Source organism: Dendropsophus ebraccatus, chromosome 2 (assembly GCF_027789765.1).
Source record: "Dendropsophus ebraccatus isolate aDenEbr1 chromosome 2, aDenEbr1.pat, whole genome shotgun sequence".
Classification (NCBI taxonomy): domain Eukaryota; kingdom Metazoa; phylum Chordata; class Amphibia; order Anura; family Hylidae; genus Dendropsophus; species Dendropsophus ebraccatus.
Window position 1 is genome coordinate 185,394,186 of NC_091455.1, and position 72,089 is coordinate 185,466,274.

At 43.9% G+C, this 72,089-nt stretch overlaps 1 protein-coding gene across 1 annotated transcript; it reads right to left on the reverse strand.

The window, feature by feature from the left end:
- Positions 1-4,787: 4,787 nt before the first annotated feature.
- On the reverse strand, positions 4,788-33,240 carry PAXIP1 (PAX interacting protein 1). Its single transcript, XM_069958879.1, has 21 exons — positions 32,893-33,240; positions 26,560-26,694; positions 23,699-23,742; positions 22,375-22,438; positions 21,756-21,869; positions 21,031-21,675; positions 17,114-18,644; positions 15,697-15,791; positions 14,370-14,465; positions 12,215-12,352; positions 11,995-12,116; positions 11,645-11,829; positions 11,081-11,124; positions 10,883-10,944; positions 10,616-10,718; positions 9,972-10,140; positions 9,422-9,522; positions 8,340-8,474; positions 7,143-7,218; positions 7,000-7,064; positions 4,788-5,178 (listed from the first exon to the last, which is right to left on the reverse strand). Exons 1-21 carry the CDS (start codon positions 32,971-32,973, stop codon positions 5,167-5,169), a joined length of 4,017 nt encoding a protein of 1,338 aa, XP_069814980.1. The 5' UTR covers positions 32,974-33,240; the 3' UTR covers positions 4,788-5,166.
- Between the last annotated feature and the right edge of the window lie 38,849 nt (positions 33,241-72,089).

Below are 72,089 nucleotides of genomic sequence, written 5' to 3' on the forward strand. Positions count from 1 at the left end.
TCGATCATATAAAACACTCCGCTCCAAGGAAGCCTAGAGGTACTCTAGAGCATGAAGTCAAAGAAGAAAACCGTTGAGGGAGGTCGAGGTAAGGCTGATGGGCACGGGAGTTGTCACAGGACAATGGGAACAACAGTTAATACATAGACTAGAGTCCATATGTAGACTAGATCTAGAAACCAACGCCTCAAAGGGTGAGCAGAGACATTGCTTGAGAAAGGAACCTTATGCGGGATCCAATGGCCACATTGAAGAGATTAGCCGATCAACCAGCTCAACCGGATCCCTAGGCAATTGGAAAGGCGAGAGCCAGATGCATTCTGGTGGACAGAGCAACAGGAAAACAAGGGGACTTTAATGGTGAATGAGAAAAGATGATCGAGAATTGGCAACTTGCCGAACAAATGAAGCCTGGCCAGAATGCAATAGGTTCGGAGACGATAGAGCCTTAGGTAGGGCCAGACATGGGCCAGTGAACAACCCTGTTTGCAAGTAGAGGAAATCTTTAAGGGAGAAGTTCTCGAGGACTCCACATGGGAGACAAGATTAGGGAGGGGGACCGGGAGTCCCATCTGGAGAGCATGGCAGGTCAACAAGAAGACCAAGGACAAGCAAGTCAAGCAGGAGTGCTCATAGAGGCCAATGAGGGCCGAAAACCCACACCTGCCTGTCGGAAGAAGCAATCTCGGAATAACAGTCCTCTGGAGGACTGTAGGATACCTATTATACTAAATATTCCATCCTCACGGAGGAGAGAAGGACTGCTTGAAGATTTCCTGACTGAGTAGTAAAAAACCAAACCTAGGATAGGGGGGTCATGCACAACAGTGTGCTACTCCAGAGCGTAGGAAAAACTGTGTATGCGGGAGCACTGCAAAACCCTGAACTGAGAACAACAATGCTTCATAGTCCATATGGCCAAAAAAGGACACTTGGAGAAGCTAGACCACAAAGGGACCATACACCTAGGCTTAGGACGGTAGAGAAACAGTACAGGCAGTAAACAGGAATCCTTACCCTGTGAGACTGCAGCTGCCTAAGAGAGAGAAGACTAAATACTAGCCATGTTGGCCATAGGCAGATGCAGAAGGAGAAGTCCTAAAGCAGCACTGTGAGTCATGTAGGCAGTCGATGTCCTACATACACCAGGGGTAGAAGAAACCATTACCGTTTTACCTGAGGAACCGAGAGGCCTCACTTCACCCAGATCAAAGAGAAGAGGCAATGTGGCTGGTGCTGACCAAGGACAGCTTCCTGAAGTAGAGCACCATGAGACAATAAGAACAAACCTCGCTGAGGGCCATCCGCAAGAGGGGACGGTCTAAGCAATACAATACTACTACTGTTACTAAGCCATACTACTGGGTAACAGCCAGTGAAACAAATGCCAAAACATGGTAGTTATGCCCAGATGAAGGACAGAAGAACCACCCTGACAGTACCAGGATGAAATAGTGACTGTACCTATATGCTGCCGGCCACTCAGAGGACCAGAGTATGACAGTACAACAGGCCGGGGGCAGGTAAAGCAGGGGGTTCTGTACCTTGTGTAGTGGGACACGTAGCAGGATGCTCGGGCTTTAGAAAGGATACGGCCCGAGAGGAATAAACCAAGGTTACACTGCCTGAGAGCAGGTAATGAGACTTGTTAGTGGAAACATATAGAAGACGAAATGGTGTGGTAACAAGTTACCCTATGATGATCCCCTGAAGTGACAGGCACCGATCATGGGAGTCCTACGAGGATGAAAGGTAATATACAGGGTAACACGAGCAGAGTAGCTACAAGCAGTAAGTAACCAAGGACCAGCATTCAAGAGATAGAAATCCCTGGACTGGAAGCAGGTAATGTGCCTGGTCAGACCTGTAAACTAGACAAGCAAACAGAAGCCTACAGGGTGTGCTCTGGGAGCAGGGAAGAGAAGAGGACTGAGTCCCAATGTAAACGAGAACTGGACACGAGAAATGCCAAGCATCACCACTATAATGTACTATAATGAGTGGACCTGAAGAAGGTGTATTACATCGTGTAACAGAATACCACAATCTGTGCACACCAAACTACAGGTAATGTAGTTGGAGCCATATCATGCAGCAGAGGGCAGAGCTCTGAATAACCTTGTACCACCACCTGGGAGGGGATAACGTGTCCAGTTCTATGTCTCTGACATCATGTAGTAAAGGAATCTATGTCATGAAGATGAGAGGCAGGTTTGAAGCACCGCCCGCTAAGGGGTGATGTGAATGACAGGACATGTGTTGTGCTTGTGACATCCTGTAGCAGAGGGGGTAGCTCTGAGTAACACAGGAACAATGATTGGCAATGGGTGATGTGTCTGGTCCCATAACCTGTATGACCAACCATGTAGCAGACGGTTCTCCTGGTTGGGAAACCATGTAGCAGAGGGTTCTGCTCAGAGCACAGATACACCGCCTGGAAACAGGTAACGTGTCTGGTTCCGTGTACTTACCGTGACACCGTGTAGCAGAGGGTTCTGCTCAGAGCCCAGATACACTGCCTGGAAACAGATAACGTGTCTGGATCAGTGTCCTGCTCGTGACACCATGTAGCAGAGGGTTCTGCTCAGAGCACACATACACCGCCTGGATAGCGGGTAACGTGTCTGGTTCCATGAACTTCTTGTGACACCATGTAGCAGAGGGTTCTGCTCAGAGCACAGATACACCACCTGGATAGCGGGTAACATGTCTGGTTCCATGTACTTCTCGTGACACCATGTAGCAGAGGGTTCTGCTCAGAGCACACATACACCGCCTGGATAGCGGGTAACGTGTCTGGTTCCATGAACTTCTTGTGACACCATGTAGCAGAGGGTTCTGCTCAGAGCACAGATACACCACCTGGATAGTGGGTAACGTGTCTGGTTCCATGTACTTCTCGTGACACCATGTAGCAGAGGGTTCTGCTCAGAGCACACATACACCACCTGGATAGCGGGTAACGTGTCTGGTTCCATGTACTTCTCGTGACACCATGTAGCAGAGGGTTCTGCTCAGAGCACAGTAAACTCAGTCTAGTAGCGAGTAACGTGTCTGGTGCAGTGTCCTACTTGTGACACCATGTAGAAGAAGGATCTCACTGAGGGCACAGAAACACTGTATGGTGATGGGGAATGTGTCTGTGCGTATGTGGTTGGAGGGGAACCAGAATGTGTATATAAGTATTAATGTAATCTTAAATATATAAAATCTGACACAGAGGGGTCAACCAGCACCAAAAATGCTTGATCTGCAGACCAAGGGTTGCTGGAACATTATATGGAACATTGGCCATAAGAAAACTTGATGCAAGCCATTGTTATATATGTAATGGTGTAATAACCACTTCCACCAGTAGGTGGCAGGAGAAGCTGCTGGGAATAGAACAGTGTGTGTGGTAGCTCTCCCGGGAGACCACACACACGTGGCAGGGGGGAGCGACATCCCTCAGTGTAGGCTCAGTGTAGCCACAATCCTAATAAAAAGGCAGGATGCTGCAGTCCGCAGCACCCGAAAAGGGGCGGGGCAACCCGGGAGGGGGCGGGGCATCACAGTGAAGGCTCCACAGAGTTAAAAAGATAACAAAAATGGTGATGCTGCGGCCCTTACGGCATCCGAAAGGGGCGGGGCCTAACGGGAGGGGGCGGAGCATCCCACGGTGCAGAATCAGCCACATAAGATACAGGGCTGGATGCTGTGGCCCACGCGGCACCCGAAAGGGGGCGGAGCCTAACGGGAGGGGCGGGGCATCCACAGTGCAGTAGTGCAGGCTCAGCAACCTAAGAAAAATGGCGGGATGCTGCGGCCGACAGGGGGCGGGGCCTAACGGAGGAGGCGGAGCATCCTCCAGAGCAGGTACTCCAGACATAGCCACAATAGGGAAAAAAGGCGGGAAACTGCAGCCTGCACAGCACTGACAGGAGTGGGAGACCCCTCACTCTACACCCCATGGCACCCAGAGAGGCACCAGTACAAAATAAAATGGAGGGGGCTGGCCTGTTACTGACTGAGGGGAGAGCCACAGAGGTACAGTGACCCTGAGGGAGTGGAGCATGGGGAGATGGAGAAATCCCTGTGTGAGGAAAGCATGGCCCGGGGTTGTCTATAAGAATACAATGGTGGCCTGGGAGGGAGGGCAGGGGGAATATACTCACCAGGTAGGAGCACATACTCACCCAGTCGTCTTCAGCCGGTGGGTGCCTCACCTTACGCGCCAAGCTCTGGGGGGCGAGGCGGGAAGGGGCTGTGCGGATACAGAGTCCGCAGAAAAGGCGACCAGACAGTCAGACTGATCTGGGGCCCTGGTGTCACGTTGCCGGCCGGTGGCAACCGAGGGTAGACAGTCCATCTATATTTATGGTCTGTTCCCTGGTCGCATTGTGAGGGGATCAGGGTGGGTCTAGATTACCCACCGTGCCCAAGAATCCATAGAACCTAGAAGGAAAAAGAAAATCTAACTAACTGAACATAAAGGAAGAAACTGGTCTGGAGAACCCAGACCTGTGTCTGCCTCCTACTGACACTAAGCTAAACTGGTTTACCTCAGTGCCTGTGGGCGGGTATATCCTGCTCAGGAGGAGTCACTTCCTTTGTTTCTTTCTTAGTGTCAGCGCCTCCTAGTGGCAGCAGCCTATACCCATGGTATCTGTGTCCCCCAATAAGACGCACGAGAAACACAATTTGGCAGTAAAACAGACCACGGAAAACATACAACCAAAGTAAATTTATTTTCAACTTTGGAAAATAGCAATATAAAATGGACTCTGGATTTAGAAATATAAAATAATACAAAATGTTTATTTTCTTCCATCCTAATATTTAACAAACATTAAGCCCTTTTTTCCACAAAAAATACTTAAAGTACCGTCAATATTTTACATTTACATAAAAAAAAAAAAAAAAACACACACACACACAAAAAAAGTATTAAACATCTGGAGGGCTGGTAAAAGCACACTATGATACAGACATAATTATTTATGTGAACAAAATACACATCCCAAGAAAAGATGCACGTCATTCTACTTCCCTGCTCACGGCTGAATATTCACAGAGGAAACCTGCGCAAGAAATATCGTATCGCCAAAAAAATGCACATATACTTTATAATGGCTGATAACACCATGCTCTCCGACGTGTCGGGCGCCCGATGGACTTCAGGAGCTTTCATGTGAATTTATATGTGGGCTAGTTAAGGAAACATCAACGGAAACTTTGTCAGCCTTACAAGGTACACACAATGAGGCGCCTACCAAACTAGTACAGGAAGCTACAATTACTAAAGTTATGAGCTACATGGATCACCATCGGCAAGAAGGTGATAAATTAAAGGGGTTATGCAGGATTTGAAAAACATGGCCGCTTTCTTCTAGAAACAGCACCACTCTTGTCCTCAGTGTGGGTTTTGCAGCTTGGTTCCACTGAAATGAATGGAGCTGAATTGTAATATCACACACAATCTGAGGACAGGGGTGGTGCTGTTTTTGCAAGTAAGTGTTATTTTTGCAATCTTGGATAACTCAACATGCATCTTTCTGCCAACTTTCCACCGTTGTAGATTATTCTGCACCAATGTGTACAATATGTGACAATAGCCTTTTTAGAGGAAAAATTAGCTTTTGTCAGAGCTTCTAATAGATAGGAGTTGTAGGCCTTGTTTTATAAATAGCCATGACAAAGTAACCCAACCCTGTATCCGAGAATACGCGGGGGCACTTGGGTATAATATATATGTAAGGAGAAAGCAGCAGTCACCAACCTTACTTATTTATTAGCTAATATTAACAGCCATATTAGAGTGCTATTGGTGTTGTCAATATCCACACTTACCATAGGTTTTAATACTCTCCAATAAATAGGTGATGGACTCACTGCCTGTGAATCAGGTCCTCAGCAGTCAGACCCTATCCCCTGACCTTTAGAGGTTTGCCAGGACTCCCTAGGGCAGCATCCAATTTTTCCAGCCACCAGGGGTCAAATGCTGAGCGTTTGGGTTCGGATAACACTGCTGAACCCAAACAGCTCAGCAAGTCCGCTCAACACTACACTGTACCTTATTCATACTAAATACTGGCAATGATGCAGGTATATAGTTTTCAGGTTGTGTATACAATTTGCAATATACAGCCCAATCTAACTAGGCCGCACTGTAACAACATAAAAGCATAACAGCTGTGGAGATATACATATATATACACACACACATACACATACACATAAACCTATTAACGGTCTGCTCTTTACTGTATACTTCACAGGTGACGTGACTTCAATTCTAAATTCTCACAATGGTTATAGTGGTTGTAGGAAGTCTCATCTCTCAGTTAGTGACATGTGTAAACCGATGCTAAATCCAACGTATGAGTGCATTTCAGCTGTAGGATCACTTGACCTGTCTGTATAAGTAAATGCTTATATATTTCTCATGAAATTAAAAAAAAAAAAAAAAAAATAAATTGCATTGTGTGAGGATGCAAGAGCTTAGAACAGTTATCCAGGATTAGGAAAAACACAGCTACTTTCTTCTAGAAACAGCACCACCCCTGTCCTCAGGTTGTGTGTGGTATTGCAATTAGGCTTCATTCACTTAAGTGGAACTAAACTGCAAAACCCACAACCAAACTGAAGACAGGGATGGTGCAATTTCTGTAGGAAATGGTGCATGTTTCTCTAATCCTAATCTTAAATGTCACATAACAAAAAAAATCCTGACATTGAAAAGAAACTTTCCAGCAAAGTGCAATCCTTCCCTTCCGAAAAGCCTGGGTGATCATAGTGCATATAAATCTGCGCAGTAAGAGGGGAGGTCATGTGATCACTGGGCCATCGCTGATAGAGTACAGTACAGTAAAGCACAATTGCAGCAAAAGCTAATATAATAACGTCTACAAAGCGTGAAATAGTTTATACTTAGATCTAAGATTGGATGCACCATATATACCAGCAAGTGTTAAGAATCCCCACCATGTGTACATGGCCAAGCATTCAGCCCTGTAAAGGATATGACTCATAATCCAGTGTCTGTGTGAGCACTCCAGTGAGGACGAATTCTGCGTTATGGACATCTATAAAGACAAGGAAAATGTATTACACAAACAAGAAGCGGGAGAACAGCAGACATACGCTCCAGACATCCCACTTACCTATACTGCCAGCAAAATACTCTCTACAGAGGTGAAGGTCATTCTCACAGGATATTAACACAATCTCCGCCAAACTCTATAAAAAAAAAAAATAGTAAAAAATTAATACTAAACACAGGGAAGGCATCATGTATTTTTCATAGTTCTAATTTCACCAAATTCGGTGTATAATCAAGTGTAAACCCTTTTTAAACAGAACATGTTAAGGCTCAGTGCTTATAATAGGGTCCATCTATTTGACTGAGCTGGATGGAGCATGGATATGGGAAGTGAAGTGCATAACCACGCACTTCTCCCAGCAAGATCAAAGGACCTCCCTGACCCATCTAAACTGTTCTCTGGGTAGTCTGTCAAAAGTTTATTTCAAAGACTATAATGCTTTATCCCCTAGGAGATACGATTTGTTTTTGGTTTGTTAAAGTGTCACTGTTGTTATAACTTTCAAAATCTAAATCCACGGTAGATGTGGTATAGAGCAAGTTTGCAATTTACATTCATAATTTTTTTTGGCTATCATGGAAAACACGGCAATTCCTGTTTTATGACTTTTTTCCCCCCCAAAAAACAGAAAACAGTCAGAAAACAGGAAGTCCTGTGTATCCCAGGCCATCTGAGCGCTCACAGAGAGAAGGCAGTCATGTGACTGATGGACACATTGAGCAGACTCTCTCTGGACTGGCTGGAATTCCTGTGTTTAGTCTGTTTTTTTTCAACCAGCACAAGTCAGGAAATCTGCCCTAAGGAGACTGGACCTGGATTTCTGGTAAGTACAGCTTTATATTACAGCATAACAAAAATAATGGATGTATATTGAAAACTTGCTTTATACCACATCTACTGTGCATTTCGATTTTAAAAGTTATAACAGTGACACTTTAAAATTGCCACATGAGTTTTTTGGTACACTTGTACACTGCAGACCCAGCTGTCATGGCAATTCCTCCACACCCTTTGACTGCATTTTAGGGGTAACATAGGGGTAAAATAACCCCTGTAAACCTCTACAACACTGCTTAGAATGTCTGTTACATTCTACACAAGGAGCCAACTGTTCTACTGCAAGAAAAGGGGTTTAGAATTCATTGCCCCAAGATACAAAAAACATGACATGTAATGCTCCAACCTGTCCTGTACGGGTTAACTCTATATCCTTCTACTTAGTTTAATTAATAAAACCGAAATATGACATCACGTTACCTTATTTTGTTTATGTTCCATGATTTTTCGGAAAGATGGCGGCTTTGTTAATATTTTACCGCCCGCACACTCCACGATGGATTTCATAGTGGACAGACTGGGGCAAATTCCAGGAGTTATATAAAAATACTTTCCCTAAAAGAAAATCCAGACATTCACATTTATTTAAATTACAAACATTATTATATATATATATATATATATATATACACACACACAATGATATAATATACACATTTATTTAAATGACAAAACTATATGTATAGTTTTGTCATTTAAATAAATGTCTATATTATATCATTATGTATGCGTGTGTGTGTGTGTGTGTGTGTATATATATATATTATATATATATATATATATATATATATATATATATATATATATATATATATATATATATATATATATATATATATATATATATACACACACATGCATGCATATAAGAGCACTTTTTAACCCAGGACAATCTTCTCAGAAGTCATGGGATCGTCTTATATGCCGGGTGTCGTCTTATAGGGCGGTTGCTGAAAAACTTCAGAACCGGACTGGTGAATCTGCAGTCGCCACGTACGCGGGAAGAACTTGAAAAAGGCCACATCCCCGCCATATGCTGCAACTGTATGAAAGGCAGAGCAAGCTGCAGGCGCTCAGGTATGGAAAAAAGAGATACGATAGGGTAGTACTGTGCCCAGAAAAACACACCTCTTTCACCCATCTGGCTGTCCTTGTATCCTACCGGTATTACTGTACCTCCCTCTCTGCCTCTCAGATCTCACTGCGTTGCCTCCTCCCGCAGGTGTAGATTAAGTACGCCGGGTGGATTCACTAAAAGGTGTGCGCCTCTTAGTGAATCCTGCCGGGAAAAAAGGGGGCGGGGCCTAATATAAGACCGGCGTACTTGTACGCTGGTCTTCATAAATCCCCCTCATCTTAACGCTTTTCAGAAGTTGTCAATAGCCTTTAACAACTAGACTGTTACATTACATCCCAGCTATTCAGTCCTCAAATGGCACAAGCAGGCAAATTAAAAATGTGCCCTGTAGCAGCATAGAGAAATAAAACTGCTGATCAGTTACCTTGAAGAGAGGAGCCACCCGTGCCCTCTTTAAAGATTCTTCTAAACTAAAGCAGAAGAGCACCTCTGCTTCAGCGTCTCGCAGTATGTAGCTCTGTTCATCTGCAAAGATAAAAAAAAAAATAGAATGCTTAAAAACATATAATAGGAATTCACAAATTATATATAAATATATAGATATTCTCTCCACACACACACACACACACACCTACCTAGCTGTATGGAATATAGGTAGTCAAACACTTTTTTAAGTCAGTCTGGATTACAGAATCTAATAAGTCTGAAATACCGGATTGTATTCCCATAGTGTGTCCCTAACATGGATATTAATCATCTTATGTGTATAAGAACTTTTAATGTTCGTTAGTCCCAATGGATAGGGGATAACAAGCAGTTAGTGCTTCAGCAAGAGACCAAGGAAGAGTGGAGGTAAAAGTGTGCATGTATAAATGACTAGTTCTGACTTACTTGCTTCCAATGCCACTTTTTAACTACTTTCCCTTCTCACCTAATACCACCGGCTAAATCCCACTCTGGTCCTTTAAACTTACCAACAAATTTTTGGCATTTGAAGCTTTCATCGAGCCACTCTGGGGTCACAATATGTTTTGCCACAGAGATTGCAGTCAGAAATTTGACGGTTCTTGTGACTTTACTGGCGATTAGGTGTGTGCACTTCTGTGCAGAGTCCACCACTTCTCCTCCAAGAATATATAGTTTCTGAAAAAAAGGTAAAAGTCAGCACATTCTGAATTAGAACTAGAAGAATATATCCTATAAACTTAGCCTTTGTAGTGCTCGCCCTATCATTCAAGGTACATAGACAGGAATCCTTATGTTCCAAAAGAAAGTGGGGCAGCTTTCAGACTGCAGCTTTCTGCTGCCACCTCTGTCAGTGACAGGAACTGTACAGAGCAGGAGAGGCTTTCTATGGGGATTTGCTCCTGCTCTGGACAGTTCCTGACATGGACAAAGGTGGCAGCAGAGAGCGCTGTGTCAGACTAGAAGGAATACACCACTTCCTGCAGGACATACAGCTGATGATTAGTACTGGATGACTTGAGTTGTTTTAAATAGAAGTAAATTACAAATCTCTATAACTTTCTGCCACCGGTTGATCTGAAAACATTTTTATTTGCTGCTTAAAGTCAATGAATCCCTTGTTACCATCAGATCTGTGTTACTATAATCCTACCTTTACATACTGCTGTAGTTGACTTGGATCAAACCCAGTGAACATTACATGAGGTGTCTGTTCAGGAGACAGTTTTTTAGTTGGAGGCGGAAGGTCTTCAATTCTGGGAGGAGTGGAAAATTATTAGAAAACACATGAAACACGCGCAATGACTATAAAACCTGAACAGTGAGCAAGGAGCCAAAGGTATAAAAATGTGCAACAATTCCCTAGATCTTCGTATTCACAAGTAAAAGAAGAAAAAACATTCTTCGGCCAATTCTGTACCTGGGTCGTTTCGGCTGAACTGCAGGTTCATTCTGTTTAGGCTTTAGAGGAATTCTTATACTCTGCAAAAATACAAAATAATAAATAATAATAATAATAATAATAATAATAATAATAATAATAATAATAATAAATATAGAATTTATAAAACGACTCATTGACAAAATCAGCAGGGAAATAAAATGAAATAAAACCTACCATTAACACTTCTGAGGAAACTTTCAAAGGGACTCTCCATGCATCTACAAACAAAGTAGTGTAAAATCAGATCGGAAGCAACAAGAGGCAGAAAGATGCAATAAATAAGATATTTTTTTCTCTTCTATAGAATGCGCCTTTATTTAGCAGTACGAAAACATTTGTAGACACTACTGTTAGTCTTCATATACAGAAGTTGTTAAGGAATGGAAACTTCTGTCATCACATTGGGAGACCCATAACTTTTTGTTGTTATCTCTCAATGTTTCTGTATGTGGGCTTGTTTTTTGCGGGACAAGTATTTTTATTAATTTATTTTCTTTTAGCCTAGCTACCACCACGCATTGAAAAGAAATACGGTGGGAGAGGGTGATCCCCTGAACTGCTGTCCCTGGACGAATGAGTATACACCAATTCATGTCATAATGAATGTCTGAATAGACAGTGCTGATACAGGACGCAGCTAACAATTGGATAGTATGTAACCATTGTATAACTGTGTATTCAGTTTCATTCCCGACTAAACTAGTTACTGAACAGATTAAATAAATGCAGCTTTCTTACCAAGCAGATTTGACACAAGATGCGATGAAGGAGCCAGCGGATCCTGTAGGTTAAACACTGTGTATCGGCTGTTCTGAATTTGTCGTAACGCCTCAAAGTTTCCAAGAAGAATGTCACAAAGCCATAATGCATTGACGCAGGGTATCCTCCATTCTTTGGCTTTCTCATACTTCATACCAGAGGGTCTAATTCACATGAGAAGAACAAGTCAACTATTTAAAACCCTCTTAAAACTACAACACAAGGGACAATATTAAGAAGGTAGGCATAATAGAATGTATTTGTTAGGAAAGAAAGTTAATAAGTTGGAATACAGCAGAACCCAGACAGGGATGGATCATCCTACTTACTCTTTACAGATGAGAACCGTGTTGCTGCGACATAGATATCCGGTGTACTTGGCACCTGCCAAATAGGCCATTAGCTTGAGGTCATCTCTATCGCTATCAACAAATCCAGTTACAGAAATGATCTGGAAACAAATATTAAATATTTTAAAACCATATATCATACACAAGGCAAAAGCTGAAGTGGACATTACACATCGTATAAACTAGATGGTTGCCTTACATGCTGAGAACATGGCTTCCCTCCTGGTGGAAACGCCACTGGAAAATGTAAGGTTCGATGAGGAGGCACCATTTTTTTCTTCTTTAAGACGGTGTTTAGCCAGTGAGCTGTGATGCATCGCCTTCTTTCCTTCATTGCCTACAAGTTACAGAATCTTTTAACTTTTAGAGAACGGTGAGGAGCAGAGAAAAAACACCGGTGCACAAACAAATAATGAATAGGCATTAACTTTTACATTTGCCTTAGGGTATGTTCACACTGAGCTAATATGGCGGAATCCCGCCGTGCTCAGTGTGCCCCTCCGCTCTCTGCTTAACCTCTTAAGGACGCATGATGTACCGGTACGTTATGCGTCCGCAAGAGGTGTTCAGAGCGGGGCCGTGCGGCGACCCCGCTCTAAACCGCCGTGGTCCCGGTTGCCGCGTGTAGCCCGGGGTCGCAGCTATTAGCGGGCACGGTCCGATCGCCGTGCCCGCTAATACAGTAATCAGATGCAGCTGTCAAAGATGATGCAGTACCAGATGCAGTACTTCCCTGGTGTCTAGAGGGGTGGATCGCTCCTCCACACGTCTTTACCGGCTGGGTGTCAGCTCCAAAATGGCGCTGATCCCGACTCGGCACTCGGATGCTTTCGGCTGCAGCAGCCGAAAGGATCCAAGTGCCGATCTCATTGATCTTTGCTACATAAGTATACAGCAAAGATCTCAATGAGAGATCAGTGCACTTATACTAGGAGTCCCCCAGGGGGAACAACCCTAACCCCAGGGGGGCTTCTAGTAAAAGTGTAAAAAAAAAAAAAAAAAAAGTATTGTTATTAGTAAAAAGCCCCCTCCCCTAATAAAAGTGTGAATCACCCCCCTTTTCCCATGTTTTAAATAAAAGTAAATAAATAAACATGTTTGCTATCGCCGCGTGCGTAATTGCGCATTTTTGGTCGCATCAAATCCAGAAAAAATGTAATAAAAAGTGATCAAAAAGTCTTATATGTGCAATCAAGGTACCGATAGAAAGTAAACATCATGGCGCAGAAAATGACACCTCACACAGCCCCATAGACCAAAGCATAAAAGCGCTGTAAGCATGGGAATAGAGCGATTTTAAGGAACATATATTTGTTGACAATGGTTTGAATTTTTTACAGGCCATCAGATACAATATAAGTTATACATGTTATATATCGTTGTAATCGTAATGACTTGAGGAACATGCATAACAAGTCAGTTTACCCCAGGGCGAATGGCGTAAAAACAAAAAAAAACCTAAATAAAAAAAAAAAATGCTTTTTTTGTTCAATTTCACCACACATTGAATTTTTTTCTGGTTTCGCAGTGTACTTTATGCAAAAATTCAGCCTTTCATTGCAAAGTACAATTAGTGGCGCAAAAAATAAGGGCTCATGTGGGTCTCTAGGTGGAAAAATGCAAGTGCTATGGCCTTTTAAACACAAGAAGAAAACAACGAAAACGCAAAAGAAGAAGGGGCATGTCCGCCACAGAATTCAGCTTTTTTACTCAGTGTGAACATACCCCAGTGCCACTGTCACTTTGCAGAAATCAATAGTACAGGCGATTTTAAAAAATTGGGTTTATTAGCTAAAAATTTAATTTTTATCATGAAAAAAAAAAAACAGTTTGAAGCTCTCCCCCCGCTTTCATGATTGTCTATGGAGAGGGGAGGGGTGGAGGGAGATGAGGCACCAAAACAGGACAACAAGGAGTTAATTTACAGCTAAATCACCGGCGATCTCCTCTGAAGTCAGCACTGACCTCTATACCAGCTTTCACTCAGGTCCCACTGTGTAATCCTTTGTTCTCTGATGGCGACTAATCTCCCTCCTTCCCTCTCCATAGGTTACACAGGGAACGACTGATGTAAAAGAGTCAAGATTTCCTGATAATGAGCAGTGGATGAGAGAGAGGAGGGGGGAACTAGGGGAAAGTCTTTTTGAATGCAGATAATGGCATATTTGCCTAATAAACCCAATTACAAAGTTTCTTAACATTGCCCGGACTATTAATTCCTGGGGGGGAAGAAACGACAGTGACACTTTACAGTGCAACAGAACAATCTAATATAGAGGTGATGTTCAAATATGTAACGTCAAGGGTTTCCTAATACAGCTATAGATATGGCAGTATTCTGCTTGGAAGCCTACCTGGGCATACATGCTACTGACTTGGCTCTCACACAGAAGATGTGTACAGCGGCTTGTGAGTGTAGGATCCACAGTACCACCATGTGTCTGTATTATCTTTAGGAAAGGTACAAAATAAAGGTTAGCAATCATAAAAAAAAAAAAAAATCTGTTTTCCATTAATATAGTATCATAGATAACATTTACATTGCAGGTTAGTAATAATCACGTATAAGATGACTGCGAAAGGACCTGGCAACAGTATCTAAGTTTAATCCCTAGCTGACTGCTCTGAAGCTAAACAGAAATCGGGGAGTTGTACTTAATTTTTGCTATTCTCTCTGAGCCGGCGACTGCAAGGTCTCTCCAGAGCACGCGACAGTAGCAATAGACATACACTTAGATAAAGGTCCTATGGGAACACTAAAGATTTTCTAAAAATGTAAGGATTTGCATTAAGGAATAAATGGCTTATTCATGTTCACTTAGCGGCTGCGCAAAGCACTTTTCTTTTTTCTTTTCTTTGCGTAAGTCAATGGATTTGGCTGTGTGCATTCATCTCACCATAGCAGACTTGCAGTTTTCTACATAGAATATGATTAGGAGTTGGGTGGTGCAGAACAAATACTGTTCTAGGGATCGGCAAATAACATATTGCATATATTAGCGTGAAACTTCAATCGTTTGTAGTAGAAATTTTACTGGTGAGTGCAGCTTCGCTTCCTTCTCTACTTACAATATACGCTTGCAGTACTTTATTAATGGCCTTTTCTCAGGCTATCAATATGTGATTAGTGCGGGTCTGACACCCTGCAGGCCAGATGTTTTCCAGAGCAGCAGTAACAATATATACAGTAAAGGATGAAATGGTACATGGTGGTCATGCTGAAGTATTGAAATATTGATGTAAATGGGAGCAAAGCTGCAGTACCCAGCATTGCCACTACAAAATGTATGGAGCTGTCTGCTTTTGTCTTATTTTTACTGGATGTTGGGCTCCACTGCACTGGCAAACAGCTGATCGCCAGTGGTGCCAATCTAATTACGATATGCTAAGGCTAAGCCATCAATTAAAAAAAAAGATCAAAGACAATTAGACTATAGATATCCAAAATGTTTAGAGGGCAAGAGTAAAGGTTCATTTACACAGAAAAATTATCTGACAGATTATCTGCCAAAGATGTGAAGCCAAAGCCAGAAACAGACTATAAACAGGGATCAGGTCAGATAATCTTTCTGTGTAAATGGACCCTTACAGAGGAGGTCAAAATTAAATAATAAAATGGTGAAACTATATAACTATAAACTATGCAGGTAGGAGAAGGGCCACAGATCGCACTAAACCTACCCGTTTCCACGTTGCCAAAAGTTGTTTATCGGACATCTGTTCTGGATAATCAGCGATTGCAAACACACAGCCCATCAGAAAGTAGTCTTCGGGAACTGAAAGGGAACAGATCACCAGAAAACGTCAGGGTTTTATTATACAGGTTCAGAGCAGCACTCATTGTGAAGTCTGGTGGTGCACGTGGAAAGGAATAGAATCCCAGTAAACAGGTTTTAAATAAATAAACATGTTTGCTATCGCCGCGTGCGTAATCGCCTGAACTATTAATTCCTGATCTCGCACGGTAAACGGCGTCAGCGCAAAAAAATCCCAAAAGTGCAAAATTGCGCATTTTTGGTTGCATCAAATCCAGAAAAAATGTAATAAAAGTTATACAATAAAAGTAAGTTATACATGTTATATATCGTTGTAATCGTAACAACTTGAGGAACATGCATAACAAGTCAGTTTTACCCCAGGGCAAACGGCGTAAAAACACATTTCCCCCAAATAAAAGAAATGCGTTTTTTTTTTTTAATTTTACCACACTTTGAATTTTTTTCTGGTTTCGCAGTGTGCTTTATGCAAAAATTCAGCCTGTCATTGCAAAGTACAATTAGTGACGCAAAAAATAAGGGCTCAAGTGGGTTTCTAGGTGGAAAAATGCAACTGCTATGGGCTTTTAAACACAAGGAGGAAAAAACGAAAAACGCAAAAAACAAAAATTGGCCCCGTCCTTAAAGGGTTAAACTGAGTCTTAAAAGTGTAACTTTCATTTTGTTTTTTGCAGAAATCCGTAGTATAAATGATTTTAAGAAACTCTATAATAGGTTTAATTAGGCAAAAAAGCCTCTTTCTGTACTTAAAAAGCAGTTTCCCAGCCTCCCCCCCTCACTTCTTATCTGTGCATTATCAGGCAAATCAGTCTTCATTACAGAAAAGCAAGTGAAGACAGGTTCTGCTGTGTCCATTTTATTCTATTGAGGGCGGGAGGGGCTGAGGGGGATGAGTGAGCAGGAAGAGGAGACATGAAGGTCAGCTGTAGGCTGTCTGGGCACCTAAAATGCTGGATTCAGGGATCAGAAAAGTCAGAGCGTATCTAAGAACTTGCTGAGAGAAGATTGCAGGATGTTGTGCTGTGCAGGACTGCTATTTCTCTCCTCCGTGCTCACTCACTGCTCTCATCTAGAGAAACAGCTTTTTCAGTCCAGAAGGAAACTCTTTTGGTAAATAAAACCTATTACAGATTTTCTTAAAATCGCCTGTACTATAGATATTTATTGACCCTGAAATGACAGTTACGCTTTAAGTTTTAACTCAACATTTTACACCATAAGGAATCAGTAATGACTATGTATACGTAGTGAACACTCTGCAGGACAACCTAAATTATGGCCAACTTTATTAGCTATAAACAAAGAATAATGAATAATCTTACTCTCCAGTGATGGGTCATGGCCATGAAGCTGCTGGGACTGGGGAGGCTGCTGATTTGGTGTTTGAGGTGCTATCTGCTGTATCTGCCCCAGTTGCTGTTGTGTCTGATTTTGCATTTGCCGCTGCTGTAACCGCTGAAGGTGCTGCTGTTGGATTTGTTGCTGTAACTGTTGAAGGTTGTGTTTTTGCTGCTGCACCTGTTGGGCTTGGAGCGGGGGCTGCGGAAGGGCCGTCTGCTGAACCTGGGACTGCTGCATCGTCACCTGTGATTGCTGAAGCGCCGGCTGTTGAATCTGAGCCGACTGGGTTTGCGGCATTTGCTGCTGCTGAAGCCCGGCTTGTTGAAGCTGCTGCTGTTGCTGGATCTGTTGTTGCTGCAGCAGAGTCTGCTGTTGGATTTGCTGCTGTTTCATCTGCTGCTGCTGTAGCTGGAGAGCCTGTTGCTGTTGCAGCTGCTGCTGAGTAAGCGTTTGCTGCTGCAACATTTGTGATGGGATCTGATGCGCTTGGTGAGTCTGATTCTGAATCTGATGCTGAATCTGAATATTATGCGTTTGCATTTGGTGCTGCTGAAGTGTCTGCGGCTGTACCTGATGTTGCTGCTGAAGGGCCTGTGGTTGTACATGATGTTGCTGCGTCTGTATCTGCTGCTGCTGTAGGGACTGTGCTTGGATTTGTTGCTGCTGTAGAGACTGCGCCTGCATTTGATGTTGCTGCTGAATAGATGAAGGTTGAATCTGCTGCTGAAGAGTCTGTGACTGAATTTGCTGCTGCAGGGCTTGAGTCTGGATTTGCTGCTGCTGCAGGGTATGCAACTGAGGGTGAGACTGATTCTGCTGCTGCTGAAGGGCATGCTGCTGTAACTGCTGCTTTTGCTGCAGTGTTAAGTGTTGTATCTGCTGTTGCTGAAGCTGCTGAATGCTTTGTTGAAGGTTCTGCTGCTGTATACCAGGCTGAAGGGTCTGCTGCTGCTGAATGTTTTGCTGCTGCTGCTGCTGTATAGAAGTCTGAATCGTCTGCTGCTGCTGTAGTGTCTGCTGCTGTGCCGGCGTCTGCTGCCGCTGAAGGATCTGCTGTATATTTTGCTGCTGAAGTGTCTGTTGTTGCTGCTGAAGATGCTGCTGCTGCAATTGTTGCAGCTGCTGCTGAAGTGCATGCTGCTGTTGGAAGTGCTGCATGGTTTGCTGCTGTGGACGAAGTATCTGCTGCTGCTGCGAGAACTGCAGTTGGGTGAAGTGGTGCTGTTGGTTCACCTGGGAAAACTGATGCTGCGGAAACACTTGCTGGGTGATTTGTTGCTGCTGTTGTTGCTGCTGCAGTTGCATAAGTTGTTGAGGCTGAAGCTGTACAAGCGGATGGTGCTGCTGCTGCTGTGGCGGCTGCTGGGACTGATGGGATGGCTGCTGTAATAGCTGCTGAGCTTCAGGTGTTAAGGTTTTCATCTGACTGAACAGCACTGAGTTTGGATGTCCTTGCTGGGGATGACTGCCTTGTTCTAGATTTTTGGTGGAAGCAGAGAGTGTTTGCAGAAGCTAAAAAAGAATAAAGAATAGAAAAAAAAAAAAAAAAAAAGTTAAGGGAGAAATACATACATATAAACCCATACAAGTATATACACCATGTGTACTTTACGGGTAAAATGGATACCATTCTAAATTTGTCTTGTGTCTTAAAGGGGTGCTCCGAGCAAAAACAAAAAATAAAGTGCATGCAATGGGTGAGAAGAACATAAACAAGAATGTATACTTACCAGTCCCTGTGCCCCTGCAGCGCAGAGTCAACAGCCTCCCAACCCCCAGCTACATACCATTTTCTCCTGGATTTGTGCTACATCACAGCCTGGGAGAAGGTACCCGCTCAGCCAACCTGTGATGTTGCAGGAGGAAGAGCAGGAGGATGCCGGTGGGGACAAGGAGCGGGGATGCAGCATGGAGACTGGTAAGGATACCTTGTTTATTAAGGATACCTTGTTTATTATGGCCCCAGTACCCAGTACATTTTATTTTGGCCGGAGCACCACTTTAAAGGTGAACTAAAATGGCGAGGAAATGGGTGAAAACAACATCGACTGACCTTTCCGGCTCCCACACTGCTGCCCGCTAACTGCAGCTCTAACCCCTCCCTGGGCATTTTGAAAAAAAATGTAGTCCCGGAGGAAGTTCTCCTTTAAAAGGGTAATCTCATATCAACTAATATAGTTAAACCTATAGGACTCGTCAAGTCGATTTTCACAAATACATTTATTTCAGCAAACTTGTCTCCTTACCCTAGGCTGCTCCTAGGCTCCCATTGTACCCACAATCTGACCCCCATACCACTTGTACCTTCGGATAGCTGGTTTTAATCAAAGATCTGTCCTGGGGTCCGTTCGGCAGATGATGCAGTTATGGTCCTAAAAAACAACTTTTAAACTTGCAGCCCTGTGTCAAACGGCCATGGCCTAGAGTGTCTGTGCATTAGGCTGGCACAACCTCTCTGTCCCTCCTCCCCGCCGCTTCATTAGGAATGCTCCAGGCAGGTATTCTCCTATTCAACAGCTGTGTGAACACGGCACATGGGCTGGATCGTTAAGGCACCTGTGCAGTTTTCACAGCAGAGGAATAGGAAAAATCCTGCCAGGGCCATTTCTAATGATGAAGAGGGTGGGGAGAAGGGAGGTGCAAGGTTAGGGCACAGATACTCTAGGCCATGGCAGTTTGACACAGGGCTGCAAGTTTAAAAGTTGTTTTTTAGGACAATAACTGCATCACCTGCCGAACGGACCCCAGGACAGATCTTGGATTAAAAGCAGCTATCTGAAGGAACAAATGGTTTGGGGTGGACAGTTTGTGGGTACAGAGTCACCTTAATCTGACGTCAACAATGAGAAGAAAAGAGCAGCATATCAGGAGAAGTTTGCTGAATTACTGTATCTGTAAAAATACTCAACTAGACGAACCCTGAAAGTATAACTTATGTTAGTTGAGATAGGAATACCCCTTTAACTGGAAGTCACTAAAAAAGAGAGGAAGCAATAAAAAGATGCCTGAACTAGGAAAGAGGAGAGAAAGGAAAGAAGAGAAAAAGAGGAGAAGAAAAGCAGGGAGAGGCGATTGAGAAAGAAGAGACACAAGATGAGAGAAAGAGAGTAGAGGTGAGGCCAGGGGACCAAGAAAAAAAAAATGGATGCAAAAAAGAAGGGAGAGGATAAGCATTTCATTGTGTCTTTTTTCCCTAATAGATTAAAAGGAGAAGTCCGGCAAATTTTTTTATCTAAGTATTGTATTGCCCCCCAAAAGTTATACAAATCACCAATATACACTTATTACAGGAAATGCACATAAAGTGTTTTTTTTCTGCACTTACTTCTGCATCAAGGCTTCACCTACTGTATAAAATGGTGATGTCACTTCCTGGATAACATGGTGATGTCACTTCCTGGATAACATGGTGATGTCACGACCCGACTCCCAGAGCTGTGCGGGCTGTGGCTGCTGGAGAGGATGATGGCAGGGGGATGCTCAGTGTCCCTCTAGTGCCCTGTGTCCCTCAGTGTCCCCCTGCCATCATCCTCTCCAGCAGCCACAGCCCGCACAGCTCTGGGAGCGGGTCGTGAATTCACCATGTTATCCAGGAAGTGAAGCCTTGATGCAGTAGTGTAGTAGTAGGGAAAAAAGCACTTTATAAGCATTTCCCGTAATAAGTGTACATTGGTGATTGGTATAGCTTTTGGGGGGCAATACAATACTTTAATAAAAATTTTTGCTGGGCTTCTCCTTTAAAAGGGGTTCCCAGGCTTTGAAAAACATGTCCGCTTTCTACCAGAAGCAGTCCCAGAAGCAGAACGCCACAGATATTCATATATAGCCCCTCTAAATGTAAAAACCAATATTACAGGCACAATACACATGCATCCATACAACTACTGACAATACTTACATGTGCTACATTGGATGGTCTATTAATCTGCTGTATATCAGCACTATTTGTAATGTTTCGAAGCGTCCTTGCCGCCGGACTACGGAAAGCCATTATATCTGGCCTTTCTGAACTTGTTGATCCGGGGACCGATGACAGTAAGCCACTTCGGGCTTCAGGTGGTAAAATACTCCCTGGCACTGGAGGAACATTCGCACATAAGTTAATCAGGCCTGAATCTTTGCCCTGGGGCAGTCTCCTCTTTGCCGTGCTCATCTGCGGGATCTCTGCAGGGGTCCAGTTTAGATTCCGCTCTTGCTTTTCCGGGGAGGAGTCATCAGAGTCGTCAAACATGAGTTCCTCTTTAACTTTCTGAGCGGCGCTCCGTTTAGGTGAAGAATCCTGATTAGGTAAAGGAGATCCTTCCCGAGACGTAACTGGACTAGATTTGGAGGAGTACCTATCCTCATCGGCACTTGCATTTTGGGAGTCCCTTTCATTTTCTTCATCTTCCTCCTCTTCTTCTTCCTCCTCCTCCTCATAGATTATGAGACGTGGGTGATAAGGTGCTTCATCTTTCCTAGTCTTCTCAGTTATGGAGTCTAACACCCAGTCTGGTGCCACGATTTTTATGTTCTCTCTTTGATAAGCGTATTCATACTTGGTCTGAGGATAAAAAATCACTTTAATGTATGAAAGTACATTCTATGCATAATAGGATGATAAACCTTTTAACTGTTTTTTACCCCTTTTGGCTCCTGAACAATTAGATGGGTGCACTTCTTATTGAGACTCAGCTGACAGTCCCCACCATAAAACGTGATCAGGGCCCAGAGAGCATTTCTATCATCAGGAGAAACCTAACAAGAAGAATAAACATTCATTTATTTAATCTAAAAACTCATTTAGGTAACCACAATCCTTTTATACTTCCAGTCTACCAGAGGATCCCACACCCCTATCAGAGTATGATGCCGCCCACCCCTGCTCGGTCCCAGTCTCTAAATGTAGCCAGGCGGCTTCTCCATCCATACATGGCTGCCTGTAGTCACTGTGATATGTATGGTCCCTTGCTCCTATACAGGCAGCCACGTAATGCCCGGCTGAATTCAGTCTACATTATTACTGCTGGAAAATCATACATAAAATTATATATAAATATACAGTAATGAACACAAACTGATAAATTAATTTAAAATAATTTTACTCAAATATGAGTGACATTATAAGTGCAATATGCTGTAGGATATCTAATACATGGAAATAAGTTACAGAAGTTAAATAATATAATATATAGCAGAGTCTCAAAAAATATATAAACCTACTTCTGACCATTCATTGATAAGTCACCGTAAATGTACATACCTGTGATAGACACGCAGTAACACCGAAAAATATCTGACCGGATTCTGGAGAAAACCCATTTTCACTGCATATTTTCATTAAGGAATACACTTCAAATAAGGGAAAGATCCTATGATAACTATTTCAGGAATCCCATTTGTCTCTGTAATGTTTGCAGATTGCAATGAAAAATCTGATGATACCCATGATACCAAGGGGTTATCTGCTTAAAGCGACTCTGTACCCACAATCTGCCCCCCCCCCCAAACCGCTTAGGAATGTGTCAAGTTAATATTTTGGGCGATTACGCACGGTGCGATACCAAACATGTTTATTTATTTATTTTTATTTATAAAATGGGAAAAGGGGGCGATTCTGACTTTTATTAGGGGAGGGGGCTTTTTATTAATAACACTTTTTTTTTTTTTTTTTTACACACATACTAGAAGCCCCCCTGGGGGACTTCTAGTATATGGACACTGATCTCTCATAGAGATCTATGCTGTACAGTTATACAGCATAGATCAGTGTTCTATTGCTTTTGGCTGCAGCAGCCAAAAGCAATAGAGTGCCGAGCCGGGATCAGCACCATTACGGCGCAGACCCCGGCCAGCACCACACGCGGAGATCGCTCCTCCGTGACAATGTCACAGGGGGGCGATCTCTCCACTAGACCACCAGGGAACAGCTGCAGTAAGTCTTCAGATGCAGCTGTCAACTTTGACAGCTGCATCTGAAGACTTAATTAGCGGGTACGGCAATTGGACCGTGCCCGCTAATAGCCGCAGTCCCGGGCTACATGCGGCACCTGGGACCGCAGCGTTTCAGAGCGGGGTCGCCGCGCGGCCCTGCTCTGAACCCCCCCCCACCCTGAACTCCCCCACCCGAGCGAGGACGTACAGTAACGTCCTCGTGAGGGAGGGGGTTAAGGCACCTGTGCAATGTTCACTGTAAAGGAATAGGTAAAATCCTGCCAGTGGCATTTCTAATGATGAAGAGGGTGGGGAGGAGGGACGGTGCTAGTCTAATCCTCAGATACCCTAGGCCTCAGATACCCTAGGCCTTTGAAGGGAAACATCTGATGTGTCCCTTCCTCCGCAATTGGCCTGTAACAATAGACCCCACCGGATGTCTCCAAAACACTGACAGTGGAGGGGAACAGAGGTCTTGAGATCTGGCAGAGGAGCAGGACAGGTAAGTATACATTACACAGCCCCGGCAGGAGGGCCAATTATCGATTTCTCCCAAACAATCCCCTTCAACTGTGAATGCAAGAAACAGCAAAAGAAAGTAAAACAAGTAAAATGGGAAAACTTTAAGCTTAAACTGGTAATTGAAAGGATACGGCAGTCGAGCTCCACAGCGAACAGATAATATGACCCAGGAGGGCTGTAAGATGGAGGGGGGAAAAAAAAAAGGTTAATTAGATTTTCTGCAAGACAAATAGTGGATCACACAAGTGATAAAGCAATCACAGCTACAAGAGGGGTATAACATGGAAGGCTTAAAGGGATACTCCAGCGGAAAAAAAAAGGTTTTCTTTCAAATTAAACTGGTTTCAGAAAGTAAAATTTGTAAATTACTTCTATTTAAAAATCTCCAGTCTTCCAGTAGTTATTAGCTTCTGTATGTCCTGCAGGAAGTGATGTATTCTTTTCAGTCTGACACAGAGCTCTCTGCTGCCACCTCTGTCCATGTCAGGAATTGTCCAAGGAAGGAGAGGTTTTCTATGGGGATTTGCTACTGCTCTGGAACATCCTTCCCTACGTCTACATAGTGCTGTTCCTACAGGAATTTTTTTTTTTCTTTTTAAATTAATTGTCAACAGAGTGTACCCATGGGGGGGGGGGGGTATGCAATCAGTGAGGACAGTATTAGTATGTGTAGAGACACACACCTTTGACAAGGCAAGGGTAATGTCAAGTTGGTTGTATTGTATTGTTTAAGACCAGCAATTCAGTCCAGATTTGGCCCGGGCAACCCTTTTCAAGGCAATGGACACAATAGCTGCATAGGTGTGTATGAAAAGTTCCCTACACCTGCACACATCCCATGTGATTCACCCCTTCCCTGGTATCTGCTCTCCTTTCACCAGTCTATATGAGCTTTCCTCAAAGGTTTCTCCCCCTCCTGTCGACTGTCTAAGGGTATGTTCACATCCAGTTTTTAGCCGTACGTCGGGCTACACGGCAGAAATCAGAGAAAAAAGGATGCTGCTGTGCCAGACATGCGGCCGACGGCTACATTGACTTTAATGAGCAGGACGGAGTCATTATGTGACTGTGCTCTGCTCATTTGCGGGACGTACACGGCTTTTGTGCAGGACTCAAAAGCGTGGTTGACTACGCTTTTGAGTCCTGCACAAAAGCAGTGTACGTCCCGCAAATGAGCAGAACACAGTCACATAATGACTCCGTCCTGCTCATTAAAGTCATTGTGGCCATCGGCCGCGAGTCAGCATCCTTTTTTCACTGATTTCTGCCGTGTAGCCCGACGTGCGGCTAAAAACGAGATGTGAACATACCCTAAGCTGGTGTATAAGCCCCTCTCTTTTACTTATAATCTTGCACGGTTATATTTTGAAGAAAAAAAAAAAAAAGGGCAGAGGTGTCTATAGCCTTAAATTTTTAGAAATATAAACACCAATCTGTAAAGGTGGTCATGGACATGAAAACGTCACGATGTGGAGTTAGCGTAGGGACCCGTGTGAACCAGGAGACCTGCACGTTGGTACACGGGGAGATGTGGCTTGATCACTTCATATTCCAACATCCTGAGGTTGTTTTTTTAAAATAGGCTTAGCAGCATTGGTATCAGCCATAGGTGTGATGTGCAGCCGCTCCTCTCTCTCAATGTCGGATTTTATATATATATATATATTGTTTTTCAGAACTGTTTGCATGTGTCACTGCCATACGCATTTGACTTGATTTTATGGCCTTTGTAAGGAAACTGCCATTTGTCCCTATGACTGCCTCTGTGGCAGCTTTCTATTATTGTGCAGGTCCCATTGAAATAAAATGTTGTACAATGCTGTCAAGTAATTTCATGATCCTGGCTACTGCAAATACTGCAAGAACACATTCCCCCCAGATAGCGCACAATGGGATAGATATAACAGAGCTTTGATATATTGTCTGGGAAATTAAACTGTCTGGAACTTGTTGTTACAGTAAAAGAGAACATAACATCAGAGTAAGCCAGAGGCAAGGTTCGCTGTGTGACGGCAACACAGGCGCAAGTCTGAACCCTAGGCGAGGGCATTTAGTTCTGTTCACATAATCCAAAAAGTTTCGTTGAGAAATATAATCACGTCGTACAAAAGTAACCGTACAGCGAATCCGCACATCACACAGTCAGAGGACATGTTACCCCAACCAGCACTGACTATACACAGCGGTGGCAGCATAAGCCATCGGGAGAAAGTGTCAGTGGTAACACACAGCCAGCCAACACCCTGCTGCAATAGTCTACATCACCTAAAGCGTTATTAAAAGCATTATCTAGGATTAGAAAAATCACAGCTACTTTCTTGCAAAAACAGTAATATACAATCCTAACTCACTGTAGCAAACCTTCAGAAGTTCCCAGACCAACACTGAACAGTCTAACCAGTGATTTCAGCCATTTTTCTGGCCAGAACCTTTAATCAGCCGTCAGCCACGCATCTAATATTACATGTAGAGATGCACGGCTGGTGGCAGATTATCTTTTGACATGTTGAAAGACAAGGATGAGTCGATAAATACTTGCTTATCTGCTGATCGCTGGCCCTCTTACACAGTGAGATACAGGATTCGGCAGATAACCTCACAGTGTATTACGGCATTTATATCTTTACACTAAGGGGAACATTTATTAAGTCCGGCGTTTTCTGCGCCGGACTTAAAAATGTTCCCGTGGCTCCGGCACTACAGAGATTTATGTAGAGGCGGACTGCCTCTACATAAATCCCTTGAGCTGGAGTAGGTTTTCTGCGTATCTTTAAAAGAAAACAATAATGAATCGTGCAGACTCTGAGTCCACGCCCCCCTGTTCCGCCCCCCTTCAACCCCCCTCCCCAGTGTCATTTTTCATTCAAAGCTCAAACAAACAATAAAAAACAAAACAAATACACAGTGCAATGATGTCCATAGCCTTTAATATTTTGACACAATACTTGAGAAGAAATAAAGTAGCTAAAAAACAAATGCCGATGTCATCTACCTTTACAATAGGAAGGTCAAAGACCTCTCGAGCTTCTCCAACTTCAGGATTGTCACCATCTTCTGCAATAATGTGTGTAGCTAAAGCGTTATAGGACACTTCTTTTGCTTTTCCAGCTTTCAGCAATTGTACAACCTATAAAATAAGATTTGAGAATAAAGCATTAGGGACCCGATGCTGAGTTATACTGTAACCAGCTTCCATAGATGGCCACATAGACTCATAATGGGGTTGTCCAGAAAAGGTGAAGAGATATCACTACATGTCAGAAAGCATGTGAGGGTACCATTACATTGCCCCATAATAACTGTAAACGAGCGCCGATCTGCAAGATCGGAGCTCGTTTACTGGGCCTATTACACGGCCCAATAATCGTTTAACAAGGGCTGCATGGACATACATTACCTATCCATGGTCCAGGGCACCTCTTGCGGTCTGCTTCTTTCCGAGTCCCGCGCTGCAGCTTCAGAGCGGCCTGTCTTGGCTAAGCAGCCTATCAGTTAAGACAGGCCGCGGGACACGGGGAGAAGCAGAGCGCAGGAGGAACCCTGGACCATGGATAGGTAATGTATGCACTTTGCAAATCGTCAGCCGCCAGCCACGCACCGCTATTACACGCAGCGGTGCCCGACAGTTATAGGTCCAAACCTATATCAACGATCAGCCGATGATCATTGTCATCGGCTGATCGTTGTGTTTATTACACGGAACGATAATCGGCCGGATAGGTAAATTATCATTCCATGTAATAGTAACCTAAGTGCTCGTTTCTCTCTGTCAATTCTACAGATCAGTGGGGGTTTCGGCACCCTGACTGATCAAAACTTTTGAGTCGTCTCATTTCAACCAGAGCAGTCCTTATATTAGAAAGATGGCCAATTATCTGAGTTACAGGCAGATGCCAGGCTTCTAATTTAAAGTGGTACAGTCGCTGATATGATGACAGTGGGCGTAACTTTAGCCACACAGATAAGCTGCAGTACCAAGTTGGAGAAGATGCACTCTGTGGCCATCATGGGATCATCAATGTAAAAATACTTGCAGTGAACACAGTAGATAGCAGGATTGTTGAGCTAGCGCAGGCATCCATCCCATTGACGGGAGCAGTGCTCAGGAAAGACAATGAACTGGAGAAATCCAACTGCCTCCATTCTTATGTATATCCCTGTATTTGTGCATATAGGGAGAACAGAAGGACCCTCATAAGGTAGAGCAGAGAACAGATACAAAGACAAGTCTTCGCTCTGGGGGAATCAATGGCTTAGATACACCAATGCACGTGCCTATACTTTGGTTCAATTTTGACTCATATGTCATAGTGCTCAGTCCTTGAGTGATATGGAGAAAGGAGGGAGAATTCTGCATGCTCTCCCTGCTCCGTTTCACATGATCGAGACACAGCATAATGTAAGTCTATGGAACCATCTTGCTCACATAGAGGCGTATAGCAGCAGCACGGATCACTCCCCACTCGCTCTCATGATCAGAGCGTGACCAAACAGAAGGAGTCCATGACGGACACAGATCAGGGAGAGAGAGAGCACGATGCATGCAAACTTCTCCCAGCTCTTTCTCCTATACACTTAGGCCCAGATTTATCAAAGAGTGTACAATTTATACTGGCGCAAACTGTCCACAGCAACCAATGACAGCTCAACTTTCAGCTCTAGTAAAATGAAAGGTGAGCTGTGATTGGCTGCTGTGGGCAATTTGCACCAGTGTAAATTTTACACCCCTTGATAAATCCCCCCCCCCCTTAGACGCCAACCAATCAAAACCTTGGACATGTCTGTGGCATGTCAGGAGAAAATGATCCTGTGCTCAGCACTGAAAAATTTGGAAGCCCCATAGACAATGGAGCAAATTCCGCTCATTTAAGAGGACATTTCATTTCTGCTATATGGTTCAGTAAAGGTGTCATTGCTTGGATTCGTCACTGATAGAGATAGGTGCTACTTAAAGGAGACCTGTTCCCCCCCCCCTTGCCGGGGTGACAGGCTCCCGACCCCCAGTTGGATCCCCTTATACGTACCTCATCCCGCCGAGTCCCACTGCCGGAGCCGGTCCCAGGACGGAGATATCCCAGTCAGAAGCCAGCGCGCGCTCTGGAGAGGGGTCCAGCGTCCGTAGAGAATGAATGGAGCCGTGCGCGCGCATCAGAGATGAGTCCGGCTCCATTTATTCTCTATGGACGCCAGACCTCTCTCCAGAGCACGCGTGCCAGCTTCTGACCGGGATATCTCCGTCCCGGGACCGGCTCCGGCAGTGGGACTCGGCGGGATGACGTACGTATAAGGGGATCTAACTAGGGGTCAGGAGCCTGTCACCCCGGCACGGGGGGTGACAGGTCCTCTTTAAGCATGCTCAAGACCGATCATTCGGCATCTGAATAGTGGTTGCTAACGAAGTTGGATGCTACTCTATGAAGTCTGGCAAAACATGGATACAGGTGAATGATTGGTTGAGCCTGCTCGAGTAGCACCCACGTCTAGTCACTGATGTTACCTGTGGATCTGTGCAGGTTAAATTCACAGTGATGCTGATTTTTAACCTCACAGTATTTCAGTTACTGTTCTGCACTGGATTTGTTGCATTCTCCCTACAGAGTTCACAGTGGAGGTGAAAATCTACAATAAAGCACATAGTTGTGGATCACCTACAGATACACAGTGGTCATGTGCGTTGACAACCAAAAAAGCATCAAGGAGGAGCAGTAGCTGATCACTTCATAGTAAGATCAGTGCAGGAGCAGTAGCAGCTCACTTCATAGTAAGATCAGTGCAGGAGCAGTAGTGGCTCACTTCATAGTAAGATCAGTGCAGGAGCAGGAGCTGCTCACTGCATATAAGATCAGTGCAGGAGCAGTAGCGGCTCACTTGGTTGTAAGATCAGGGCAGGAGCAGTAGTGGCTCACTTGGTTGTAAGATCAGGGCAGGAGCAGTAGCGGCTCACTTCATTGTAAGATCAGTGCAGGAGCAGTAGCGGCTCACTTCATAGTAAGATCAGTGCAGGAGCAGTAGCGGCTCACTTGGTTGTAAGATCAGGGCAGGAGCAGTAGCGGCTCACTTGGTTGTAAGATCAGTGCAGGAGCAGTAGTGGTTCACTTCATAGTAAGATCAGTGCAGGAGCAGCAGCGGCTCACTTCATAGTAAGATCAGTGCAGGAGCAGTAGCGGCTCACTTCATAGTAAGATCAGTGCAGGAGCAGTAGCGGCTCACTTGGTTGTAAGATCAGGGCAGGAGCAGTAGCGGCTCACTTCATAGTAAGATCAGTGCAGGAGCAGTAGCGGCTCACTTCATAGTAAGATCAGTGCAGGAGCAGTAGGGGCTCAGATTTGGGCAGCAGCGACTCACTTGGTAAGCTTACAACTTTTTCTATTTAACACAATGGTCTGTTTTAAACCACAGAGGAGAATTCTGCACCAATCTACATGCAATTTACAGTGGATTCGTAAAGCAAATCAGACCCACATGACGTTACACTAACACTACAGCTTACTGCACTCAGGTTGCTTTTTATGACTAAGGGCCCTATTACACGGGACAATTATCGTGCGAAAAATCGTTAGTTTGAACTTAACCATTAACTGCTCAGCCAATCGCGGCTGAGCAGCTGATGACACGGCAGAGGGGGCGCGGCATGAGGGACGGATAGAGCGGTTAGGCAGGCCTCCCGAAGACTACATCATTGTCCCAAGATGGCGGACCGGGGTCGACACGAATGCGGTAAGTATAATGCACCAACACTTCCGGGTCTAGCGTGGGTGGGGGGAAACATGGGGTGGGGGCCATTCACATACAAAACACATTACAAAGTTGTATAACTTTGTAATGTGTGTTATTTTGTGAATAAATGTTTAGCGCCGCACTACCCCTTTAACTTTAATTCTTTGAATTCCTTTAAACTTTATAAATTATTTGATTCAACGTTAAAATAAACTTTTCACACTGATAACACCATTTTCATCAATACATTCATACAAATCCTTTATCCATTGCTTAGAGGTCTAGGCTCCCCCCTGTACTATTTCTTCATTTGACTATTCGCGATTTAGGGACCTATTCCACCGGACGATTATCCTTCGCATAACGATAAACAATCGCTATTACGAAAGACCTGAAATCGTTCACCCATTTACATAGAAAGATAATCGTTACTTATGATCATTCTTGCGGTCGTCTTTTCGTCGCTATTGCGTTCGGCACTACTGCGAATGACTTCTTATTCAATGCGAACGATTTGCGAACGAGCAACGATAAAAATAGGTCCAGGTCTTATTAAACGATCAACGATTTCTCGTTCGGTCGTTAGTTGTTAACTGCTATTCAAACAAATAATTATCGTTCAGATTTGAACGATTTAACGATAATCTGAACGTCCAGTGGAATAGGGCCCTTAGGGTAATCACTGCCTTTTTTTACCTCAGCTCCAGAGGTAGCTGTGAGCTGCACCCACTTCTTTGATTGAAGCTGTAAGTAAGCTGACCATACACATAAACCAGCTGTACACTTTTTGTCTATGTTCACACGCTGTGAGAGACCAGCCGTTCCGTGACCCTGGCCGGGTCACAGAACGGCCGGTCTCTGCTCAAATAATCCCGGACGGTACTTAACTACCGGCCAGATGATCTTTCCGGCCGCAGCGTTCTGATGCGAGCGCATTAGCGCGCACCCGCATCAGAACCTCCCACAGTATGCAATGAAGCAAGCGGCCGATGGCAACAACGGCCGTACTTATACGTAGTGTGAACATAGACTTTGTCTGACGGGTATCTTAGGGTATTTTTACACGGAGCGATAATTCGCCCGATCGCACGATTCCGAATGAACTATGCGTTTAGACAGAACGATATATCGTACGGAAAAATCGTTTAAGCCTATCTCACACATAGCTTAAAGTGACTGTACCATCAGCCCCGAGCTGAAGCACTAGAGGCGGACCGACCCACCATTAGCGGGAGGAAACCCCAGCCCCTCTATGATAGGGTTTAATTGATTCTAATGGAGTCACGTCATGAAGGGGCTGGAGTTTCTTCCCACTGGGGGTGGGTCGGCCCGCCTCCAGTGCTTCTGCCTAGGCCTGGTGGTACAGTCACTTTAAAGGGACTGTACCATCAGGCCTGGGCTGAAGCACTGGAGGCGGGCTGACCCACCCCCAATGGGAGGAAACCCCCGTTCCTCTATGGTACAGCTCGATTGATTCTAATGGAGCAGTGTCATAGAGGGGCGGAGGTTTCCTCCCACTGGGGTGGGTCAGTCCGCCTCCAGTGCTTCAGCCCAGGCCTGATGGTACAGTCCCTTTAAATCGGTGAAAAACTGTTTACAGGGAACGATCTGCGATGATTTGAGAACTTGTTGAAAGATCAAAATGAACGACTTCTCGCTCGTCGCTTGATCGTTCACTGTGTTCACACTCGTGCAAATTCGAACGATAATCGTTCCGTGTAAAACCACCATTAGGCCAGTGTCTTTGCAGCACTGTAATGACACTTCTGCTAAGTTTCAATCACTTTCCCTTATAGGAGGCCAGGCAGGGAAAGAGTCCACTGCAGGGCTTCTCCGTAAATACTGTGCCCTGCCATGAGCATCACGTCATTGGGTTCCTTGGCTGAGCAGCTGCATGCATATCTTACATCACCAGGCACAAGTGTCAGCATGGTGTAAAGCACATCACCCCTGGACTCTGGAGAATCGGATACAAGTTCTGTGGAGTCAGGACACATTCTTTATAGAGGTGAGCGCGACTCGAGCATGCTGGAAATTATCTCAGCATTTGATTTCCGGTCGCTGGAGAAGTTGGATGCCGCCCTTGCCAGTCTCGACTCTATGCACTGTAGAGGAGGGACAATTCTAGAAAACTGATGTGTGGATGAGGCCGGAGAGCCACAGGTTGGGGGGCACTGCCCTATAGGCAGAACTACAACTCCCATCAGCCCCCACTGTAAGTTGTACTGGACTGCACCATCTGTTGTCCTCTGCAGGGAGGGTCAGTTACTTTATGGTGCTCATCATGTGACCCTTACAGGACGCCCATCATCCGCTGTCACCTCTGGGGACCAGCAGACTCCTCTCCATCAACTTCTACCTCACTATTTAGCAGGAAGTGCACGCCCTGCGTCATCCCCACTGGATCACTATATGGCAGGGACTAAACATCCCATAACGGGAGCAGTGAGCGGCACCGGAGACACTAAGCAGGCCCGCGAGTGAGTGCGGATGACGTGACCGCCATCGGGTCACAGATCAGCCGCCCGTACACCGTCACCCGCCCATCCAGAGCTCCGTATACAGGGATGAGGCAGTGCAGCCCCCTGGATGTCCGCGATCTCTCTACCTGAGGATCCAGATCCCCCACGGGGTAAAACTTCACATCCTTGAACATGTCCTCCGGAACTTTCAGCTCTGTGTCCGCCATGATGGCGGCGGCGTCTCCTCGGGCAGGTCTCCGCGGTGTAACGTGGATTACATTCCCCCTCACCGGTCACTTTCGGGCGGGAATCAATGAGGGGGTCAGGGGAAGGCTCCACACCGTCACCAAGATGCGGAGATCGCGCCGCGGCACCGACTATCAGTGGCGTAGGGGGGGAGCGCTCTGCCTGCAGCACATATATGGGCTGGCTATGGAGATGGAGCGGCTGGTTCACAGCCTATGTACCGGCACATTGTACGGAACACGCTTAGACTTAGGATAATTTCTGCGAGCGGTTGTACAATCGCTTTATAGTCAAATATAGTGTAGAGGATCCCCCTCCTTAGGTAGAGTTGGTACATTCCGAGGAAAGGGCGGGGCCTGGGCGGCTGTCCTATAAACAAAAAGCTGCGCGCGGGTAAGGCGCCTTTATAAGAGGTCACTGGCGCGCGATTACCTCACTCGGCTGCCGGTGGTGACGGGAGACGCGTTCGTGACGGGATTAGATGGGGCGGCTGATCGGCAGGGGGGTGTAGCAGGTTGGGGGGCGGTTTTAGAGCGAAAAGGATCTGCCGCTTTCTCGTCCTTTTGATTTTTTTTTTAAGTATTTCTCGCGTTGAATATCGCGGCCTTACTGTGTGACTACACAGGCGGAGAGCTCTGGCTGCAGCAGTAAAGTACTTCATTGTCGTAAAATTGGGTTTGTACTGTGAGCTGTTAGGTCTCGTTTTAATGAACATAGGGAACAATCAAAGTTAAGCTTTCATTTTCCAAAAGCTTGTTAAGAAATGAAAGCTGAGCTGTGATTGGTTGCTGGGGGCAGTTATTATTGGACAGTTCTGATAGCAGAGTTACTGTGTTATCACTTTAAGGGTACATTCACATGTACTGGATTTTGCAGTGAAATCTGCTGCAAGTCCATGTACTGTGAGCTTATATGGGGTTACATATGTGCAGTGGAGTTTTCATTCTGCTGTGGATATGTGACCCGGCCCCTTTAACCTCTTAAAGGGAACCAATCACGTAAAAAATGGCTATTAAAGGGAACCTGTCACCCTGCGTGTCGGGGTGACAGGCTCTCGACCCCCCGTTAAGAGCCCCCTATACTCACCTAATCCCGCCAGGTCCCGCTTCTGGAGGTGGTCGGCTGACGGAGTTCTCAGCCGCTGCAGCCTGGCGTGCGTGCTCCTCAGATGAGTCCAATGCTCATAGACAATGATTGAGCGCTGGACTCTCCTGTCATTCTCTATGAGTGTTGGACTCTGAGGAGCACGTGTGTCGGGCTTCGGGCGCCGATATCTCCATGACCCGACCATCTCCAAAAGCGGGACCCGGCAGGATCACGTGAGTATAGGGGGCTCTAACGGGGGGTCAGGAGCCTGTCACCCCGTCACCGGGGGTGACAGGTCCTCTTTAAGCTCAGGAAGTGTGCTGATAAATCATTCAGCACACTTCCCATACATATCCTTATCTCCTGTCCCTGCAAAGGAAAACCTATAATCTTACTTTTAAACATTGGTGTGCTGTATGGTAATCCACCCTAAGTAGTCATCTGGGTGGTGGGCTGTGGGCAGGTAGTCACGGTCCCCTGGGCGGTTCGGCGATGTAATCACACCCCTCTGGGCGGGAGGGGAGTGATTTAAATTCCAGTAAGGCTGTGACATCCTCCGGAGGTGTGCTGTAGCGTCCGGCGGCGCTGACGTTCTCATTACGCTGCACATGCGCAGTACATAAAGTCCCATTCTATGCTGTAGGTGTAATGTGTGTTGAGAACGTCGGTGAGCCGCCTGATGCTACAGCACGCCTCCGGAGGACGTCACAGCCTTACTGGAGTTTGAATCACGCCCCTCCTGCCCAGAGGGGCGTGATTACATCCCCGAACCACCCAGGGGACTGTGACTACCTGCCCACAGCCCACCACCCAGATGACTACTTAGGGTGGATTACCATACAGCGCGTCAATGTTTAAAAGTAAGATTATATGTTTTTTCCTTTGCAGGGATGGGAGATATAAGGATATGTATGGGAAGTGTGCTGAATGATTTATCAGAACACTTCCTGAGCTTAATACCATTTTTTACGTGATTGGTTCCTTTTAAGGATGGAGCCAACTTACGTTTTTGCGTTTTCATCTCCTTGTGTTTAAAAGGCCATAGCACTTGCATTTTTTCCCCTAGAAACCCACATGAGCCCTTATTTTTTGCGTCACTAGTTGTACTTTGCAAAGGCAGACTTAATTTTTGCATAAAATATGCTGCGAAACCAGAAAAAAATTATATGCGCGGTGAAATTTAAAAATAAACACTGTTTGACCTATGGAAAAACTGACATGTAATATGTTTCTCAAGTCGGTACAATTCAAACAATATGCAACTCTCATAACTTTTATATTTGATGGCTTTTAACCCCTTCTGGACTAGGCTAATTTTTGTTTATGCGTCTTCATTGTTTGTTCCTTGTGCCATAGCATTTGAATTTTTACACCTACAGACCCACATGAGCCCTTATTTTTTGTGTCACTAATTGTACTTTGCAATGAAAGGCTTATGTTTTGCATAAAATATGCTGCGAAACCAGAAAAAAATTATATGCACGGTGAAATTGAAAAAATCCTCACAATTCTTTTTCTTTGGGAGGGGCTTTGTTTTTAAGTGTGTCCTATGGAAAAACTGACTAATATATGTTCCTCAAGTCGTTATAATTACGATGATGTATAACTTTTATTTTATTTGATGGCTTATAAAAAAATTCAAACCATTGTTAACAAATATAAGTTCCTTAAAATCGCTCCATTCCCAGGCCTATAGCGCTTTTATCCTATGGTCTATGGGGCTGTGTGAGGTGTCATTATTTGCGCCATGATGTCTTCTCTCTATCGGTACCTTGACTTTTTGATCGCTTTTTATTACAGTTTTTCTGGATTTGATGCGACCAAAAATGTGCAATTTTGCACTCTGGGATATTATCTCCCTTACGCCGTTTACCATGCAAGATCAGGAATGTGATAAATTAATATTTTGGGCGATTATGCACACGGCGATACCAAATATGTTTGTTTAATTATTTTTATTTATAACGTGAAAAGGGGGTGAATTTTTTTACATTTATACTAAAAGCTCCCCTGGGCAGCATTGATTGGCTGATGGGGTTAAAGGGGCTGGGTCACATATCCGCAGAGTGAAAAACTCCACTGCGAATACGTAACTCTATAGAACGTCACAATACATGGATTTCCCATGGAATTTACTGCAAACTCGCAGTGTGAAATCCGCTGCAAATCCGGTACATGTGAAGGTACCCTTAGGCTGTGTTGACACATAGGGGGAGATTTATCAAAGGGTGTAAAATTTAGACTGGTGCAAACTGCCCACAGCAACCAATCACAGCTCAGCTTTAGGCAGTGCTGAAAGGAAAGCTGAGCTGTGATTGGTTGCTGTGGGCAGTTTGCACCAGTCTAAATTTTACACCCTTTGATAAATCTCCCCCATAGTATTTCCATCAGTATTTTGGCCATGACAAGGCAAGATTATGATAGAAAGACATGTACAGTTTCTTTGTTTTTAACACACTGGTTCGAACTCCCCCACTCCATGTTCGAACATAACCAAATAATGCAGCCTATTGTTTTTGCATTAAAATTTTCTTTTATTTTTCTAGAAGACAGAATTCTAAGAGGTATTCTGCTCAAAAATAACTTCATATGTTGCTGGCCATGGGGAGGATATAACGTAACAAGCATATTCTTATCTTTCCACGCTCCCCACTGTCCCCTGACATCATATTTGGGTTCCCGGCTGAACAATCTCGTCTCCACTTCCTGAATGGACTCGTCTGGGGGTGACATCACTGGCTTCCGTTATGTTATAATTATGGGCAGCATTATATGAAAGGTTATTTCTGAGCGAAATACCACTTTAAAGGGGTTATCTGATCTAGGCACACTAGCTTTGCAGTAAACGTCCCTTGTTTATTGACAGTGATCCATTACATTAGTGTGTAGAACAACAGCTTTAGTTTATACACTATGGGGGCTGTACAAAATAATTGTCAGGTCTATTTTGAATGGCTTCTGTTCGGTGCCACGGACATTCTTACAGGTTTCCCGCTGCTGACATGTTGCATCATGCCATGTGGAGAAACAGTCCAGGACAGGCAAAGTCCATGCTTGTCATTAATTTTATGGTAGATTGAAAGGCACCATTACAAAGTAGACCTAGTCCTGAAAAAAAAGCAAGCCCTCACATGACCCTGTAGATGGAAAAATAAGAATTATAGCTCTTAGAAGAAGAGGGGGGAACAATAAAAATGGAAATTGGCACAGTCCTTAACCACTTCCCCCAATATGACGTCCAGGGACGTCATGAAAAGCAGTGCCATAACGCATCATGAAATCCCTGGACGTCATGCTCATCCTGCCTCCGTCCACTGTCCCTAGATGAGATCCGGCGGCGGGACGAGGCTGTCTCACACAGCCTCCTCAAGCCGCCACTGCTCGAAGAGGAGCTGTGCTCCCCCCCGGCCGTTAACCCCATAGACGCCGTGGTTATTGCGACCACAGCGTCTATGGGGAAATCTGCTGCTTCCTGACGATCAGGCAGCGGGAGGAGGATGCTGCACATTGCCTCCCCTCGCCGCCGCTGCTGTCGGCCTCCTCCAGGCCCCCTCCTCATCTCCCCTTGTTCTGGTCCTTGTGCCGCCCCCCTCCTGGAGCCGTGCAATCGATCGGGCGGTGGGAGGAGGCTGCGGCGCATTGCCTCCTCCCGCCGCCGCTGCTTTCAGCCTCCTCCCCTCTCCTGTCTCCCTCTGCGGCCCCCTCCTCACCTCCCCTTGCTCCGGTCCCTGTGTCGCCCACCTCCGGAGCTGTGCGATCGATCGGGTGGCGAGAGGAGGCTGCGGCACATTGCCTCCTCCTGCCGCCGCTGCTCTCAGCCTCCTCCTGTCTCCCTCCCCCTCCTGTATCCCTCAGCGGCCCCCTCCTCACCTCCCCTTGCTTCCGTCCCTCCCCTCGCTCCAGTCCCTGTTCGTTTGAATGACCTGTCAATGTGTAACATTGACAGGTCATTCACTATATAATGCATTACAGCATATGTGCTGTAATGCATTATATACCTGTAAAAGTGGAGAGAAAAAAAACACATAAATACATAAAGAAAAAAATAATTCAAATAAATAATTAAATAAATAATTAAATAAAAACATAAATAAATACATAAATATACACATTCCCCTTCCCCCTTTACAAATGATCCCCTATAAATACGATACATATATTTGGTATCGCCGCGTCCATAATGACCCCATCTATTAACCCGTTACATTAATTATACCGCCTAATCAATGACATTAAAAAAATATATAAAAAACTAACCGAATTGACAATTTTTTGTTAATCCCGCCCCCTAAAAAATATAGAAAAAAGTTATGAATATGACAGATGTACCCAAAAGGTGTACCACTAAATACGTGAGCTTATGCCGCAAAAAAAAAATCCCTTATATAACTTCATTAGCAAAAAAATTTAAATATTGCATCTCTTACAATATGCAAGGCATAAACAGTATTTATAATATAAATGCCATAAACTATAACAAAAGCTATATAACATTGATATCGCTGTAATCGCACCAACCTGACGAATAATGATACCATGTCATATGTGACGTATAGTAAACGGCGTAGAAAAAAATGCTCAAAAACTGCTGCTAAATTGTCTTTTTTATTCATACCACCTCATAAAAATTTAAATAAATATTCATCAGGGTGTCAGATGTCTCTCCCAATGGTACCAATGGAAACATCAACTTGTCTTACACAAATATGTTTGCACCGCAAGGCCTCTGTGACATGGTATAATGGCCAAAATAACCCTGAAATGAAAAAAGGCCCCAAAATTCACCAGGTCTCTGTCATGTCTGCGGCCTGTGGTTGAGTCAGGTGACGGACTGTGGCCACATATGGGGGATTTCTAGAAACATTGGAACATGGGGAATAAATATTGAGTTCCGTTTCTCAGTTAGTATTTGCTGTGTTAGAGGAAAAATGGATTAAAATGGAATATCTGCCAAAAAAAAAAATGAAAATTTTAAATTTCCCCTCCAACTTGCTTAAATTTTTGCGAAACATCTAAAGGGTTAATAAACTTATGAAATATTACTTTGAATACTTTGAGGGGTGCAGTTTTTACAGTGGAGGAATTTATGGGGGTAACTAACATACAGGCCCCACAAATCCACTTCAGAACTGAACTGGTACCTAATAAAATCAGAATTAGAAGTTTTCCTAAAAATTTAAAAAATCGCTGCCAAATTTCAAAGCCCTCTAACATCCTAACAAGTAAAAGGACGTTCACCAAATGACGTCACCATAAAGCAGACATGTTGTAGATGTTGTAATAATAATTAGTTATTGTGATATGACAATTTTTCTCAGAAAAAGAAAATTTTGAATATGAAGAAATATAAATTTTTCAAATTTTTGCCCAAATGTGTTTTTTTTTACAAAAAACTACTGAGTGTATCATCAAAAGTATACCACTAACATATAGAGGAATATGTCACGAATAAACAATCTCATAATAACCGTGATAGTTAAAAGCATCGCAGAGTTATCACTACATAGAGACAGGTCAGATTTGAAAAATAGGCCCTGGTCATTAAGGCCAAAACAGGCTGCGGAGGCAAGGGGTCAAAGAAGCAGTTCACAAAAAATTACTATTGACCCCCCCCCCCCGTTAGGCGCTGGCACGTATACTCACCACAGCTTAGCGGTGTCCAGCGGCGCCATTCAAATCCGGCACCCACTCACTTCAGCCTCTGCTGTGACTCTTCTGTCTCCTGTGATTGAATGCCGGAACTCACGCGCTTCAATGCATTCTCTATGGAAGCGCGTGACTTCCAGCGTTCAATCACAGGACACAGAAGAGGAGTTACAGCAGAGGGTAAAGTGAGCGCGCCGGATTTGAATGACACCGCAGGACCAGAATGAAGCCGTGCCGTGGGACACAATCAGCTGTGGTGAATATACGTGCCAGTGCCTACTTGGGGGGGGGGGCAATCATTTTTTGGGGTAAAATTTTTATAATTTAATAATTTTTAAGGGGTTAAAGAAAATGTATTGTTATAATTGAGTGATTTGTGAGTCCCCCCTATTTTACTCTTTATAGAGTTTACTCTTTCCTTTTTCTTTTTTCTTTTTTTTTTTACCCTCCATCTGTCTTACAAGAACTTCCTGACGTTATTGACCACACAGCATAATTCATCATAGCATCAATGCCACATCATGTTGTATAACTAAAATGTTAATGATAAAAAGATAATCAGAACATAGATAATGATTAAAAAAACAGATTTAAACAGTCATAGGAACAGGAAAAAGCTAATTAGTTCCACATTCTGTGTATCCTTGGCAGCCAAAATGCTCCTAACATGCTCTCTGACCTTCACACGTAGTTCCCTAGAAGTGAGGCCTATATAATTTTGCCACAGCTGCAGGTTTCATAATATATAACATGCTACCACAGTACATATTTTCTGATATGTTCTTTTTGGGAGACAAGAGGCTTTTATCTGTGAACAGAATAGACCAATGCTCCCTTATATTTACCACCTACAGCTTTTTGTGGAAATAAAGTGTGTAACTTGATTTATCTTACACATGTAACTGATTTCAACAATTTTCTCCTGTCTGCTTTTTTTGCCCATCTGTGTCCTTTCTCTGTTGTTCTGAGCAAATCCTCCTCATTCCTAGGAATTGGCCTGTGGGCATTGCCCTAATGGTGGACAGAATATGGGCAGATGAGGCATGGAGTAATGAATTGACTGATGTTGACTTACAAAACTCATCTGTTTCCAGCTTGCTATCTTTGTTTTTCACTATACATGTGTCTAGAAAATCTGTATTTTCCAAACTGCTCTTGTAAGTCATTCGGATAGCAGAGTCATTCCAATTTATTTCTGACATAAATTCTTTTAGTTTAGACTTGTGCCATGCAAATAATACATCATCAATGTACCACAACCAGAACTGTGCCCCTCTGATAGCTAATAGATGTCCAATAGCTGCCTGATGTCGCAGTGACACTGGTAGCATCAGGAAGGTATTGAACATCAACCATGTGTCCCTCGTCTTGTAAAATACCTTCTGAGGTGGCCAGAGGGAGGGAGAGCAGCGTCTTGGAGCTCTCTAGGTAAACCCTTTAAATGCTAGGGTATTCTAGATTGCTAGAAATATATGTGATATAGAAATATCATTTGGTTACCCATATTGGTGTGTTATGAATAATGTATAGGAACTGGGGCATCATTTCCATTTTTATAGGATTATCTTGGCCCAAAATGAACAGTGGTAGTTTCACCATGTATCTAATTTGCACCTAAATTGTTTACAATTGGAGAAAGGTTCAGTTTCTCATATTCAGGGACATTCCTAGATATTGTAATTTTCAGATACTTAGAATATGAGACATATTTCAGGGAAGGCACACTTCTAATACAGAAGGATCTTGGTCATCATTGGTAAGGCGGCAGACTTTGACCAATTGATGGTTAGGCTGGATTAGGTCCCACAATCTTTAATAACCACAAAATGCATGAAAAAGATGTCATGAAGTCAGAAAAATCAATAAACCATCAGCATATTGCGTTATTTTCGCTCCTAATGTTCTCCTGACACTCCTTTATAGCAAAGAAGACGTGAATTATTCTGTTCAAGGATTCTATTGTAAAAGCAGGGAGATGGGACAAACCTGCCGCGCCTGATTCAGCATGGTTTATTTCTACTCACCGGCAAGTTTTAAACAATTTATGGAGGGATCGGCAAGTGCATCTATATGCTTTTTGTGGGTTATTTTTTATGGGATCGCTGCTGAAGTTGCCCTTTAAACCAAAGGTATTAAAGGGGTATTCCCCCAAAAATTATTTTTGTATTAATACGTTGCCCACCCCTAGCTTTTCATCTTTCCAATATGCATTTATTATGGATTCTGCACAGTTTAACTGTTTTCTAGATGCATTCACCCCCACTGATTGTATAAAATCATCAAAACTCGGTCCACTCCGACACGCTCCCTGCTCCTGGCCCCCACCCTCCGTGTCGGCATCACGTGTCATCCATCTCTTCAATCGGCAGGGTTAGCGATTATAACCCTGCCCACTGAAGAGAGGGATAACAGCTGTTACTTTTCTGGCACCCCTTCTTCCCTTACGTCCCACAGCGGCACAATAATGGGGTATTCTCGCCCCTGTGAGCTTGGCAGGACAAAAGAATTTTTAATAGTAAACCAATTAAACAATAGAAAGACACTCCCCCTCCCAGGAGTATATAGGGTGGACTGCCCTCAACCACTGTGAGTTTATTTTTGTCCTTGAGTATGGCAGGACCCTCCCTGGGAGACTCCTTCCTAGGGATGCAGTATAAAATTCATTACTTAACTTATGCTTTTCTTCTTAGTGTGCTGCTGGCTGTTGCCTTGGACGGGGAGCACATTGAGGCTCTGTTTTGCTATTCAGATCATTCTGAGCTGAGCAGTGTAAGTGTTCCATGGAGTCCGGACAGGAAGTGACGTCACTTCCGGTCGGTGGAACGCAATTTGCGTTCCACTGCGTCTGAACAGGAAGTAGGTGAGTATATGCCAGCAAAATATGTTATGCATATGAAGCAGATCTAGAAGGTCCAGGCGACCATACAGGCTCCTAGAATAGTAGTTATTTAGGACCTACGGGTCTCAGGACGCTGCGGACCGGAAGTGGGCGGAGCTTAAATGGCGCCAAAGCAGCCATTTAAACACCCAAACAGCGCTACATTCTTGCTGTTGCTTTAGAGCTAAACAGCTATTCGACTAGTGAGGATTTCACAGCAAGTGATTTGCCTAAAAGATGTCTTCCAGAGAATCTTCCGGACGCAAGTCTACTCACAAAACTCGTCACTTAACCTGTAGAGATTGTGGTATGTTAGCTCTCATTGAGAAGCTATTATGGATCTGGTACAGTTGCTGATAATTGTTATCTTTCCAGATACGCCTCTACCGGACGATAGTGACTACACTACATGCCTCTCCTGCCGACCAGCTATTGCGGAGAAGGAGGAACCCACGGTGCATGATGTTGTCATCTGGGTCAAGGATTTTGTGGTAAAGCTTTAGACAGGCATTTTCTGCCTTCAGCACTCCTGTTAAGAGACTTACAATTTATATTTCCTTCCAGCAATCCTCTCTCAAGGAATCTCTTAAGGAGTTTAAAGATTCCATTTCTCAGTCCAAAAGAAGACGCATTGGATCTCCTTCACAGTCTGTGGAGGAGTATAGAATTTTGGATGAGGTCTATGTCTCCCCTGCAGAAGAGGATGACAATGCTGAAAAGGCCTTATTTAATCCTGATAAAATCCTAAAACTGGTTAGGCTAGTGTTAGCAGATAGTCAATCTGCTGATAAAAAGGATAAGGATGAGGAAGCATCCTCATCCAAAAAGCAAAAGGCTTTTAATGTGGAGGATAGTATTGCTGACATTATGAAGGCAGAATGGAAACATCCTGAGAAAGCCCCTATGCTAACCAAAAAATTCTGGTCTCTATTCCCGGTCAATGAGGAGCAGTCCTCCACATGGATGGAGGTCCCTAAAGTTGATGTGGCCATTGCAAGACTTTCCAAGAGGACCATTGTCCCTTCGGAAGACGGTTCCAACTTACATGACCCGATGGATCGTCGCATGGAGGTGGTTCTAAAGAGGGCATATTCAACGGCAGTTGGCCAAGAAACAATATCGGTAGCCACTCACGAAGTCTCTAAATCCTTAAGGAAGTGGCTGTCTCGTATTCAGGATGACATTGATTCAGGAATCAGTAGGGATGACATCCTTTCTTCCTTCAAACAAGTATCCTTGGCTATGGATTACTTGTGCGATTCCACGTCTCACCAGGCTAAGCTTGCTGCAAGAGCTATATCTCTTTCTACTGCAGCGAGAAGTGCTCTATGGATGCGGCCCTGGACGGGAGATGTTTCTTCCAAATATAGCATCTGCAATATGAAATTCTCGCCTGGGAGACTGTTTGGGTCAGAACTTGACTCCCTTATGGAAGACCTGGCCGACCTTAAAGGTAAATCTTTGCCTTCAGGTCGTAGCTCCTTTCGTAGGAGACCAGATAGATCCCCTCCTAGAGAAAGACAGTACCGCTCTCGCGGTAGAGGAACGGCCAGTTACAGAAGAGGAGGTAACAGAGGACAGAAGTCCTCTCCAAAAAAGAAGGACTTCTGACGCCAACCCTCTTCCTGTAGGGGGTCGCCTCTCCCGATACCTTCCAGCATGGGAGAAGGCGGTGAAAGATTCATGGGTCCTCAACATAATCAGGAAAGGTTATTGCTTGCCCTTCAATCCCATACCTCCAGGAAGATACTTAGTATCTTCTCGTCTTCCTCCAGAAAAACAGCTCATTCTGGAGAAATCTATTTTCGACCTAATCGAAATCTCAGCCCTGGAACCAGTCCCAGAGAAAGAACTGGGACTTTGCATTTATTCCCCAGTATTCCTGGTGCCCAAACCCTCCAACAAGTGGAGGTTAATTATAGACTTGCGGTTCCTCAACCGTTACATTTCAAAGGCAAAATTCCGAATGGAGACAATAAAATCAGTAAAGATGATTCTACAGGAGGGAGATTTTATGGCATCCTTGGACCTCAAGGATGCATACTTCCATATCCCCATATTTTTGGGTCACAGGAAGTACTTAAGGATTGCTGTCTACCTCAGGGGACAATTGAAGCACCTTCAATTCAAGGTCCTCCCCTTCGGCATAACATCTGCCCCCTTTGTTTTTACAAAGGTTGTGGCTTCAGTGGTTGCAATCCTAAGACTTCAGGGCATAAACGTCGTTCCCTATCTGGACAACTGGCTGCTGTTAGCCAAATCATAAAGCCTCCTAATGCAGAATGTCCGTGTCACTCTAGAGCTTCTGGACTCATTGGGTTGGGTTGTAAATCAAGAAAAATCCGATCTCAACCCATCTACCATAAAGAGGTATCTAGGGTTCATCATAGACTCCCAACACATGAGACTTTTCCTGACAGAAGAAAGAAAAGCCAGAATCCAAAATGGCGCAGAATTTCTGAGGATACCTCGTCGAGTCTCTCTTAGGACTCTGATGAGTTATTTAGGCCTGCTATCATCAGCAGCAGAGGCCGTGCCTTGGGCTCTATGGCATCTAAGAACACTCCAGTCAGAAGTACTGCAGATATGGAACGGAAGATGTACAGACCTAGACAGAAAGATCATTCTTTCAGTCAAGTCCAGAAGGTCGCTAACAAGTCCAAGATGGGGCCAGTCTTCTAGAACCGAGATGGACCCTCCTGACCACCGATGCTTCGGGGTCAGGATGGGGAGCACATTTAGGAGACAAAAGAGTCTCCGAAGTATGGTTAAGCTCAGAAAGAATCCTCTCTTCAAACGAGAGAGAGCTAAAAGCTATATACAAGGCCCTCCATTACTTTTCTCCTCTCCTCCAGGGTCAAGCAGTCAAAGTGAGAACGGACAACATGGCTGCGGTTTATTATATAAACAAACAGGGAGGCACTCGCTCTCCAGCCCTGTTGATGAAGGTAGGAAGGATCCTTTCTTGGGCAGAGAACTCTGTAACCAAGATAGCCGCAGTCCATGTGAAGGGAGCATCGAATGTCCCACTGATACAAGACCTAGTGTTTCAGGGCAAGCAGCTTTGCCAGAATCTGGGATCTCTGAACCTGATGGCTTGGAGATTAACCGCCCCTTATTAAGAACCACTGGTTTCTCTGAAAGGGTGATGGTGACACTGTCTCACACTAGAAGTGAAGCCACAAATCGATCATACGACAGAGTCAAGAGAGTGTTCCAGAATTGGTGCACCTCAAAGGATCTAGATCCCAGTTCTCCTTCGGTGCCACAGATCCTAGACTTCCTTCAAGATGGCTATGACAAGGGATTGACACCAAGTACTCTGAAAGTGCAGCTGGCAGCTATGTCCGCTTTTTTGCATAAAAGGCTCCTCCAAGTGCAGGAGATTAAGGACTTCATTAAAGCCATAACCCGTCTGAGACCCAGGGTTTGTAGGCCTATCAATCCCTGGAATTTGACACTCGTTTTAAAAGCGTTGGGTTCTTCTCCTTTTGAACCCCTAGAGACTACATCTCTCAAACTGCTTTCTATGAAGACGGTATTTTTGTTTGCCATTACCTCAGCAAAAAGAATTGAAGAGCTTCAGGCTTTTTCTGCAAAAGAGCCATATACTACGTTCATGGACGATAAGTATTGCTAAGATATCTACCATCCTTTTCTCCTAAATGTCCTTCTTTTTCGAATCTAAATCAGATGGTGTCAATCCCTTCCATCTCATCTGAAGCCATTTCTGAAGATCCACTATTGGCAAGTCTGGATGTTGTCCGGTCTTTGAAGGTTTACATTCAAAGAACTGAAGATATCAGGAAGGTGGAGAAGCTATTCGTCACCTTTGCAGGGAAGATGAAGGGCGCAAAAGCGTCTAAACCCACCATTTCCAGGTTGATCTCAGAGTGTATTAACTTTGCTTACTCCACTCAAGGTCAAGAACCTCCGGATTTCACCAACGCTCACACAACTAGAGCCGTGTCCACTTCGTGGGCGGAAAAGGCTCTGATTCCCTTAGATCAGATTTGTCTTTCAGCCTCCTGGTCTACACCAAAGATGTTTTTTTCGCATTATTAAATTGCTAATTTAACTTCCTCCAGCACAGCCTTTGCGAGATCCGTGTTAACTTCAGCCGTGCGTGAGGCCCTCCCATAGGGGGTTGTTACGTGCTAAATCCCCATTATTGTGCCGCTGTGGGACGTAAGGGAAGTTAACATTCTGTATGTTAATGTGTTTTCCCTTTAGTCCCACAGCGGCACAAGCTTCCCTCCCTTCTTATGTTACTGTTATTTTACTTTTTAATTTACTCACTGTGGTTGAGGGCAGTCCACCCTATATACTCCTGGGAGGGGGAGTGTCTTTCTATTGTTTAATTGGTTTACTATTAAAAATTCCTTTGTCCTGCCAAGCTCACAGGGGCGAGAATACCCCATTATTGTGCCGCTGTGGGGGCTAAAGGGAAAACACATTAACATACAGAATGTTAACTTCCCCCGTCTCGTTGCCCTGCGACACCCCCTTACATATGTTATGCTACTCGCTACTCTCCCTGCACCAGTCCCCCTCATATATCACACTGCTGGTGATCACTCTTAGCCCCCCTTGCCCCGTCTGAGCCCACTCCTGTGTTCCGTGCCACCTGCCCCAGTCCCCCACCGCCGAGCCTTACATATAACTGTAACTAATCACCCCCCACCCCGACGTCAGCCCCGTCCTGGCCGCCCGCACCAGTCCCCGCCCTGGCATACACTGCGGGTAATTGATTCACAACACTGCCCCTCACCCTGCTCCCGTGATGTGTGCCGCCTGCCCTGGTCCTCCACCACCGGGGCATACATATACAGTGCAGGTAATCGCGCCCCCGAACCGTGACTCCACGCTGTCAGTCCCGGCTCCCGTGATGTGTGCCGCCCACCCCCGCGGCATACATATACACTGCCACTAATCGCCCCCGACACCCCGCTCTCAGTCCCGTCCCGGCTCCCGTGATGTGTGCCGCCCACCCCCGCGGCATACATATACACTGCCACTAATCGCCGCCCCCCCGACACCCCGCTGTCAGTCCCGTCCTGTAGTTTCCTGGCCAGCACCATCTTGCATGTATATATCTGCTTTTAGAAAAACCTTTTCTCGAGAATGGCAGCAGCTAGAAAGACGGGAGACTGCTCAAAATACTCAGGGGGACTTGGTGAGCAAGACCAGCTAGGTTTGGGGGCATTTCATTTTTTTAGCTCTTGGGGGGAATAGCCCTTTAAGTTTCCAAGCTCCACCTTTCTAACCTAGATATTGTCCAAATAATTTCAACAGTAACAACAAAAAAGAAGTAGATGTATTTTTTCAGGAGAAAATATATAGTGCTTGACAACCGTGCCCCTTTAACAATGACTTCAAGTGCACCCAGTTAAGAGAAACATTAACCCTTTAACGACACATGACTTCTCTAGACATATCTAGAAAATCTGTATTTTCCAAACTGCTCCTGTAAGTCATTCAGATACCGGAGTCATTCTGATAAATTTGTGACATAAATTCTTTTAGTTTAGTCTCGTGACCCTGCCATGCAAATAAACATCATCAATGTAACACAACCAGTACTGCACATGTGCGAAAGACTGCGATCCTCTGATAGCTAATGGATGCCCAATAGCTGCCTGATGTTGCTGTGACACTGGTAGCATTCATCTTGGAGCATACTTTCTGAGATGGCCAAAGGAAGAGAGTGCAGTGCTGTAGAGCAGAACCTTTAAATGCTAGGGTATTCTAGATTGCTAGTCAATCTTATAGAAATATCATTTGGTTACCAATATTGGTGTGAATAAATAATGTATGTATGTATGAACTGGGGCATCATTTCCATTTTTATAGGGTTAGTATGGCCCACAATGAAAAGTGGTAGTTTCACCATGTATCTAACCAGCACCTAGATTGTTTACAATTGGAGAGAGGTTCAGTTTCTCATACTCACGGACATTCCTAGAGACACTAATTTTCATAGACTTAGAAGATGAGACATATTTAAGAGAAGGCACACTGCTATTAGAGAAGGATCTTGGTTATTATTGGTAAGGCGGCAGACTTTGACCGATTAATGGTTAGGCTGGATTAGGTCCCACATTCTTTAATAACCACAAAACGCATGAGAGAGATGTGATGAAGGCAGAAAAAAATCAATAAACCATCAGCATATCACTCTATTATTTCTCCTAATGTTCTCCTGACACTCCTTTATAGCAAAGTGGACATAATTTATTCTGTTCAAGGATTCTATTGTAAGAGCAGGGAGATGGGAAAAACCTGCCTTGGGTCCCTGCCCTTAGCAAATGTTTGTGATAAAAGGCAATGACAGGCAGGCACACCTTTCCCTGTTTTCTGTTGCACACGCAGTTACTGACAATGAAGAGCAGAGAAAGCTTAAAGGGAACCAATCAGCCCGTTTGAGCTGATATGGTTACCTTGAGCATTGTATAAAGCACCTGGCCGCAGCAGGTGCTTTATAACGGAGAAAATGACTTTTATTCCCCGGTTCGTGACTAGATACGAGCGGGGAAGTAGTCATGGTGGATGGCTCCCCGCTCGTATCTAGTCACTGCGCTCTTCCTGTCAGCGCGCTCAGAGGGGATGATTGACAGGCAGAGAGGTCCGTTACTGGACCGCAGTGACTAGATGCGAGCGGGGAGCCGCCCACCATGACTACTTCCCCGCTCATATCTAGTCACCAGCCGGGGAATAAAAGTCATTTTCTCCGTTACAAAGCACCTGCTGCGGCCATTACGTGCCGGGGCCGCTCCAGGTGCTTTATACAATGCTCAAAGGAACCATATCAGCTCAAACGGGCTGATTGGTGCCCTTTAACACAACGCTGTACCCTCTTCCTTTCAGCGTGCTCGGAGGGGATGATTGACAGGCAGAGAGGTCGTTACTGGCCTCTCTGCCTGTCAATCATCCTGCAGAGCGCGGTGACTAGACACGGGCGGGGAGCCGCCCAGATGACTACTTTCCCCCCTCTGCCTATCACGCGTCCAGAGAATAAAAAAAGCTCCAGCTGCAGCTACGGCTGGTACGTGCCGCTTATGCTGCAGGAGCTTCATACAGCGCTCCTGGGAACCATATCAGCCCAATTGGGCTGATTGGTTACCTTTAAATGTAAATTTCTTAAAGCGACTCTGTACCCACAATCTGACCCCCCCAAACCACTTGTACCTTCGGATAGCTGCTTTTATTCCAAGATCTGTCCTGGGGTCCATTCGGCAGGTGATGCAGTTATTGTCCTAAAAAAATACTTTTAAACTTGAAGCCTGTGCCAAACGGGAGTATCTGTGCCCTAACTTTACACCACCCCTCTGTCCCTCCTCAGCACCCTCTTCATCATTAGGAATGCCACTGAAACATTTTCTCTGTGTTGAACATTGCACAGGTCCTTAACGATCTAGCCCATGTGCTGGGCTGCCATAGGTGGGGAATAGGAGGCAATCTGCCTGGAGCATTCCTAATGATAAAGAGGGTGGGGAGGAGGGACAGAGAGGTTGTGCAAAGTTATGGCACAGATACTCCCGTTTGGCACGGGCTTCAAGTTTAAAAGTATTTTTTTAGGACAATAACTGCATAACCTGCTGAACAGAAAGCAGGGCAGATCTTGGATTAAAAGCAGCTATCCGAAGGTACAAAGTGGTTTGGGGGGGTCAGATTGTGGGTACAAATCCGATCAAAACCAAAAATACTTAGCACACCTATTATTGCTGAGGGCCTCAAACTGAGTCTATGCTTAAAGTGGTTCGGGCTGTATTAATTGCAGAAAATTGGGAGAAACTCGAAGAAAAAAAGAAAAGGGATTATAATATAGTTCTTTTTCAAGCACTATAATTATTGAAAGGCAGCAGATTTTTGGATCCCAATACTATATCATAGTGAGGCAATAAGATCTGTCCCAATAACGGCATAATTTTTAAACTACCCAAACACCAGAATCAGAGCTCTGGAGGGTTTTTGCTGCAAAGCCCAGGACTTTGTGAAGCACTGTATACCCAAGGGAGTGGTATATATACAGCTATACTAAGTCCTCATTCACATGTTCAGTAATTTTTCTGGACTGCAAAATCTTCCACTGTTTTTACTATTACTATTTAAAAAGAAACATGGATCCCATGGACTTCTATTGGTAATCTGTACTGCAATCACAATCTGCACTAGAGCATGTCCTTTTTTTTCAGAACGGATTACGGATCAAAATTAAAACAGACTGTGTGGATAGCAGGGCTGTGGAGTCTGAGTCGGAGCTCATGAATATATATTATGAATATATATTATGGGCAACATTCTAATAGGACACTGGCCCTATTACATAAGGGTGGTCAGGAAAATATCAGTAATAGGACACTGGCCCTATTACATAAGGGTGGTCGGGGAAAAGTTGTCGGTCACTATTTGGCAGTTTGTTTCTGAGCTGGAGGAGTCCATTGTGTGTGTGTGTGTGGGGGGGGGGGGGAGATCTGTGCTGTTCTCTTCCTGGATGCTGGATGACTGTATATGAGCAGCAGAGTAATATGAAGATATCCTGTGTAGGGATGGTCCGAACCTGCAGAGGTTCGGGTTCGTACGAACCTGAACTCTCGGCAATGATTTCCGCTGTCTGCCCGCTCCGTGCAGTGGGTGGATACAGCCGGATGAACGCCTGGAAAACTGGGATACAGCCATAGCCATAGGCTGTATCCCAGTTTTCCAGGCGGTCCTCCGGCTGTATCCACCCTCTCCACGGAGTGGGCAGACATTGGGAATCATTGCAGAGAGTTCAGGTTCGTATGAACCCGAACCTCGGCAGGTTCGGACCATCCCTAATCCTGTGTAATATAGAGGAGGAGAAGACATTAGTAGTGTAGCTGTAACCTCTGTCCATTAGTGTGGTATTTTCTCTCTGGTAGAAGATTGTGTGTTTTTCTTCAGTGTTCAATGGCTGCAGCTGTGTGTGTGTGTGTGTGCTATGGCTGCAGCAGGCTGTGTGTATGTGTGCTATGGCTGCAGCAAGCTGTGTGTGTGTGTGTGCACACTATGGCTGCAGCAGGCTGTATGTATGTGTGCTATTGTCGCAGAAGTCTGTGTGTGGTGTGTGCTATGGCTGCAGCAAGCTATGTGTGTCTGCTATGGCTGCAGTTGGCTGTGTGTGTACACTATGGCTGCAGCAGGCTGTGTGTGTGTGCGAGCGCTATGGCTGCAGCAGGCTGTGTGTGTGTGTGTGTGCTATGGTTGCAGCAGGCTGTGTGTGTGCTATAGCTGCAGCAGGCTGTGTGGGTGTGTGCTATGGCTGCAGCAGGCTGTGTGTGTGTGTGTGTGTGTGTGTGTGTGCGTGCGCATGCTATTGCGTGCCCCCACAGTGACCTTCTATATCACTGTGTGACCTCTATTTTACTATGTGTGACCCCTCTCTATATCACTATGTGTGACCCTCTCTATATCACTATGGCTGACCACTATATCACAGGGATCTGGCATTGTTAGCAGTGTTTCTTTAAGTATGGTGAATATTTAGTTAGAAACATAGAAGATTGTCAGCAGGAAGAAGACCACCTGCTCCATCTAGTCTAGTTGTGAGTAGTTCAGGACATGGAGGCTGGAGACTGGCTGCATTCACTGCACACACAGGAGAAGCTGCTTTATATTTTTACTTATTCCCTCAGAAGTCGCCCCAGGATCATGTAGGACATTAGGGAGAAGCTGCTGAGTGAGTGTGATAAATAACTCCCCTGTATATCACTGGCCATTTATGAAGGAGCAGGCGTCTGAGTCGGTCCTGATAAAATTCAGGAGTCGGAGTCGGAGCTGTGGCTTACCGACTCCACAGCCCTGGTGGATAGTCCAATATTAATCAATGTGCTCTAAGTTGAACCGTGATTACAGATCCACAATTACGGACAAGTTTACTGAAACGTGTAAATAAGACCTAACAGTGTATGGTATATAATTTTGGAGTATATACTGTGTATATAATATATATATATAAATATATATAATATATAGTATATTTTGATGGAGACATTTGATCAGTAGAAATCTGCAGACAAGAATACTGTCATGCCCGTAGAGTATCCTACGTGGGTGGCAATAAACCTGTACCCTGTCCGTGCTATACTGAAACCTTGTGCCTTATCTTTTGTAAAGAGAGTCTCCTGGAAATAATGGCAAGGAAGCAGTCCTTTAAGTAGTTAAAGTGAATCTGTCAGAGGCAATTCATGTTCCAAACTGCTGATACTCCTATTTTTCATATATCAGTCTGTGCCTTCATAACAGAAGGTGCCACATGTCTCCTTGACCTAACAGCTATCTATCAGTGTCAGCAGTTTGGCACATGAATTGCAGCTGACAGATTCGCTTTCAAGACAGCACACACATTTGTTTTGTCCCCTATGTCCTGAATGTTACAGGCAATTCATTTTATGTCCGCTATAGAAAGTGATCAAAAGTAAGATAGCACAGTTGGTATGAATACAAAAATACAGCATCATATTGAACGTATTTTAATGGTGTGAAACATGTAGTTTAATGAGCATCAGAATTCTCCCCGTTGCCAGTTGTCTAGTCCTCTTTGCAATGGATCACTTTGCAAACAGATCCCTGATCTCAGGGAGACCAGCCAACGATAACACTGTTGGTTGCTGGTTAAAGCACTCAATGCAGTGCAATCCTAGGTGCATTGCCCCTGGGAAAGTGGGCCCCGAAGGAGTATTTTTCATTTTTGGTTGAGCTGGGCACACAAAGATGCTAACCACTGAAACCATGGCTATGGCTGTAAAAATGACCTTACCTTACCTAATCGTTATACAAAACCAAACCACGTTATGAGTTGGCCTATATTTTATAGCATCGAGAAAATATATTTATTTTATTCTTATGAGTTAAGCGGGTAAAAATATGCTTAAACTGAGCAGCATGTTGAACGCAATAACTATAACAGAACTCATTAAAGCATTCGATTCTTAAAACCTTTTCATCTTCAAAAAATGAAAAAAAAAAGTAATTGGTGGGAGTGAAGCAGCTGGTGACGATCGCTTTCTATCATACACTAAGGCTACTTCAAACACTTGTGGGAAACATGGCATAGTTAGTCATTATGTGACATGATAAGATTCAGTCCAGTTAGAATTCAGCATTTGGAAAATATATTCAGCTGCTGTGATTGCAGGTCATACTGAGGCTGGGCAGTGGGCACACGGTTTTTGTGTTAAAGGGGTTATTCAGGATTAGAAAAAGGATGGCTACCTTTTTAAAAAAAACAGCATCACCCCTGGCCCCAGGTTGTGTGTGGTATTGCAGTTCACCTCCATTTACTTCCATGGAACTGCTAATAAGTTTCTTTGAAAGGTCCTCTTTCTTGTCTACGTATGTTTCAGTCAATACAAGTGCATTACGTCCATGAGATATATTAGCATATCATTTACTTTCCTCCATTCGCACAGTAGTTTCCTCCATCAGACATAATGTAACTGGTGCAAGTGAATCAGGATGGAAACCATCATTTAATGTAATTTGTGTCTGTCCAGATAAATATATAGTATAATTATTTCAACGTTGCCTTAGGCAGAGAATGAAAAAAAATTATAAACGATAAAGAACTGATTAAACATTTCTGGGAAACTATTCTTTACTGTAGGTTTGCTAATGTGTATGCTGGTTTCATGCGGTGGTAATGCAGTTGCTTTAATGGGCTCACTGCATTCTACAAAGCATAGATTCTGTCAGCCTGAGCGTATATTTCACCATGAGTTGAATGGGCACTATACTTCCAAAGAAATGTTACGCCACTTTCTTCTTTTCTGCCCCTCCCCTCTGAGGATCATGACCATTCACTTCTCCCTCCCCTCTGAGTGAACTGATCATTCGCTCTTCAAAAACCATCCAAGTTGACCTCTAGATAAATCGGCAAACTGAAGTTTCAAGTTACAGCTTGATATAAAGAGGGTGAGATAGAGAAGTGGGTGGAGGAAGAGAGACAGAGAGAGATACACAGAAGCAATCAAGTGTTACATGTTATCCCAGTTCTGAATAACCTATACTGCTCTATAATGTCCTTTATGCTGATGATGGTTCCAATGGTGTACTACACTAATACAGGGGAGCAGATATATAGATAATTCACTTTAGGGAATGTGTCTGGTGGGTGAAGAACTGGTTAAGAATGCCTTGGGAACTAGAAATAGTGCTGCTTCTTGTATGCTTTAAATATAAAAATATTTTTGTGTGTGTTCTTATATTTTTCAATATAATGTACTAACAAAATATTATAGATATTTGGCTTGGGGGTGAAATTCATGGAAATGTAAAAAGTTCACACTACAGTGATATAATTTTCATTAAACCAAGGCATTAAAGTAGAAGCATGCAGTGATGGTTTCCTCATTATAGTGTGGGGAGGTATGACTAGTTAATACTAGTTAACTGCCCTACATTTTGTGAATGGTAAAGGGACAAGCCGAGACTACTAGAATAATATCAGTAAATCAGTCATTGTGCCTCTGCCTGAAAGGCACAGGCCTAATGTCAAATTCATGGACGACAATGCTCCAGCTCATTGAGTTTACATCATTAGGGAACGGCTGCTAAAGATTGTGGTACATCACATGGAATGGCCTGTACTTTCACCATACCTGAATCCCAGTATAACTCTATACCCCAGAACCTCAATAATCTGAGGGCCACCTTTCAGGAAGTGGGGTGCCATGCCTTAGCAGAAAATAAGTCGACTTGTGAACATCATGAGATGTTGTTGTCAAGCTGTAATTGATGCTTAAGGGCTCATGACAAGTTATTGGGATGTTGCCATTTTTTGTTGGGGTATACCCACCACTAGTGTTGGCTTTTGTCTCAATAAATTGAGATGAAAAAAGTGTGAACGTTTTACATAAATTTCCATAAAAATGTTTTTCTTTTATAATATATAATAATCTTTAAAAGTGTATAAATAGTTAGACTAATAAAGTATTAGACTGCCCATTAGCTGCGTAATTGAGCACCGATTTGCTAGATCAGTGCTCGTTTACAGAGCCTATTACACGGCTAGATGATCATACAGCAAGGGCTGCACAGGCATCATTAGCAATGTGTCCTCCTTGTCCTGTGGAGGCCTGTGCCCACGTGGCCGTGCACAGATTGCTCTTTGGCCCCCTGCCCTTTGCCACCCTGGCTGGCGCGCTTGCTGGCTGACACAGATTTAAAGGGACAATGCATCGCTAATTGGTTAGTGCACTAATCACTGCCCTATAAATAAATCACCTGTCCTGACATTCCCTGTTGGAGCCTCTGCATGCTTCCTAGCGTGTGGTCCAAGCTTACCCGTGATGACTGCCTTTGGTTCCTGTTATCTGTGCTTTCTGCCCATGGTTCCAGTTATCTAAGGTTCTTGCCTGTGACTGTTTTCCCAGTTCCAGCCGTGAGTCCTGCTGTGTTCCTGACGGTCTACCTGTCTCCAGCTGCACCTCGCCCGCTGCCACTAGCAAGCCAAGCACGGGGTAGCGACCTAGGGGTCACCTGCTGCTGCACGTCCATTTCGCCATGCGGTGGTCACTGGTGAAGACCAGCGACCCCTTACACTCTCCCTTAGATGCTCCCTGGTGCAGCTTACATCATCGATAGTGGTGGTACAGTGGATCTACGACTCCAGTCATTAAAAAATGTCCGTGCAGCCATTGGTTCTAGGCGTACTATTACTACTATATAGAAAATAATAACAATTACACTTACCTGTCTACACTCCCCTTGCCCTCCTGCCTGTTCCCCACTGACCTCAATTGCTGCTGAATATTACAATATTGCAGGTATTTCTTTTTCTAATTTATACAGTGTGATATAAGATACAGAGTTAATGAATGTCAATTGGATTATTACCAGGCATGCTAGAAAATGCAGCCAAGAGATGTTCATTTTTTTTTTTTTATCTCATTATACATGCAGTTGCTTCCAGCTGGATTATTGAGCTCAAATGAGGTTGGAATGGACCCAGCACTTATTGGAAACATTGGAAAGTTATTTGCTCCTGCGTCCTCTATATACATGCTCCTGGGAGCACACATGCCAGAATGCCGCTAGACTCCTAGTAAATGGAACACTAGCGAGAGTTCCAACCACCAATGGGTTGATGAGCAGAAGTCCATAATTAACAGTCCCCAAAGGGACGTGACATAGTGCACACTTCCCCTGGAGAGTAGGAGGAATGCATAATATGGTCCATCGGCGCCAAATCGGAAGAACAAGCACCCTCAGCTGACGGCCAGATAAACAGATCTAACACCTTCCCACTGTAACAGTATCTACCCCAGCCTATGGAACGCAAAAAGCGCCCCACCGCCGGATAACCCAATACCAGGAAGGCAGACAATCGAAGCTTGGGACACTATATGGGTTCTACAACTATAAGCAATGGGAAATATGTCCTGGGTATAAAAGAAGAAATACATAACCAAGAGATGACATGATAACTGCTGTTGCTACCAAAATATACAGTGCAAGAGGTATGCATAATATACATATTTAATAAACAAGACACCTATTAATTGAGCGAACCAACAATACCATAATGAGGGGATACAAAAAATTGAATACAAATACAATATAAATTATAATATATAATAAATAAAATTAAATAGTCAATGGCAGATAAATAAGTTAGGAGTAATATATTACATAAAGGGGGCAAAGGACAATGCTTCATTGAGGCCAGACGGAGACACCGACTTCAAGCAGTAAATCCATCTAGCCTCTTTCTGTAAGAGGACTTTATCTATATCACCCCTTCGCGGTGGGCACCGCATAAGTTCACCTGGGAAAAGATTGCAAACAAAGTAGTAGTATGGTGGGTACACATGTGAAGACGAGACATGATGTCCCAGATGTGCTCAATCAGATTCAGGTCTGGGAAATGAGCGGGCCAGTCCATAGCTTTCTTGCCTTAATCTTGCAGGAACTGCTGACACACTCCAGCCAAATGAGGTTTAGCATTGTCCTGCATTAGGAGGAACCCAGGGCCAACCGCACTAGCATATGGTCTCACAAGGGGTCTGAGGATCTCATATCGGTACCTAATGGCAGTCAGGCTACCCCTGGCAAGCACATGGAGGGCTGTGCGGCCCTCCAAAGAAATGCCACCCCACACCGTTACTGACTCACTGTCAAGCGGCCATGCTGAAGGATGTTGCAGGCAGTAGATTACTCTCCATGGCGTCTCCAGACTCTGTCACATGTGCTCAGTGTGACAGAACATAGGGCGCCATTGGTAAATCTTTGTGTTCTCTGGCGAAGGCCAAGCATCCTGCACGGTGTTGGGCTGTGAGCGCAACCCCTATCTGTGGACGTCGGGCCAACATACCATCCTCATGGAGTAGGTTTCTAACCGTTTGAGCAGACACATGCACATTTGTGAGACCATTTTGCAGGGCTCTGGCAGTGCTCCTCCAGATCCTCCTTTCACAAAGATGGAGGTAGCGGTCCTGCTGGGTTGTTGCCCTCCTACGGCCTTCTCCACATCTCCTGGTGTACTGACCTGTCTCCTGGTAGTGCCTCCAGCCTCTGGACACTGTGCTGACAGACACAGCAAACCTTCCTGCAACAGCTCGCATTGATGTGAGATCCTGGATAAGCTGCACTACCTGAGCCACTTGTGTGAGTTGTAGAGTCCGAATCTTGCAACCATGAGTGTGAAATGCACCACCAACATACAAAAGGGACCAGAACACCAGCCAGAAAGCATAGGTACTGAGAGGTAGTCTGTGGTCCCCACCTGAGAACCGCTCCTTTATTGAGTATGTCTTGCTAATTACCAATAAATTCCACCTGTTGTCTATTCCATTTGCACAACAGTTGTCAATTAACGTTGCTTCCTAATTGGACAGTTTGATTTCACAAAAGTTTGATTTACTTGGAGTTATATTGTGTTGTTTAATGGTCAGTTTACACGGAGCGATAATTCGCCCAATCGATTGTTTAACGATTTTGAAGCAACAATTTGGTTTTTATAACGATCAGCGTTTAGATGGAGATAAATTGTTAGAAAAAAGCATTTTTGCGATTGTTTTAAGATCGCTTAAGCCCATCTCACACAAGTGAATCTTTAAAGACTGTTTAGACGAAGCGATCTGCAAATTTTTAACGAACGAACATCGACGATTTAAGAACATGTAGAAAGATCACGATGAACGATTTCTCACTCGTCGCTTGATTGTTCACTGTGTTTACACAAGCCAATTATCGCTCGAATGCGATTGTTTTCGCGAAAATTCGAACGATAATTGCTCCCTGCAAACGGACTATAAGTGGCCCCTTTATTTTTTGAGCAGTGTAGATTGGTCAGATTATGTGAACTTCAGTGAGGAGACTGCAGCCCCTCTCTCTCTGCATAGCCTGAGGCATCATGAAAAATGTAGACAGCTTTAGGAAATCATTTCAGTGTAGCAATAGAAATCAGTATAGCTGTAAAACAGATAAACGAAAGGCATACACAAGAACTTCTACATTATTCTCTAATAGTTGCCTATGCTGCTATATATAAATAAGCTGTGAAAATACCCTGTTCATCTGTTTTAGTTTCTGAAACACATCCATTGATGACAAGCAGGCCGGAGTGGGTCAGGGGACCCGCAATCTGAAGATAAATGTGGTTCCCACCTCTGGGGCTGATATTATGCATATGCCATTAAAGCAACTCTGTACCCATAATCTGACCCCCCCAAACCACTTGTACCTTCGCATAGCTGCTTCTAATCCAAGATCTGTCCTGGGGTCCATTCGGCAGGTGATGCAGTTATTGTCCTAAAAATATACTTTTAAACTTGAAGCCCGTGACAAACGGAGTATCTGTGCCCTAACTTTGCACCACCCCTCCGTCCCTCCTCCCCACCCTCTTCATCATTAGGAATGCAACTGAAACATTTTCTCCATGCTGAACATTGCACAGGTCCTTAAAGATCCAGCCCATGTGTCGGGCTGCTACTGGTGGGGAATAGGAGGCAATCTGCTTGAAGCATTTCTAATGATGAAGAGGGTGGGGAAGAGGGACAGAGGTTGTGCAAAGTTAGGGCACAGATATTCCCGTTTGACACGGGCTTCAAGTTTAAAAGTATTTTTTTTAGGGCAATAACTGTATCACCTGCCGAACGGACCGCAGAAAAAGATCTTAGATTAAAAGCAGCTATCCGAAGGTATAAGTGGTTTGGGGGGGGGGGGGGGGGGGTCAGCTTGTGGGAACAGAGTCGCTTTAATGTCCCATTTGGGAATACCCCTTTAGGCTATTATACTGTATCACTGATGATAAATTTAGAGAATGTACATCCTTTCCCTGTGTATAATTCTCTATGTTCAGCTTCCTGCCTTTTTTCTGTAATTAGAATTTTTTTGTACATAGCATTTCATTCAAGCTTACATAAAAGACGATACTCTGGGATTTCCATTACTGAAGCTGAAGAAGAATGATTTCACTTTGTCTAAGTACACAGCTGCCGACTATAAATGTAATAAATACTGTGTGGGTTGTGCCATTTCCCTTTCACCAAGACATAATCATGACCATAACTCAGCAATCCAGATTGAGTACATTTCAGCTTCTGCTCCCAACTGTGCTCATTAAACGACAGTCTGTTTCTGACTCTGAAAATGACTTTGCAAAGCAAAATAACAGCATTGGGTCTATTTGCAATTAAAGGTCAGTTTCATGCTGCAGTAGCTAGGTCAGTATTTAGTATTAGTGTTTTTTAAGCCTTCAATCAGGAGAAAAACAAACAGAGAATTATTATAATGACTAGACTGGGATGTATGAATCTGAGTCTAGAGGGGTACATCTGAGGCTCAGGGGATTTAAAGTTCTTAGGATTCATGCCCCACCTAAGAAAGTTACTGCCCACTTGACTATTGGTGCAAATTTACAGCCAAGAGGTAAAATTCCTATAGCTTGGCAACCCACACTGTATTTACAGTTCTATTCAGTGACTCAGAGGAGACGTAATCTCTGATTGGAGTTTTCACTTTTTTTTTCTCTCATCTATTCCAGAAAGTCATAAACACTTTTTCCAGCTGTAACTCATCCCTTAATATGGTAATAATGTTCCCACTAACAATGTCCCATTTGCCCCCCAATAAAAATGATCCCTCTTGAAAATAAAGCTCCACCAGTACCCCACCTTATTTATAATGTCCCCTGTTCTTCAATACAATGCTTCCACTGTGCCCCAATGTTATAATGGCCCCACACAGTAATAATGCCCCCACTGTGCCCCTCAATAAAATGAACTCTGTCCCAATACAGTAATAATACCAATCTGTGACCCCAAACAGTAATAATTCCTTTGTGGGGCTCTCCTCATGCAGTAATAATGCCGTGGCTAAATGGAAAAAAAACATCAAATACTACCTAGTCCAGTTCCCTTTTTGAACGAAGTGGGTCTCTCTATGTCTGGAGCCTGTGAGGCATAGGGACAACTTTCCCCAGGCAGGTGTAGAACTCTTTCAGCAGTTCCTTTTTAAGTTTATATTACTTGATTCTTCTAAATATCTTGTACTTAAATCTTTATTTCTTCTTGTTTTATGTTGACAATTAAGAAGCATCATAATTAATGACTAGTTTTCCATAAAGTTCGAGTCTCCTTTAGGAATTTTATGGAACACAGTACCTTTTCGAAGCAGGTAACAAAGTATAGAAATTTACTAGGAAGAACTTTTAAGCATGTGTCATGCTCAGTATCGGGATGGGGTGGAAATCAGCGGAAGGGCCGGAAACACAGAGACTAGAATCCCTCTCTAAGAGATGGAGAGCCCATCCAGGTAGTCTGGGTGATTGTGGTTGAAGATTGAGCAGAATTGAAAGACCTGCATTTTTTGCCTTGTCGCCATGACATTAATGTTCCAAAAACTTGTTTTTTTGGTGGAACGCTTTTGTATTCAAGCTCCACTCCACTGGTTCCACTTTGTGGTGACTCGAGAAGTCTGCTTTGCAATTCATTGTGCTTGTACTATGAACTGAGCTAAAGTCTGGAAGATGATTGTCTGACCACAAAATGAATAGGCAACATTCTTTTTTCAGGTGTCGAAACCTTGTCTCTCCCTGCTTGTTGATGTAGAACACCATCGGGTAATTGTCGGACTGGACCCTGGTGATTGCCGTGCCTGCAATGTTGGACGAGCAGGCCAACTGACATCAAAGCCAAGTGAACTACCCACAATTCCTTCCAGGAAAAATGCATTTCTGCCTGGGATCCAGTCTCCTGCACCCAATGGGGACCTAGGTGGACTCTGCAACCGGATGCATCGGTGGTCAAGACTAACTGGGGCAGAAGAAGAGGTCTGCCCATCGTAGGTTTGCCCGGAAGCACCCACCAACCGAGATCCCCTTTGGTTGAGATAGAAAGATTCATTACCTTGTCTTAGCCCCAAGAACACCTTTTCCACTGATGAAGGATTTCCCTCTAAAGAGCCCTCATATGCGTCCATGGCCCATTACACCGCATCCAAAGTCACAATGCCCAGGACCGACATGGCTGGCCTGACTGAGACCTTCTGGAGCGAAAGCTGGGAGCTGAACTGGAACTCCGATTTGGATTCTGTTCTCCGAGAGAAAGATTTTTGGCTGAGAGGATATGGCACTAGACAAGACTTGATTGATGATGAAGCCCTGGTCTTGTAACACTCTGATGGCGGTTGCCATGTGTTGGTTGAGCAGATGTCTGGAGGAAGCTTTTACAAGGCAGTTGTCCTAGTACGGAATGAAGAATATTCCTTTAAGTCTCAGGAGAGCTGCCAGAACTACTTGAACTTTTGTAAAAATTTGTGGGGAAAAAGACAGGCCAAATGGAAAGCAGTGGAATTGGAAGTTCTCCTGATGCTTCCTATTCTGAATAGCTATACAGTAAAATCTGCGATGCACTCGCAGGATGGGGATTATTCACACGAAATCTCCCTTTTGGAGCATGATATCAGAAATAGTCTGTAGCACTCCGAAATCAGTGAAGTAAAGATCATAAATTTAGTCCATCAACTTGCAAAACAGCAAACAGCATACAAAGCAACATTTCAATGGCCTTGTTGCCATCTTTTTCAAGCGTGTCTCAGTGAAACAATACAATCCATTTATACATGTGCAAAGGCAAAAACTCATTTAAACATTCCATTAGTTGTGCTCTAATTCGTTAAGTATCCAACACTTGTGCAATTGCAATCCATGATTTACCCCTTGGTGTCCAGTAAGATTGCCATAACAGCAAATGTTCTTAGTGAAAGTCCACAGTGCAAGTGTCGATAAACTAAAAAGTCCAGGAGAGGCCCCAAGGGTTCTGGCATTTTTTAACTACTGTATCCAGAGATTATACCAGAGGTGTTAAGGCAATAACGAAAATGGGACAGATTGGGATATAGTGAGAATATACAAAATCGCTTCAACCTAACACACTCAGGAAAGATCATGGAGCACAACTGACCTCCAGTATAGCAGTGACTGTAGTGCCCAAGGTCGGGACTTCAACTGCATATGACAGCAACAGCTAACAATCGATACATATGAAATACCGGTCAACTCAATAGACAGAAGAATAGTCTGCTGACAGCAAACACCTTATAGGTATTTCCACTCTGTACAACAGTATTTTATTGGATACACAAAAGGAAACCATTGGCATACTGTAGTTCAAACAATCAAATTTTTTTTTATTAATGATTACTAGCAACATTATATAGAAAAAAATCATGAATAATAGTAAAAAAAAGTTTTAAAAACAACCACAAGTCGATAAAATTTCATAGCAAAAAGAGACCGTGCAATCCAGTGGTGTTAAGACTCAAGTGCTGGGAATGTCTAATAAGGTAATGTAAATGTATATGCAGACATTACTCTCACCTGGTTAGAAATACCTAGACAACAACTGATATAGACATATCCACAACAAAATTAGCACTCACCCATCTCACTGTGCCTGCCAGAGCTGTCCCTACGCATGTTTTGCCCTACAAAGGCTTCTTCAGGGAACTGCTCCCCTTAACCCTCATTTCCCTTAAATACCTTTGACCTCATTGTAAACCCCCGTGCTTCCAGGACACTCAGCGCGCCCCTCCGGAAGTCAAGGCTGCGTCACATCCGGGTCGGCAGCTCAACCTTGGCATCTGAAGTCACAGACATGCGCACAGAGGATACTAAGGTATATTGCCCTATTTTCACTCTGGTTTTCTATTTACAAAAGTTTTAATATTAATAATAAAAGCTAAATTTTAACCTCTGGGCAAGATTGGGTATAGATCTGGATTTACTCCAGAAAAAGCCGATATGAGCCCTCAACATTTGGCTCATAGGTTACAATCTCACCATCTTTGAAGGGTGACAGCTTGTGAAATGGAGCATATTATTAAAATATTTAGGTTTTTTATACATGGTGGCAACTAAATTGCTGTTTTTCTTATGTACCATCACATCCAGATAATGAATCTCCTCTTTGGAAGAAGGTACCATAAATTTAATGGTGTTATCAATCATAAATCATCATTCAAATTTTTTACAAATTCACTTAAAGTGTCCTCACCCCCTGTCCAAATCATAAAGACATCATCGATATAGCGACACCATAAAAGGACATGTTGAAAAAGTGGCGCCAGATGTGTTTTTCTTCAAGATAATCCATCTCGATATTTGCATATGTGGGCGCGACGTTTGCGCCAATGGCCACGTCCCGCAACTGTAATACATAAATAAAATAATTTTTCTTGGCAGACATTCGTAGTTGTGGTAACATATTTAACACTGCATCCAGACCCATATCCTTATCTATTGAGGTGTACAAACTTGTGGTGTCTAAAGTGACCAAAATAGAGTCATCAGGTATTTGTACATTTTTAGGCTGGGTTCACACTACGTATATTTCAGTCAGTATTGTGGTCCTCATATTGCAACCAAAACCAGAAGTGGATTGAAAACACAGAAAGGCTCTATTCACACAATGTTGAAATTGAGTGGATGGCCATCATTTAATGGCAAATATTTGCTGTTATTTTAAAACAACGGCTGTTATATTGAAATAATGGCCATTATTTTCCGTTATATGACGGCCATCAACTCAATTTCAAAATTGTGTGAACAGTTCCTTTCTGTGTTTTCAATCCACTCCTGGTTTTGGTTGCAATATGAGGACCACAATACTGACTGAAATATATGTAGTGTGAACCCAGCTAATATATGGTTGAGAAACTGTGTATAATCTTGTATATAAGGCCAGGGGTTGCAATGGAGATATTACTCAAGATGGATCCTCTACCAGAAACGATAGGCCTTCCCGTTGGATGTTTGAGCGATTTATGTATTTTAGGGAGGAAATCTTTTAATTTTTCATCAATGTCATGTGCTCACTTTGTTCATTGAATTGTCTTTGTGCTTCATTTAAGTACAGAGCCCTGTCCTTGACCAAGATCGCGGTCATGGATCAGTGCTCTCAAGGCTAGTAAGTCACTGCTTGTAATGTTTGGATGTAGTACGTCCCCTTCTACGTGTTCTGTCTTGAGTTTGTCAATGTCATTGTATCAATTAGGGCAGGTGTAGTCGGGGGGGGGGGGGGGGGGGGGGGGAGTGAAATCACTGTCCTGACACCCAGTGTTCGCATGTCAAGCGATGTTTTACACTGTACGTTAGTTCTTAATGCTACAGGTAGATTTTAAAATCAGACAAATCTAATAAGGTCTAGATCGATTTTAAACCAATTTACACAGGCACTAAGACAAAATAAAAAAAAATAAAAAATTTAAGCCCTTTAGATAACAATTGTGTTTGTTCAAATGTAAGGGAAATGGAAGAGATATTTACCACATTCATGCTTGTTTGTTTTTGGTTCCCATTCTCAGCGTCTCCACTTTGTTGCTGCTTTTGTTTCTGGTGCATTTGTTTTTTCTTGACCCTCTTTCTTTTACGTCATTCCCTATGACATTTTCCATTTCTCAGGCACGTTATTCTGAAAAAAACTTCATCTTCTCTACCTTTATTCTCATAAGTTGTTTTTGCTGACTCTTTTCTTTTGTTCTTCCTAAAGGTGTTTCCCAAAGTCCACACATAGACTTTGCCAGAAAGGTAATCTTGGGCATCTCTATACAATTTGTGCTTTTTTTTCTTCCTGTATTTCCTTTGTGTTATGTTTTTTATGTTCCTTATGTTTTTCTAGGAAATTATTTTGCTTGGTGATAAATTTCTCATAGTCCTCCATATGTAGAAAGAGTCATTTCAAGATCCAGAATTTTGAGTTTCAGGTCCTTCACCTGTTTTTGCATTCATTGTATTTGTAAAATAATGATATCTAATGCATATGTATCAGAGATTAGCTTGAACCTCAAGTATTGTCCAATCGTAATAAACAATCCTCAGATGACTCTATGTTTATAGCTTCCATTGTATCCATGATTTAGTGTGCCAGCTTCCAGGTCAATAAATTAAAAAAAGAAAAATAGTGAAACAGCTTTACTCAGTTCATCAATTGGTGCCAGCAGTCCGCCCAATCTTTTAGAGTATGAAGATGACAGACATTATGGTTTCCATGTTGAATCTATTTATTTATTTATTTTTAATGAAAAGCTTTAGGAAATTAAGGTCTATAACAAGTCTCCAGAGACCTTCCTTGTTGGGGACCGCAAACATGCGGGAGTAGGGTCCTTTTTCTTTGATGGAAGGGAATTTTGGCAATGAATTATGTTATGAGATAGATAAGATAAGGCTTCCCTGGGTTGAGGAGGAAGACGTCCGAAGGCATTTGAAACTGTTCCAGTGAATAACCTTTCTGAATTAAGGACTTCACCCATGAATCTGAAACAATCTCTTGCCAGATTGATAAGAAGTGGGCCAATCTGGCTCCCACCAGGGGATCTACAGACCTGGCATAATTGGTTGGACGCTTTGTCCCCAAAGGGCTTCTTTTTGAAGTCTGAAGCGGCTTCTCCTTGCTTCTTAGGGCCAGACTGTTTATTGCGTTGCCCGAATGGCAAAAGGGTAAGGTTTCTTGCGTGGTTGAGGAAAAAATACCCCCTTCTTTTCATTCAGAGATTCCAAAATGGTTTTTAACTTTGAGCCAAAAAGGCTATCAGGCTTTAACGGCAAATTACAAAAATTTTGGAGGAAACATCTCTAGACCATTCCTTCAACCATAACATTTTTCTGGCGATGGTGTTGAGAGCCCAGTTGTTAGAGTGTGGTCTTAACATATCTAGAGGGTAATCCGCAAGAAAATCAGCTGCCAAATTTAGATCCGGGAGGGACTGTCTTCTCTCTGTGAACCCTGTCTTCAAGGTCTTGAGAAAAATGGCTGAGCCACATACAGAAGTCTCTGGCAACAGGAACAGTGGCAAGGAAGTCTTACAAGCTTAGGAAGAGGCATAATACGACTGTTTTTTTATTTTTAAAAAATGAGTCTTCTCTCCTGCCCATCTGCTCCTTGAGAAAAGACGATTCCTCATATGGGAAAAGGGATCTTTTGAAAAACCTCTCCACCACCAAGTCCACTTTGGGAGACATTTCCCAGGTTGAGGAAGAAGAAGGGTCCAATTAATAAATCACCTTGAACCATGAACCCACATAGTATTTATTTCTCGGGCCAGTCAGACTGCATGAGCGATTGCAGGAGATGGGAAGCAACGATAATTGTTGTTTTTTTTTTTTTTTCTTCAAATAATTTTTATTAGCATTTCATAAAAACTTTTTCTTTCACTCAAAAGAAACAAAACATAAATAATAAAATTAAATTTCGTACACTGTATCTTCACTCGTCATATTTGTACAATTGCACTATTATCACAAGGCTTAAAGTGACTCTGTACCCACAATCTGACCCCCCCAAACCACTTGTACCTTTGGATAGCTGCTTTTAATCCAAGATCTGTCCTGCGGTCCGTTTGGCAGGTGATGCAGTTATTGTGCTCAAAAACTACTTTTAACCCTTTCGGGACCAGGCTAATTTTCGTTTTTGCGTTTTCGTCCTCCTTGTGCTTAAAAGGCCATAGCACTTGCATTTTTACACCTACAGACCCACATGAGCCCTTTTTTTTTTGCGTCACTAATTGTACTTTGCAATGACATGCTGAATTTTTGCATAAAGTATACTGCGAAACCAGAAATAAAATTCAAAGTATGGTGAAATTGAAAAATAAAACGCATTTCTTTTATTTGGGGGGAATGTGTTTTTACGCCATTCGCCCTGGGGTAAAACTGATTTGTTATGCATGTTCGTTACGATTAAAACGATATGTAACATGTATAACTTTTCTTGTATCTGATGGCCGGTAAAAAATTCAAACCATTGTTAACAAATATACGTTCCTTAAAATCGCTCTATTCCCATGCTTATAACGCTTTTTATCCTTTGGTCTATGGGGCTGTATGAGGTGTCATTTTTTGCGCCATGATGTGTTCTTTCTATCGGTACCTTGATTGCGCATATATGACTTTTTGATCGCTTTTTATTACAATTTGTCTGGATTTGATGCGACCAAAAATGCGCAATTTTGCACTTTGTAATTTTTTGGCGCTGACGCCTTTTACCGTGCGAGATCAGGAATGTGATTAATTAATAGTTCGGGCGATTACGCACGCAGCGATAGCAAACATGTTTATTTATTTACTTTTATTTAAAACCTGGGAAAAGGGGGGTGATTCAAACTTTTATTAGGGGAGGGGGCTTTTTACTAATAACAATCCTTTTTTTTTTTTTACACATATACTAGAAGCCCCCCTGGGTCTTCTTCCGCGGTCCGGGCTACAAGCGGCACCCGGGACCGTTGCGGTTCAGAGCGGGGTCGCCGCGCGGCCCCGCTCTGGATGCCTGCACCCGCGATTCAGCTGATTATCGTTACTGTGGAATAGGGCCCTTATACTAGAAGCCCCCTGGAGGACTTTTAGTATAGGTACACTGATCTCTCATTGAGATCTATGCTGCATAAATATGCAGCATAGATCAATGAGATCGGCAATCGTTTGCTTTCGGCTGCTGCAGCCGGAAGTAACCGAATGCTGAGCTGGAATCAGTGCCATTTTGGCGGAGACCCCGGCGGGCACCAGTCACGAAGATCGCTTCTCCGGGACAACGTCCCGGGGGGAGGGGGCGATCTCCGCCACTAGACACCAGGGAAGGGCTGCATACGGTAATCGGATGCAGCTGTCAACTTTGACAGCTGCATCCAATTACCTTATTAGCGAGCACGGCGATCGGACCGTGCCCGCTAATAGCCGCGGTCCCGGGCTACATGCGGCACCCGGGATTGCAGCGGTTCAGAGCGGGGTCGCAGTGCGGCCCCGTTCTGAACGCCCTTACCGACAACAGGGCTAAAATATGCCCTTTGTCATTAAGGGGTTAATTGCTAATTAGTCTGCGTTGATTATTTAATCAGGTGTTTTTTATTTTTTACTTCAGTCCTAGTAGGAAAAGAGAAACTGATGACCCTTTGTGTGCTGCCAAGGGGTGATATAGAAATGAATCCTTTCTGTTTCTACCATGTTTCCCCAAAAATAAGACAGTGCCTTATATTAATTTTCGCTCCCAAAGAGGCACTGTCTTATTTTCTGGGCATGTCTTATTTCTCTCCCGTCGGCTCTCCCCCTGGCCTTCCCCCAGCTTTCCCTCTGGCTCTCCCCCTGGCATTCCCCCCGGCATTCCCCCCGGCTCTCCCCCTGGCTCTCCCTTCAGAACCCCGCCGGCATACTTACCAATGTCCATGACAGCAGCAGCGGGACCAGGAGCGTTTGGTGGGACGTGGGGCTCATGGACCAGTATGCCTGTGGAGCTGGCTTTCAGGGTCCACGATTAGGTGATTAGATAAGTTACTGGGAGGGGGGTAGCGGCGTTCCTTTAGGGGGCACCTTACTTTTGGGGGGTGCCTAAGTTTGGGGTGGGGTGCCTTATTTTAGGGGGATGCCTTATTGTAGACTAGTTTGAAGGCTAGTTGGGATGTCTTATTTTAGGGGGATGTCTTATTTTCAGGGAAAAACGGTATAAGAAACATTGACAGAGTACTCCTTCCATTATGTTCTTTTTTATTTGCTTTTATTTGCTTTTACCAGTAAACACAAAACATTTTATGGCCAACAAAAACTATGGACCTAGTAAAAATTAGCTTTTAACCAACACTATAAAGGATAATCAAACATTCTTCCAATTTGGTGTAATGATAATGTACTCGTCATTAAATTTAATGAGCAATCACCGAACACTGTTTATATCTTTTCCAGCAAAATGTATGCAAATGAAGTCTGAAAGATAAAACATGAATACCAATGACATTGTAACATTGGCAGGACAAAAGGTAACCGTTAATAAAAATGCTATGATTAAAATTTAACTTTGCATCTCTTAAGATGTGTTTAAAGGAATTTGATGTAGAATTTAATATTAAATTAAAAGGAATGTTTCAGCAGTTTTGAGACCTCAAAATTGCTGACTGTTCCATATAGAGAATAGGAAGAGTAGTTAAAACATGTTTCAAAATCTAAATCAACAGTAGGTGTGAAATAAAGTAAGTTTGCAATATACTTTTTTTTTTTTTTTTTTTTTGTTAATCATAAACTCAGAAATCATAAAATCAGAAATTCAGGTCGATTCATGAGGTATGACCAGTACAGAGTGTCACAAGTCAATGTGTCCGTCAATCATATGACTGCTAGAGATGAGCGAACCTCGAGCATGCTCGAGTTCATCCAAACCCAATCATTCGGCATTTGATTAGCGGTGGCTGCTGAAGTTGGATAAAGCTTTAAGGTTGTCTTGAAAACATGGATACAGCCAATGACTATATCCATGTTCTCCACATAGCCTTAGGGCTTTATCCAACTTCAGCAGCCACCGCTAATCAAATGCCGAACAGTCGGGTTCGGATGGACTCGAGCATGCTCCAGGTTCGCTCATCTCTAATGACTGCCTTTTCTGCGAGCGCAAATGACTTGGGAAACTCAGGACTTCCTGTGTTTAGACTCTTTGGGGGGGGGGGGGGGGGCAGGGGCGTAGCTAAAGTCTCCTGGGCCCTGGTGCGAGAGGCCAACTTGGGCCCCCCCCCCTCCTTTCACGACCAAGTGATGCTATTGTTGTGTGTGTGTGTGTGTATATATATATATACACAGTGGTGCCTTGGATTATGGATTATGAGCATAATTCGTTCCAGGACCGTGCTTGTAATCCAAATCCACTCTTAAACCAAAGCAAATTTTCCTATAAGAAATCATGTAAATGCAGACAATTGGTTCCACACCCCAAATATATTTATTATTCTGTACTGTACAGTAATGGAGAGGATGGGAAACACAAGGGCTGACAGAGACTGCAGGGAGCAGGAAGGAATGAGCAGGGCAGATGTGGGCACATACATGCAGCACTCTCTGTCCGGGGAGAGAGGGGTTACAGCTATGGAGAGATTACCCCCCCCCCCCACAGTCCTGTCCCCTGATGTAAGCCCCAGCCTGAAGGGGATCTGCTATGATTTGGAAGGTGTTTAGAGTACAGTGCTGTAGACCCCGCTATGCAGGCCATGCCCCTTCTCCACTCGCGCTCCCACCCAATACAGGAAGTTCTTAAACCAAAGCAATGCTCTTAAACCAAGTCACAATTTTGAAAAACTGTGAGCTCTTAAACCAAAACGCTCTTAAACGAAGTTACTCTTAAACCAAGGTACCACTGTATATATATATATATATATATATATATATATATATATATATATACACACACACACACACACACCAAGACAGATATTACCTATTACCGCCATACTGTTACCGACCAAATCCTGTATACTGAGACCAATATTACCAGTAATACCAGTATATAGGGAGGAAACATTACCGCCACACCACAACCACAACCATCACCACCATATTGTTACTGACCAAATCCAGTATACTAATTCACCTCATCCAGTCATATAGAGGTGGCCCCAGCTCTACACAGGCTCTATACACCATATACATTACTGTGCAGTTATATCAGGTGACTCACAGGAGACGTCTTTTCTGATCGGAGTTCTTTCCTTTTCATCTTCTCCATCCGTCCTAGGCCGTTATGAGAACTTCTCCGAGCCACGAATCCACAGAATCTGCCAGACAGACATATTAGGCTCCACACTCTGACACCATCTCCATCTCTCTACACACTGCACATCTGTACTGTCCCCTTTACACCCTCATTTAGTGGGTAGCCTGACTCTATGTGACCTCCTAATATATGCCCCCCTCTGTGTATTCCCTCTCCCCCTATGTTGCCCCCAAATAGATGGCCCCCTCTACCCCCTCCCTTATAGATGGCCCCCTCTACCCCCTCCCTTATAGATGGCCCCCTCTCTCCTCACCCTCCCTTATGGATGGTCCCCCTCTCCCCCCACCCTCCCTTATGAATGGCCCCCTCTCCCCCCACCCTCCCTTATAGATGGTCCCCTTCCCCCCCCCTCCCTTATAGATGGTCCCCTTCCCCCCCCTCCCTTATAGATGGTCCCCTCCCCCCCCCCTCCCTTATAGATGGTCCCCTTCCCCCCCCCCCCCTTATA

Excerpts from the sequence above, each read along its gene's own strand:
- PAXIP1 (XM_069958879.1), bottom strand. The coding sequence starts at position 32,973 with ATGGCGGACACAGAGCTGAAAGTTCCGGAGGACATGTTCAAGGATGTG. Across the intron at positions 23,743-26,559 it reads TTGACCTTCCTATTGTAAAG|CCCTCCTGGGTCATATTATC; the intron begins GTAGATGACATC and ends TCCATCTTACAG. Across the intron at positions 21,676-21,755 it reads TTGTTCAGGAGCCAAAAGGG|ACCAAGTATGAATACGCTTA; the intron begins GTAAAAAACAGT and ends TTTTATCCTCAG.